A 72,089-nucleotide genomic window follows, 5' to 3' on the forward strand; every position below is an offset into this window, starting at 1 on the left:
CGCGTCCGGCCTTTAACTTAATCTTTGTATGAGGTGTGAAGTACAGGTCCAACTTCATTCTTTTGAGTATGGATATCCAGGTGTCCCAGAACTGCTAATTGCAAAGACAACTCTTCTCCAGTTGAACACCTTTGGCACCTTTGTCAAGAATTTTGGCACCTTGTCAAGAATCAGTTACTATACATGTATGGGTTTGTTTCTGTAATCTCATTCTATTTCTAGTAGTCTCCCATTGTCCATGGTTTCACTTTCCTTGGTTTCTATTATTCATGGTGTCAGTTACCTGCAGTCAACCTCAGTCCAAAAATATTAAGATATTTTGAGAGAGTGAGAGAGAGCTGGACATACCACATTCACATAGCTTTTATTACAGCATATTGTTATAATTGTTCTATTTTATTATTAGTTGTTATTAACCTCTTACCATGCCTAATTTATAAATTAAACTTTGTCATAGAAATGTATGTATAGGAAAAAAAACATAATGTATATAGGGTTTGGTACTGTCTGCAGTTTCAGGCATCCAGTGGAAGTCTTAGAACATATCCCCCATAGATAAGGGGGTACTACTGTGTCTTTTCATTAATTAGACTTGTGCCCACATGGTTTTACACTTAAACTATTAATTTTCATGGCTCTGCTGAGTCAGGAAGGAAAAGCTCAAATGGGCACTTAAGTCATAAGCACAGCACAGTTGCAACATGAGTCAGCTGTCACCTGCCCATCTATATAACTCGTCAAACTTCTGCTGGGACTGGAACTGACATCTTAGTTCAATTTTATGTCATGGTACAAACAGACCAAAAGGAAGAACGCTAAATCTGCCCATGACAGAGAATATAAACATATTTTAAACTTCATTTTGTTACATTTTTAATCACTTTTTTATTGTATTTTACTGGACTAACCTGAACCTCACTTTGAAAATGGTGCGTTATACATGAGGACTCAATTTCCCTCAGGAGTAGAATAAGGAATCTTACCAAATTTTTGGCTCTATTTAAGACACACAGCTGGAAAGCCTCCCAGCTCAGAGGCTACTCTATACACTATGACACACTGAGGACACATCATCATCAACACTGGTCCCTGCAGAAAATAAATTGGACTTTATTTCAGGCTTAAGGTAGAATCTAGAGTGAGCTTTATCAGCCAAGTAGGATCTGGTTTCAGAGGTGATTCCTGTAGGGTAAGTATTAATATACCACAAACTACCTGACTTTTGAAGTTTCACTTTCATCCCATCCACTAATTAAAGAATAATTTTTTCTGTAGCATTTTTTCCATACTTACCTATTAAGCTTAGAGTCCAAAATATATTATTTTGTTGATCTGTTTAAAGGAAAAAACTACGTATTTTCTCTTCCAGCTAACCCCTAGGACTTCTAGACTCCAATGTTTTTTACAAGTCATTCAACTTACTCTGATATTTTCTAATTTCTTTTGAATTTTGCTTGATCTACCATTTGATCAAAGTAATAAATGCAGAAAAACTCAGTCATTAATAGGGTAAAATACATTCCAATCTGAAAATAAATGATGATGAAATAATTTTATTGTATATATGAGCTTCTTTTCCTATCATTATTAGCCTTTTAAATTTGTTTATATCTGATTCTCTTCATAGAATAAAAGACTTTATTTTAGAAACTTTATTTTTTTTCTTAGTTTTCTCAAAATCAAGATTCCTGCCTGAAGCCATTTCTAATAGGGAAGTTATATTGGAAACTTTGGAGTCAGACAGATCTGCATTTATATTTCTAGCTGTATGACTAGGAAAATCAATTTTTCACATCTGCAAAATGAAAATAAATGTTATGATGATTAAAATATAATTTTGTAAAACACTTAACACAGACCTGCTACATAATATGTGTAAGTTAATACACATTTTAATCTTCCAGTTTCTAGCCTAAAATAATGGAAAGGAAAAATTAGAGAGATGGAGATGAAGAGAGACACAGGAAGAAAGGGGAAAAAAAGGAAGCAATGTAAGAAGAAAAAAAGGCAGAAAGGAAGTGAAAAAAGAAAGAATTATTTGACTTTCTGTCTTAGAGACTATTTTTTTCACTAAGGTTAATATAAATAATGTAAATGAATAGTTTAAGAGCCATTAAACTTAGAATTTACATCTTCTCCCATGAATAACCATAAGGAATAAAAGTAGCTTTAATATGTCTATCATATAAGCTGTCTCAGAAATGAAATCTCGCAGGACAATGGCCAATGAATGCATTGAGTAGATATTGGTCATTAATTCCCAGTTCTGCTAATTTTTTTATTCCTAAATATAAAATCTATTTATAACTATGTGTCTTGAACAATGATGAAGAATGTAAGAGGGAGTTAATTTCTTTGTGTTTCTCATTCCTTGAAGCTGCTGAGGGCGAAACCTGAGCTACAGAGGTAGGAAGGATATCGACTCTTTAACTTTTCATCATCTGTTTACATAATTATCCTCTCCTCTTTTTTTACTCCCCACAATCTATTTCTCCTTTTTTTCCCTTTTTCCTTTGTTAATTCTCTTTATTTGATTGATTGTCACTTACACTGTCTGATGTCGTTAAGGTCTTGTTCTCATAGTTAAAATTATATTAGGATATGAAAATAAAATAATCTTCAAAGTGCTGGTCTCTTTGTTAAAATACTATGTGAATTATCTTGAATTGTCCATCTCTTTTCTCTCTGAAGATTAGGGTCATGAAAACGAAATTAGTGTCTATGTCTTAGTTATATCATGCCTACTGATACAACATGAGGAAGCATGCCAGCTTTATGTTTGCCAGAGGAATTCAATCACTATTCCCAATCTGAAAAGTTTGTCTATTTATTTCCTTTTCAAAATAATTCCATGAAGTAGGATTGCTATGACACAGTTAAAAGATTTTTTGCTTCTATCACTCCACTACCCTGTGGGATGATTGCACACTTCACATTCCCATCACCTGAGACTAGGAAGCGCTGCTTCCTTCTCTAATCCCACAGCAACAACAACTTTAATAATTTTGTTCAGGAAATAATATAAAAATAAAATCTACTTTTTGAATTTAAAGTAAATGTAGAATGGCTTTTATAACTTCAAGTTTAAAAATTAATTTATATTGATTTTATTAAAATTGTATAATTTTACATTTAAGATTTACATCAACTAGAACTTGTTTTGCTATAAAATGTATGGTAAGATACTTAAAATTTTATGATTCGGTTGACCTACAGGCTTAACAACCACAGAATGCTATGATTTGGGGGAGGTAAACCTTTATTTTCCCACATACTTGTAATGCCTTCTTTATCAAATACTAAATTCCCTATATCTATCTAATTCTTACTATGTTTTTGTTCCATTTATCTGTTCAATTTTAGTCAAATTAATCACTGTTTAGTTATTATAGGTTTATGATACATTCTGATATATTTATAGAAAGCATTCTCTTGTCTCCCGCAATTTCCATTACAACTTCGTTTTAAAATTTAAAATTTCCCTGAGTTTTTTTTTTCTCTTTTTTTAGAGAAAAGGTGTCACTCTGTCACCCAGGTTTTAGTGCAGTGGCATGATCATAGCTCACTGTAGCCTCCAAATCCTGAGCTCAAGTGATCTTCCTGCCTCAGCCTCCCGAGTAGCTAGGAACATAGGCACATGTGCCACAATGTCCTGCTAAAATTTCCCCGAGTTTTGAAGTAAATAGAGGCAAAGAGTGCATTCAGCAGTCTTTTCAATTGCCAAGATGAGAAAATATATAGACTGAAAGCAAAAAAAAAAAAAAAAAATCAGAAATATTTGCAAGTGAAAATTGTGTGCCTGGAGATGAAATGTAAAGGACAGACAAGAGCCGGGCGTGGTGGCTCACACCTGTAATCCTAGCACTCTGGGAGGCTGAGACGGGTGGATTGTTCAAGGTCAGGAGTTCAAGACCAGCCTCAGCAAGAGTGAGACCCCGTCTCTACTAAAAATAGAAAGAAATTATCTGGCCAACTAAAATATATATATAGGAAAAATTAGCTGGGCATGGTGGCACATGCCTGTAGTCCCAGCTACCCGGGAGGCTGAGGCAGTAGGATCGCTTGAGCCCAGGAGTTTGAGGTTGCTGTGAGCTAGGCTGATGCCACGGCACTCACTCTAGCCCGGGCAAAAAAGCGAGACTCTGTCTCAAAAAAAAAAAAAGGACAGACAAGAGTGCTATACAGGTGTCTACCCCAGACATCTAGGAGAATGGTAGTGATATTCATCAGGGCACTGGAGTAGATTACAAAATGATGAGCTCATGTCCCACGTGTTAACTTGAAGGCGAAGATCGATTGCACTCTATAAAGTAAACTTTAAACTTAAAAACAAAGTTTTACCACATACAATTTTGGATATATTACTCTGGAGTCCAGGGATAAAGCTACACATTTAGAATTCAATATGTTGGTACCATTTAAAATAAATAACCTGGTATTTAATAAAAAACAAATACACCAGAGCTCTCACACCAAAAATTAAGGATAAGCAGAGGGACAACCATCACTGTGTGTTAGTGAAAGACATAAAGAAGTCAGAAAGGTAGGAGAATAATTAGGGCAGAGCTGTCAAGAAATGGTCAGATTGCCTTCAGCTGCAATTACAGAAAATCTGGCTTATACAGAATCAAACAAACTACAGTTTGTTTTTCTCAGATTAAAGAAGAAACCTGAAAAGAGATCATTGCTTTTTTTGGTGAAGTAGCTCAACATGGTTTTGGGCCCTAGGTCCTTTCTAAATTTTCACTATTATTTCTAGTACATGAGTTGTAGAAATTCGTGGTGGCCACACCCTCAGAAATAACAATAGCATTAAACGCATTTAAAAACAGACCAGGAAAACATCATCTCCACATGAAAGTTTGTCCTTTAATTTGAGAAGGAAAGTCCTCCAGAGAAGACATTGGTTTATAACTCATTGAACAGTTCTGGGTCATATGCCCGATATTTGATGAATCTATGGCCAATGAAAATGGGACTATAGCAACTGGTTTAGAAAAATTATATAATATGCTCCTGATCTGAGATAAGGCTATTCTCTTCTAAAATTGAGAGATTTCAGCCCATAGCTTGAACAAATGGAGTTTCTGTTGGCAAGAGGTAGGAAGAGGAATGACTTTGTAGAAGCCAAGAAGCCAAGGGCAGAAGTAGTTACAGAAACAAGGCCATCATAAACAGGATCAAATACTGCAGGGAGATCAAGAACAATGATCATTGAACACTGATCATTGTGTGAAGTATTCAGAATCCAGATTTTCTTTCTATAAAAAAGCCATCTGTGGAAACTGAATTGTTTTGACTTATTGGGTGAACAAAAAGTAAGGGTTGCCAATGAAGCACTGGGAAGAGAAAAGAGTAATTAGAAGGAGATTTGATTCTTCAAAAAGAAAGTTTACTATGTTGACAGGTAAAAGGATGCAAAAAGTTGAAGCAAGTTTAACTGAAGGATATTTGGGGAGATCCAGGGTATAATTGAAGGGGTGGTCCTTAGAGAGCAGAGCACTGTGGTTGAGAGCATGGATTACAGGGTTCTATACATCTGGATATAAGTCCTGGCTCCAACACTTGATCCTTCTGAGACTCAGTTTCTTCATTTATATATGGGTCTAATAAAACAGTATTTATATATTGAATTTTATGAGATTTAAAAGAGATAACATGCTTAGAACAAAGCTCTCCATGGAAGAACATAAGTATTATCTATTAATATTATCATTATTTAAATAACATTTTTCTTTACTAACAGATATTTAGTCTTGTCCATAATTTATTGAATATTGAGGTCCATGCACACACCATAATAATAACATGTCATGACCTAAACATTATGAACAATCTCAGTCTGTGCACCTGACCTCCATAGTAAATTATACAAACAAAAACTGAACATACACATAAAGTGAAACGTGTTGAACAGTTTTTGACTAAAAATCTCTAGTTCACCAGTGCAATAAGAAATTCATCTAAGGATAATTTTCAACCTAGTAGGAGAGCATTAATGGTGAGTAACTGCTGTTACCCGAGATTATTATGGTGGAAAAACACCTAGGCAGGTGGCCAAGGAAAATGTCTAGAAATCCTTGGGAGGCAAAATAAAACAAAATAAAAAGTCTGGTAATGTAATATGAAGGGAAGTAATCCCACTTGCCTCTACCTAATATATTTATAATTTTCTTTCTCTATTATAGAATCACTCTCCTGAGCACCATAATTCTTTTGTTTCCTTTATTTTTTCTTATCTAATTTAATGATTTCTAATTCTCAAATATGCAACCCACAGAGCACACTGGCAGGATGAATGGGGAATACACTTTAGTACCACTCATTCTGACTTATCATTTTCTATCCTCAGGTGGCTTGAAATCAGCTCTGCTGCCCACATCAATGGATGGACTAAATGACTCCTTGGTTTCTGAGTTTGTGTTACTGGGACTGTCTACTTCACAAGGAACAAAAGTTTTTCTCATGTTGACATTCTCCTTGCTGTATTTAGGGATCATCCTGGGAAATCTCTTCATTGTGATTTTGGTAATTGCTGATTCTCACCTACAGTCCCCTATGTACTTCCTGCTGGCCAATCTGTCCTTCAATGATGTGTGGGTTTCCTCTACCACCATCCCCAAGATGATCTTAGACCTCTCAAATGAGTACAAAATAATTTCTTTTCAAGGTTGTATGACTCAGATATGCTTCATCCACATCATGGGAGGAGTGGAGATGGTGCTGCTCATAGCCATGGCATTTGACAGGTACACAGCAATCTGTAAGCCTCTCCACTACTTGAATATTATGAGCCCTAAAAGATGTGTTTCCTTTGTAGTCACTGGCTGGGTAACTGGGGTGATCCATGCTATGTCTCAATTTGCTTTTGTTATAAACTTGCCTTTTTGTGGCCCTAATAAAGTAGACAGCTTTTATTGTGACTTTCCCAGGATCATAAAACTTGCTTGCACAGAGGGAGCCAAGTTTGAGTTCATCGTTGCTGCCAACAGTGGGTTTATGATCATGGGCACCTTCTTTCTGCTCATCCTTTCCTATATCTTCATTTTGGTCACTGTCTGGAAACGTTCTTCAGGAGACTTATCCAAGGCCTTTGTCACTTTGTCAGCTCACATCACCGTGGTTGTACTTTTTTTCACCCCATGCATGTTTCTCTATGTGTGGCCTTTCCCCACATCATCAATTGACAAATATCTGTTCATTGCTGACTTTGCTGTCACCCCTGCTTTGAATCCTGTCATTTATACGTTAAGGAACAAAGATATAAAGATTGCAATACAAAGACTGAGCAAACATGGACATTATGACAGATTTTGCTGACCAGATCTGTATTTGGGGCTCTAAAACTGTACATACGCCTATGTGTTGAATATCTCCTCTTAGATATTTGCCATCTAGCATGGCTAACTGGGCATACCATCTACCTACTTAGCATATGTCTTCTACTCCTATAATGCATTTATTCATTGCTTTTACTACTATGGGAAATGTGAATCCACAATGATATTAGTTATTTTAGCAGACCTCAACAATATCTATAAATAATTTTTTGTAATTTAACTTGTGGCTATTTGACCATAAGAAAGGATATAATGACATCCCTTATGCTTCCCATACGGTTTGCAAATAAGCTGAAAACTTGCTTTGGTGAATGTCAGGAATCATCATATAGAATGGTTGGTTATATACGTAGGACTAGGAGCTCTGCTTGGTTACTTAGGTTGGGTTCCCTCAGAAGAAGATTCAAAGACAAACTTTAAATGCAGGTAGTTTACTTCAAAGCTAATTTTTGGAATCATCAATGAGGAAGTAATACTGAGAAGGGAAGGATGCTTATGTTGAGAAACACATGTGGGATGCAAGCCTACTGTGCCCCTCTAGTAGACTATATAGACTCTGTGCTTTAGAATTGTGTCAATTGAAGGGCAAGGTATATGGAATATTTAATAAGTTTTAAGAAATGCATTAATTCTTGCATGTCCAGTCTGTCTCACATAAAATATTCTGTGTGCACTCTAGGAAGCCAGAGATAAGCTATCAGATAGACTTTTTGGTGCTTATAATAAAGAATCATCGCCAATAAAAGTAAAGGACAGCCACCTAATATTGCTATGTTACCTAGAGAAGTGCCAATTAAACTTTTTTTGCTCTTAATTTACATAATATTAACCAGTAAGTAAGCATAAATAATTCTGTCACTTAAAATATTTCTCTGTTTCTCTGCTTTTAACAAGTCTCACAAAAACAGTAGTTCAAGGTGGCCACTCAGCCATGGGTTCAGCAAGTCAGTGATCAGCCTGGGGTTTCAGCTACCACAGCCGGCCATCATCTTCCACCAACACAAGTCATATGACCTCTGTCACAAAGGAATTTGACATCTTAGCTCCAATACAGAAACTATAGCTATAAGCCGGGAGCAATGGCTCATACCTGTAATCCTAGCACTCTGGGAGGCCGAGGCTGGAGGATCACTTGAGCTTAGGAGTTTGAGATCAGCCTGAGCAACAGTGAGACCCCATCTCTACTAAAAATAGAAAAAATTAGCCTGGCATTGTGGCACACACCTGTAGTTCCAGCTACTTGGGAGGCTGAGGCAGAAAGATTGCTTAAGCCCAAGAGTTTGAGGTTTCAGTGAGCTATGATGACACCACTACTCTAGCCTGGGTGGCAGAGCAAGATTCTGTCTCAAAACATAAAAACAAAAAATTTTAAAAAACTATAGCTATAGATCAAAATAAATTGAGATTGTTTCAACCTCCCACAAAAAGAAATCAAATCAACAGAAGTATATTTTAAAATTCTACTCTACTTCCATCTCTAGAATCATTGTAATTGATTCACTTTGTATCTTTGCTTCTGAATTTGAGAAAAAGCTCCCTATCAGATGATGCTCAACTTATGGAAACTCGAAAACTAAGAGTCTCCACAAAACAGGGCATAGTCTGTCCATAAACATTGACCACTCACAACACAGAGCTCTAGACTTGTTCACCCCAGAAGCTATTCTCCACAGTAAATATATTCCACACCAAGGATAATGAATGCTCTTAGTAACAGTATCCAAACAAAAATTATATTGTTTGTTTCATTGAATTCTACCTGTTTTGAAATGTAGTTGGAATTTGAAATCAGCTTTATGCATGAAGTGTAATCTGATCACACATAATGATGATTCCAAGCTGAGATAAATCTTATATGCTCTACTAATTTCTTAACATCTCCCTTACCCCCCTTTCTTCTTCACATTTAAACCAAATTTCAGAGAAGTTTAATATCAACTTTCTATATATAACCACTGGGATTTTCTGGAAGTCTTGTAAATCTTCCAGAGACCTTCAGGGGTTTTGTTTTCAGCTAATTCCTGGGACTGATTTCTGGACTCTCTAGAGCAAAGGACCTTCCAGCACCAAGTGGGATGCCTTCTACACAGTCCCAGAGCTCCCTAGGGATCAAGATTCAGGAGCCCCGTTCTCATATCATAATCCATAGTTCTCCCTTATTAAGGGATGGCTATGGGCAGAGATATATAATGGTATTTAATAGATATTTCTGAACAAGAAATTGATTACTAACAGTATTGTTGGTTAACAGTTTGTGTGAGGAAGAATCTTAATGAACCATATGGAAGGAAATTTCCAAAATGCTATGAAAATCAGTTATTTGCCATAGAAACCAAGGCTTTAGAATTTAACAAAGTCAGAATGGCACCAGTGAAGTAAGAGCCAGAGAACATTAAATGTGGACTGTAGTCATGCTGCTTTCCAGCTCTGTGACTTCCAACAAATTACGTTCACAGAGATACAACCTCTCACCTATAAGATTTATTTCATGGAATTTTTGTGAAAATTAGGTCAGACGATGTGAATAGAAACTCCTGGCATGTGAGGTATATTCACATTCATATTTTTACTCCCTCTTTAGTGAGTATTCTGCCTTGAATTATTTGAGGATAAAAATTAACACTTAGAACCTGAATATTACCTTTCCCACTTGAACATCTTATTCTTATTAAAAGTATTTGCCATGACATTCCTTTTCTGCCTAATAATATTAATTGAGCTTTATAGTTTTATTAATACCCTGATATATAAATCAACACAAAATATTAGTAATAGCTTTTAAGGAAAGTAGCGAGGATGAGAAAGCAGGCAGGGGCTTTGATATAATCCACAACACTCAGGATCTCTTTCATCTGATGTGTCCAGTTGTGAATAGGCCATGCGCTATGAAAATGTTCAATAAATTCTTTTGACTTCACTAGAGAAAACTAGGTCATCCAAAATTAGAACTTCTGAAATTTTCAAATTCCACTCTTATGTTCCAAACGTTGCCACCTGGAGGCCCTGTTTAAGGCAGAATACTTCTGGTTTTACACAGTACAATGGAGAGAAAACTTCTAAACAACTGCCCCAACACTAATGATAAATATGCTTATAGACTTTTTTATATGGACATTGGCCATTCATTTCATCTTTTTGAAAGACTTAAGAAGACTCATATCATTAAATATGCAATCAACCATTTGACCAAGCAAATTCACTCTCAGGTATTTGCCAAGTGAAATAAAAACTTTTGTAACATAAATTCATGAATGTTCACACCGTTTTATTTTTAATCAATAAATATTGGACACAACCCTAATATCCTAAGGTAGAGAGTGGATAAATATATAGTGATTCATCCATATAATGTAATACTACTTAGCAATAAAAAGAATCTACTGATACATGCAACAACGTTGATGAATCTCAAGTGCAAAGTGAAGAAGGCAAGATTCAAAAAGTAACATACTGTATGATTCTGGAAATGCAAATCAAAACCACAAGGAGATATCACCTCATACCTGTTAGGATTTCTATTATCCAAAAGAACAGATAAAGAGTGTTGGCAAGGATGTAGAGAAAAGAGAACCCTTTTATAATATTGGTGGAAATGTAAATTAGTACAGCAATTATGGGTAATTGCTATTATGGATAATAGTATTGATGATTATCAAAAAATTAAAATAGAACTACAGTATGACTCAGCAAGTCCTCTGTTGTATGTATACCCAAGGAAATCAGTACCTTGTAGAGGTATCTGCACTCCTATACTCCCATGCTCATTGCTGCATTATTCACAATAGCCATGATATGGAAACAACCTAAGTATTCACCAATGGATGAATGGATAAAGAAATTATGATATATATATATAGATATATGGATATACATATAGACACACACACACACACACACACACACTGGAGTAATATTCAGCCTTACAAAAGAAGTATATACCACCATTTGTGACAACAGGGATGAACCTGGAGGACATTATGCTAAATGAAATAAGTCAGACACAGAAAGAAAAATACTATATGATCTCACTTATATGTGGAAACTTGAATAAACAAATAGAAACAGAGTAGAATTTTTGTTACCAGAGGCAGGGAGGGGGAGGAAATAGAGAGAAGTAGCTCAAGCTTGGTAGTTGTTACAATCCAAGAGTAGATAAGAGTGGGAAGGAGAGATGAAGGGGCCTTCATTATTTGCTCCAAATGTATCTAATGAATTATTTGAATCTTATTAAATTAGGCTGTATTAATATATTATCTCATAATAAAGTATGAATTGGAAACTATCCTTCCATTATCTTTTCATCACTTAGAGAAATGTTCAAAATATGGTTATACACTCAAACTGTTTATTTTCAGAACCCTGCTCAAGGAAGCCCTTAGATGAAACCTAAATGTTCCTTTCAGTCATAGGAACCAGAAGTTCAAGCAGGCCCTTAAGTCATGAGCACAGCTGCAACATGCCGATGATAAGCTGGATGTCACCTGCCTATCTACGTAACTAATGTAACTTCTGCTGGGACTGACATCTTAGTTCAATTTTATGACATGGTAGATAGAGACTAAATAGAAGAGTGTTATATCTTCCTAACAAACAGAATAATAGAACCATTTTGTTTTTGACAACTTTATTCAGTTATAATTGGTATACAATAACTGTACATATTTAAAATGTACAATTTGATGAGTTTGGATATATGTAAACACTTATCATTACCACAATCAAGATAACAGACATATCCAACACCTCCCAAAGGTTCCTTCTGTCTCTGTTTTTGTTTGTTTTGTGTGCAGTTTTTTGAATTAAGGTTTATTTTAATTCTTTGGTTTTTTGGTTTTGGTTTTTGTAGAAACACTTAACGTGAAATTGGCCCTCTTAACAGATTTTGAAGTATACAATACCATATTGTTAACTATAGGCACTATGTTGTACAGTAGGTCTCTAGAACTTATTGGACTGAATTTTTATACACATTGAATGCTTCCCTATCCCCCCTCCCCCAGCCCTTGGAAATCACTATTATATTCTCTACTTCTATGAGTTTGGCTATCTTAGATACCTCACATAAGTGGAATCATGCAGTATTTGTCTTACTGATTGGTTTATTTCACTTAGTATAATGCCCTTAAAGTTCATCTATGTTGCTGCAAATGACAGAATTTCCTTCTTTTTTAAGGTGGAACTATACTCCATTGTATGTATATACCACATTTTTCTACTGAGTCATCTGTCCATGGACACTTAGGAAGTTTCAATATATTGACTACTGTGAATAATTCTGCAATGAACGTGGAAGTTCAGATATCTCTTTGACATACTAATTTCATTTCCTTTGGATAGATACCCAGTGGTAGGATTGCTAAATCATAGGGTAGCCCTATTTTTAGTTTTTTGAGGAACCTCCCCACTGTTTTCATAGCTGCTGCACCATTTTACATTGTCACCAACAATGTACAAGGGTTCCGATTTCTCCACATCCTGGCTAACACTTTTTATCCTTTGTTCACACTTTCTCATTTTACATTTTTAGTTGTATTTAACTGGTCTAACTTGAACCTAACATTGAAAAGGATGTAGGGTTACATGATGTCTTCAATTTAGGGAAAGCTGGAAACTAAGGATCCCTGAGGAGCATGAAAGCAAAATTGTTTCCAAACTCTTGGCTCTATCTAAAACACAGAGCTGGAAAGTTTCCAACCCGGAGGCTACTCATTATAGTATATATGTGCCATGCTGAAGTACATACTTTGTCACCAACACTGGTCACTGCAGAAAACAAATTGGACTTCATTTCAGAGTTAAGATAGAATCTAGAGTAAGCATTATCCACCAAGAAGAATGTGGTTTCACAGATGATTCCTGTAGGGTAAGTATATTACAATCTATCTGATTTTTGAACTTCTACTTTCATCCCACCACTAATTTAGGAATAATTTTTTATGTAGCCTTTTTCCATACATATATATTGATCTTAGAGTTCTAAATGTGTTATTTAGTTGATATGCTTACTGAAAATGTTATAGATTTTCTCTCCCAACTTATCCCTGGGACTCTTACAGTAGAGTCTCACACACTAACAAAAGGCATTATTCTTCTACAGTCTTAGAAGTTCCCGGATGCCAAGATTTGGGAAGAATTGCTTTTCCAGGCCATCAACTTACCTTAATATTTTCTAAATTTTTTTGGATTTGGGCTGTTCTACCACTTGATCAAAGTAGTAAATGTAAAAAAACTTAGTCATTAAGGTTAAGTACATTCCAATCTGAAGACAAACAATGACATTGAAATGGTTTCAATCAAACATAAACTTCTTTTCCTATTGTAATTGGCCATTTAAACTTGTATCTGGATTACCTCTTTATAAAACAAAATGTCTTATTTCACAAATCTTAATAATTTTCTTAGTCTCCTGAAACTCAAGATTCCTATCAGAAGCTATTTCTAGTAGGGAAGTTATATTAAAGGCTTTGAAGTCAGCCAGTCCTTAGTCCATATTCTCACTTTGCCACTTTTAGCTATATGACTTGGGAAAATCAAGCTTTCAAATCTACAGAATGGAAATAAATGTTGTAATTAATAAAATATAATGTTTGTAAAGTGCTTCACACAGACCTGGCACATACTATGTGCTAATTAGTCACCTTTTTAATCTTCCAGTTTCTAGCCTGAAATGAGTAAATTAAAAAAAGAGAAAGGGAGATAAAGAAAGACAAAGGAAGACAGAAAGGGAGAAAAGAGGAAAAGAAGGAAGGGAGGGAGAAAGGAAGAATAGAATGAAGGAAGGAGGGAGAGAAGTAGAAAGAAATAGAAAAAAGGACTTGGTTTTCTGGCTTATGGAAAATATAAATATTTCCACAGAGGTCAATTTAAATAATATAGATGGATAATTTAAACACAAATGAACTTAGAATTTATATTTTCTCCCATCAAGGACAGTCATGACTAAAAGTAGCTTTCAGATATCTATCATTTAAGCTAGTCTCAAAAAAGAAATCTGTCTTACTAGTGAGAGTCAAGGCCAAGTCAACGTATGACAATAAATGACATTGCTCAGGCCATGGAATAGATGATTTTGTGGAAATAACTTCTCACAGGAAATTCAAAATACATGGAACTATGTAATGCTGGAAATGTGTAGTCAGCATCTGGGGTCTCCTTTAGAATATAAACATCCTTTCTTAAGTCATTTAATGAATAGTTTTTCCCATGTTTGTAATCAACTTTGGTTCAATTCTGTCTATTCATACATATCCACCTAGCAATAGATTTATTTCTGAGAATTATGTGTTTTTATCAGAAATATAGCATTACATTATTGCCCTGGATTTACCCTGGTAAAATAAAAAGCCTCCAAATATACTTTACAGCTATGCACTAAAGATAGGTCTTTCTGATTCCCTGGAGGAGAGGTAGATTCAAGGCTTGAAGAAATTGTTTATGAAAAACATTTACTTCTGACATTTTTAATCAGATAATCCATTTTGGATACCCCTAAGAAATGTAATTCTAAAGGGCAAATTTTTTGACTTACCTTCTACACTTAGCTCCCCTTCTTAGCCACAAGGCTGTGCATAGATCTAAATTCAAGAAACATTTATTTTCAATTTTGAATTTAGTAAAATGCTAAAATTTCAATTTTGTACATGAGACATATTTATCTACTCACTAGTACCTGACAATAAGTTTTTCTTTCTATTCTAGTTCTCAGTTCATCTCTTTTTCTTTGGGTCCCATTAGAATATATTGTACTAAATGGAAGAAGCAAACCAGTCTGCTGTGTCTGAGTTTATTTTTCAGGGACTTTGTAATTCAAGGAAGCTCCAGAGACTCCTCTTGTTGCCATTTTCTATACTTTACCTGATGACTGTTGTGGGTAACCTCCTTGTCGTGCTACTAATCATCAATGACCACCGTCTCCATTCCCCCATGTACTTTCTCTTAGCCAACCTCTCATTTGTCGATTTCTGCCTTTCCTCAGTAACTACCCCTAAACTGACCACAGACTTTCTAAAGGATAATAAGACCATTTCCTTTGGGGGCTGCATGAGTCAGATCCTTTGTGTGCATTTCTTCGGAGGGGGTGAGATGGTGCTTCTCGTGACAATGGCCTATGACCGTTATGTGGCCATCTGCAAGCCACTCCATTACTCCAGCATCATGAACAGACAAAAGTGCATCTGGCTAGTTTTGATATCATGGACCATTGGCTTTCTGCATGCCATGAGTCAGCTGGCAATGATTTTAGATCTGCCCTTCTGTGGACCCAAAGTAGTGGACAGCTTTTTCTGTGATATCCCTTTGGTGATCAAACTAGCCTGCATGGATACTCAGACTTTGGGAACAGTGATAAATGCTGACAGTGGGGTTTTGGCAACAACTTGCTTCATTCTCTTGATGATCTCCTATACTTATATCCTATTAAGTGTCCGCCTTCACTCTAAAGATGGAGCATCGAAAGCACTCTCTACCTGTACTTCCCACATCACAGTGGTGGTGCTTTTCTTTGGACCCTGCATCTTCATCTATCTGTGGCCACTCAGCATTACTTGGGTGGACAAGTTTCTTGCTGTGTTTTACACAGTAATCACACCTCTCCTGAATCCAGCCATTTATACGCTGAGAAATCAAGAGATTAAAAATGCCATGAAGAGGCTGATAAACTAGCATATGGATTCAAGGAATTATTGTTAGGTATCTCATGAAATCAGAAAATCCACTGTGTGCACCCCAGTGTGACCACATTTTTGACCTGTAAACTGAACTGAGAATATTACTTATTCATATCTGTAAGCTTCAGTAGTCCTAGATGTATGGTTTATGTTTTCTGCATTATGAAAATAAGGTCAAAAATCCAACACTTAGATTCTTACCACTTAGAGAGAATAATAATTCTGTATAAATATGCCTATGTATATGTTCAAAAATTACTAGATGATAACAATAATGATAATGGTAACTATATAAATAATTTCCACTATTTATTAAACACCATTTGTGTTCTCAACACTGTGCAAAGCATTTTACCTGGATTATGTATTACTTACAAAATCACTTTGAGTTAGTTATCATTATTCCATTTTTAAAATACATGACATATCCATTCTAATTCTAACTCAGCTAGAGAGTTTACTAAAGATATTTCAGTGGTCTACATCTATTTAGAAAACAAAATGATAAATGGATCACTTACGTGCACATATGGAAGTAACATTCATCGGGTGTTGGGCAGGTGGGAGGGGAGAGGAGGATGGATAGATAAATTCACACCTAATGGGCACAGTTTGCACTGTGTGGGGGATGGGCACACTTGTAGCTCTGACTTGGGCAGTGCAAAGGCAATATATATAATCAAAGCATTAATATAGTATATTAATATATAACATAATATACATATATTATATTATATTATATTCTGAAATTATAATATATAATATTCTGAAATTTAAAAAAATGCTCACTGTCACTAATTATCAGAGAAATGAAAATTAAAACTATAATGAGATATCATCTTACCTCAGTCAGAATGCCTATTATTAAAATGTCAGAAAATAACAGATGTTGGCAAGGATGCAGATAAAGGGGAATGCTAATTCACTGTTGGTGGAAACGTAAATTATTACAACCTCTATGGAACAGCATGGATATTTCTCAAAGAATTAAAAATAAAACTACCGTTCAATTCAATAATCCCTCTACTTGGTATGTACCCAAAGGAAAAGAAATAATTAATTTATCACATCACTATTTACAATAGCAAAGATATGGAATCAACCTAAATATTCATAAACAGATAATTTGACAAGGAAAATGTGATATATATACACAATAGAATACTATTCAGCCATAAGAAGACATGAAATCATGTCTTTCACAGCAACCATGGATGGAACTGTAGGCCATTATCTTAAGTGAAACAAGTAGACACAGAAAGACAAATATCACATATTCTCACTTATAAGTGAGAGCTAAATAATGTGTACATGTGGATGTAGAGTGTGGAATAATGATAGACAATGGAGATAAGAAGGGTGAGGGAATGGGAGGGGGATGGATGATGAGAAATTACTTAATGGGTACGATGTGCATTATTCAGGTGATGAAAACCCTAAAAGCCCTGACTTGGCCACTATGCCATCTATGCATGTAGCAAAGCTGCACTTGTACCCCATAAATTTATATAAAAAAAACCTCCAAGTGAAATTTTTTAGTTTATATTTGCTCTATTCTTGGCACTTCCATATTTTTCAAATATCAATTCATTATTTCTCAAAATTCTAAGTGAAATGAGTAGTTAAGGATACATAGTGGTAGTTGCTCTTTAACCTGATATTGATTCAAAACAGAATCAGTGATTTTGGTAACTTCCAATAATTCAATGAACATCTAAAAATCTCAAATTTGAGAAAATATCAGGTCTACATAATTACTGCTCATCACATGAAATTTTTCAGTCTTCTTGTTATTCTGTTCTGCATTTCGTGATACTTAACCCTCGGGAAAAGCAATGTGCATCAAAAACCTAGTTTCCATAGAAAGCAAATAATGGAGTGAATACTGGTCATTATTCCCAGTTCTGCTAATTGGTTTCATTCCCAAAGATAAGAGCTAATTATAACTATGTGTCTTGAGATGTAATAATAAATCTAAAAAGGAGTAAATCTCTCTGTGTTTCTTATCCTTTGAAGCTGCTAAGGATGAAACTTATACCTGCACAGGTAGGTAGGATACCCACTCTTTCATTTTCCAGTTTCAGTTCACATAATTATCCTCCCTTTTGTTTGCTCCCCACAATATATTTCTCTTTCTGTCTCCATTTTACTTTATCTCAATTAATTGAACAATTTTCACTCATTTTTATTAATAATATCCTGGTTTTATTCTTAAAGTTAAATTTTGTTTGCTCCCCACAATATATTTCTCTTTCTGTCTCCATTTTACTTTGTTAGCTCAATTAATTGAACAATTTTCACTCATTTTTATTAATAATATCCTTCTGGTTTTATACTTAAAGTTAAACTTTGTTACAAGATGACCACAAAATATTATTCAAAAGCTCTAGTGTTTTTGAGAAAGTGATATGTGAAGTATTTTGAATCTTCCATCTCCTTTCTCTCTGAAAACTAGGATCATAAAGATAAAAAGTAATGTCTGTGTATTGGTTATCCCATTCTATGGACACAAAAGGAAACAGTATACTGTCTTTATTTTTACCAGAGGAATTCGATCATTGTTCCCAATCTGAATATCATCAAAATTATCATAATAGGTAACACTTATTTAGCATTTACTATATGCCAGAGCATTTTATTTTTTCTTATTTCAACTCATTTAATCCTCAAAACAACCATATGAGGTGGTGATTCTTAATATCTGTCTTTTGCAGATATTAAGAAATGCAGGCACCAGTTTAGTAACACACCCTAGAACACACAGCTAGTAAACGCAGGATCTGAGGATGCAAACAGTTGGCTCCCGTATCTGTGCTCTTACACATTGCATTATGCTGTGTTTTGGAAATTGCTGCTATATAAATTTTCCTTTTCCCTCCATCAGTTTTGAAATATCTTTTTTTAAAATTAGAAAAACAATAAATGGTACCTCTAAACATACAGTAAATCAAATTGGGGAAGAAGAAACCAGCATAAAATTATTTTAAATCCCACTACCTATATAAATTTTGAGTAAATCTTGAATATTTACTCATGCAAAATGCTATTTGGTTCCCCCCAAAATAAAAAGATTTATACTCTATTTCCTTGATTTATTGATATTCTTTCCATGCTAATTAATATAGACTTAATAACCACTTATAAAGTCTAAAGTCTACACTGTACTAATTTATCCATTTGCTTAACTAATAAGTCTCTTATTTTTGAATAGCTCATTTGTTTCTACTTATAATCAAAATTAATACTCATAATTAATATAAAATAACTTTACAAATATATTTTCTTCTATTTGCTTGTTTATTTCTTTATAATTTATTCCATGAAATAGGATTACTATGTCACAGGTAAAAGATTTTTTACTTCTATTACTCTTTTGCCCTCTGGAATGAATGATTGCACATTTCACATTCCCATCAGCTGAGACTGAGAGGCACTGATTCCCCTATCCCACAGCAATAATAGGTTTAATCATTCTGTTCAGGAATTAATATAAAAAATGGAACCTACTTTCTAAATTTGGAGTAAACTTAGAAAGGACTTCTTAACCTCAAATTTTAAAAATTAATTCATGTGTATTTTATTAAAATTTTATAATTATTGTTTTGCATTTAAGCCTTCCAATCATCTGGCAGTTATTTTGCCATAAAATGTAGATAACACACAGTTCAATATTTCCAATGTTGTGTTACATGTTTAACAACTTTTGAATACTATGACCTTTTAAGCAATCCTTCATTTTTCTACATAATTACAATGCCTTCTTTATCATACACTAAATTTCCTAATATGTATCTAATTCTTGACTGTGTTTTTTGTTCTATTTTCTGTTCAATTTAGTCAAATTAATCATTGTCTAATTATCATAGGTTTATGATATATTCCAATTTCTTTTTCAGAAAGCATTCACTTCTCTCCTGCAACTCTTGTTATGTTTCCTTTTTCAAATTTCCCTGATTTTTTTTTATTTTAAAATATTACAGGTGTACTAATAATTTTGGTTACATGAATTACTTTTATAATGATAGAGTTATGGTTATCTATTTTCCAGAAAGCATTCACTTCTCTCTCGCAACTCTTATTAGGTTTCCTTTTTTAAATTTCCCTCAGTTTTGACATTGACTTTTACATCATTTTGTATTGTTTTGACAGATTTCCATTAGATGTTTAATGAGCACTGCAGTTTTCCTATGGATTACTTCAGTGAGAATTGATATTTTTATGACTTGCAATCTTTTTTTTTCTATTAGCATCATTTGATCCTAATTTCATTCAAGTTTTCAAATATATTATGAAAATTTATGTTTTTTCAATAGAATACATAAACAGCATATTTGTTTCCTCTATAAATAACTTCTTTTTATCATATTTTAACAGCTTATTGACTTTTTTATTTATTTAAATAATATTAGATTTAATATTACCATTTAATTATCTTAAGTTTTTTAGGTAGACAACATTGTGATTTGCCAATCGATTGCAGCTTTGCTACCTCCTCTTTGATAGTATTACTTGATTTAACCTTCTTGCCTACTTTATAGTATATTGTTGAACCCTAATGTTAGCAGACTTCCTTCATTATGTTCTTAATTTTAATGTTTCATCTATAATCAAAATCTGACTGTTGGTTTAAAATTTCTATTGAAAGTACCTGGGGGATGGACATGCTTGAAGCTCTGACTTGGGTGGGACAAAGGCAATATATGTAACGTAAACATTTGTACCCCCATAATGTGCTGAAATAAAAAAAAAGTACCATGAGTGAAAAATTCTTTTTTTTTTTTTTTTTTGAGACAGAGTCTCGCTTTGTTGCCCGGGCTAGAGTGAGTGCCGTGGCATCAGCCTAGCTCACAGCAACCTCAAACTCCTGGGCTTAAGCGATCCTTCTGCCTCAGCCTCCCGAGTAGCTGGGACTACAGGCATGCGCCACCATGCCCGGCTAATTTTTTTTCTATATATATTTTAGTTGGCCAGATAATTTCTTTCTATTTTTAGTAGAGACGGGGCCTCACTCTTGCTGGTCTCGAACTCCTGACCTTAAGCGATCCACCCGCCTCGGCCACCCAGAGTGTTAGGATTACAGGCGTGAGCCACCGCGCCCGGCCGAAAAATTCTTATACTTTGTATTTTACTAAGATTTTTACTAGGAATCGGTTTTGTGATTTATCTGGTGACTGTACAGTACATTCACTTTCTAAAATTTTTATGGAAATACCCTCTGAAATCCAATTATGCTATCTTCACTTGGAGATACAGGGTGGGACTTCAAGAATTTTCCCTTGATAGACTCACCGAAGGATTTTAGTTAGAAAGTCATATGACCATACTTCAGGTTTAGGTAGACAGGTCTGGAAGCAGAGTATAGAACAGTCTGGTCTTGGGGAAGAATGGAACCAGAGATATCATTCAATAGCCTTTTCAATGGTCAGGTTGATAAAATATGGAAAATGGAAGCAAAAAATGGCAATGTAAATGTAGAGGAAGAAACCAAATTAAGAAATATTAATATTTGAGAGTACAAATTGTGCAACTGTAGATATTGATAGAATGTGAAGGGAAGACAAGAGTGCCACAGAGGTCTACACTGGGCATCTGGGAGAATGATAATGGTATTTATTAAGTCATTACAGTAGAGTAGAGTGGATTGGAGTAAATTAGATAGATAGTAGATAAGATCATGAGTTCAGTTTTGATCAGTTAAATTGAAGGTGGAGATGGCACTCCCATTAGAATATACCATACATAGTTTGGGATACACAATTCGGGTTCAGGGATAAAGCTACAGGCTTAGAAGTCAATATACAGGCATTATACTAGCTTAAGTGAATAAACTGACATTGAATTAAAAAAAAACTTGGGTCAGAACTCTGAGTTATGCCAAATATTAAATGTGAGCAGAGGACAATGATTGTGTCAGTAAAAGATATAGAGAAGAAGTTGGAAATGTAGGAGAACAATTAGGGGAGAGCTGTCAGAAATATTCAGATTGCATTCAGCTGCAATTAACAAAAAACCTGATTTATAGTGGGTCAAACAAACTGGAGGTTACTTTTCTACATTACAAGAAATCTGAAGAGAGATCATTGCTGGCTTTGGTTAAGTGGCTCAATATGCCATTTAGAACCCAGTTCCTTTTTAACTTTTTGCTGTTACTTTATGTATTTTAGAATTTCGTGCTTGCTTCACCTTATCATAACACTAACATTAAATAAAGGGAAAAACGGACTGGAAGAAAACCTCCACATGAAGGTTTGTCCTTTCATTTGAGCAGGAAAGTCCTACAGCGAAAATACTGGTTTACATCTCAGTGAACAATTCTGGGGTCATATGCCCTATCTTAGGCAAATCCATAGCTAAGAATGATGGGATTATAGCAACTGGTTTAGAAAAATAATCCATCATGTTCTTGATCCAGAATAGGACTACTGCATTCTAAAACTGTTTCAGCCCACTGCCTAAGCAAATGGAATTTCTGTTGTCAAAAAGTAGGAGGGGGGATTGCTTTATAGAAGCCAACAAGTTAAGGGTAGAGCGAATTACAGAAACCAGTTCATAATAAAAAGTATCAAATCCTTCAGGGAGATCAAGCAAAATAAGATTTAAAAGTGATTATTATATAGGATATTGAGAATCAGAATTTTTTCTCTAAAAATGAAACCTGTGGAAGCCATAATGTTTTAGCTTATTGAATGAACAAAAAGCAAACAATGATAGCCTTGCCAATGAAAAGCTGGAGAGAGAAAGGAGTAAGTAGAATAGGACACAAAATTTAGGGATTTGATTTTTTGTGTTTTGTTTTTTTGTTTTTTGTTTTTTTGAGACAGAGCGTCACCTGGTGTCCCTGGGTAGAGTGCAGTGTTGTGATTGTGGCTCACCACAAGCTACAACTCCTGGGCTGTGAGGGATCCTTCTGCCTCAGCCTCCCAGGTTGCTGGGACCACAGGCGCCCACCACAACTCCTGGCTGGGTTTTGTGGTTTTGTGCATTTTTTTTTTTTTGTATTTCTTTTTTATTCAGTATAGATGGGGTCTCACTCTTGCTCAGGCTGGCGTCGAACTACCAGAGCTCCAGCTATCCTCCCACCTTGGCCTCCCAGAGAGCTAGGATTACAGGTGTGAGCCACTTATAAAAGAATTTCACTATGTTAATAGTTTAAGGAAAGTAAAAGTTGAAGGAAGTTTAATTGATGGATATTTTGGGAAGATACACTGTACACTTGAAGGGACTGGATTTGAAGAGCAGAGCACCATGGTTAAGAGCATGAATTTTAGTGTTCTAAAGTTATGAATTCAAGTCCTGGATCATATACTTGATCCCCCCAAGACTTACTTTCTTGGTATGTAAAAATGGGTCTAATAAAACAATATGGTGGATTTTGTGAAGTGTAAATATTATGACATGCTAAGTACAGTGCCTTGCACAGAAAAATCACTTAATAAATGTCATCTATTAATATTATCATTGTTTAATTACCATAATTTACTTTCTAACAGGTATTGTCTTTGTATACAATAATAAATTAAATACAGAAGTTAGGTTTATATATGGATTATGATAATGAGTCATGAGTTAAACATTATGAATAATCTCAATCTGTGCAACTGACTTCCATGTTAAATTGTTCAAACAAAAACAAAACACACACACAAAGTGAAACAGGGTAAAAATTATTACACAGTTTGGGCCTGAAAATACTGATTCAAAGTAAGCAATTCAGTTAAGGAGAATTTACAAGTTAATACAAGAGCATTAATATGTGAATAATTTCTGTCACCTGAGATTAAATTAGGGTGGGACAACACCTAGGTCAGTGGTCATGGAAAATGTCTAGAAATCCTTGAGAAGCAAAACAAAACAAAACCAAAGGCCTGATAATGTAATAAAAAGGAAAGTAACCCCATTTGCCTCCATTTAATAGATTCATAATTTACTTTCCTTTCTCGTTTATATAATCACTCGCCTAATCACCATACTTCTATTTCCCTTTTTTTAAAATCCAATTCAATGATTTTTACAATAACTCTAGTGTATGTAACCCACAAAGCAAACTAGCAGGATAAATAGGGAATACAATTTAGTATCACCGATTCTGACTTATCATCATTTTCTATCCTCAGGTGGTTTGAAATCAGCTCTTTTGCTCACATCAATGTATGGACTAAATGACTCCTTGGTTTCTGAGTTTGTGTTGCTGGGACTTTCTAGTTCTCAGAAAACTAAAGTTTTTCTCATTCTGGCATTCTCCTTGCTCTATTTAGGGATCATCCTGGGAAATCTCTTCATTGTGATTTTGGTAATTGCTGATTCTCACCTACAGTCCCCTATGTACTTCCTGCTGGCCAACCTGTCCCTCATTGACGTGGGCCTTTCCTCTACTGCTATCCCTAAGATGATCTCAGACCTTTTAAATGAGTACAAAGTAATTTCTTTCCAAAGCTGTATGACTCAGATATGCTTCATCCACATCATGGGAGGAGTGGAGATGGTGCTGCTCATAGCCATGGCATTTGACAGGTACACGGCAATCTGTAAGCCTCTCCACTACTTGAATATTATGAGCCCTAAAAGATGTGTTTCCTTTGTAGTCACTGGCTGGGTAACTGGGGTGATCCATGCTATGTCTCAATTTGCTTTTGTTATAAACTTGCCTTTTTGTGGCCCTAATAAAGTAGACAGCTTTTATTGTGACTTTCCCAGGATCATAAAACTTGCTTGCACAGAGGGAGCCAAGTTTGAGTTCATCGTTGCTGCCAACAGTGGGTTTATGATCATGGGCACCTTCTTTCTGCTCATCCTTTCCTATATCTTCATTTTGGTCACTGTCTGGAAACGTTCTTCAGGAGACTTATCCAAGGCCTTTGTCACTTTGTCAGCTCACATCACCGTGGTTGTACTTTTTTTCACCCCATGCATGTTTCTCTATGTGTGGCCTTTCCCCACATCATCAATTGACAAATACCTGTTCATTGTTGACTTTGCTGTCACCCCTGCCTTGAATCCTGTCATCTATACATTAAGGAACAAAGATATGAAGATTGCAATACGAAGATTGAGCAAACGTGGTCATTATGACAGATTTTGCTGATCAGATCTGTATTTGGAGCTCTAAAACTGTACATCCACCTACCTGTTAGACATTTCAACTCAGGTATCTTCCATTTAACATGATGTCCAGGCTAAACTGGACATGGCATCTACCTCATTAAGCAGATTTCTGCTACTTTTGTACAGCATTTACTTAATTGTCTTTACTACCATAGGAAATGTGAATCTACTATAATATGGATTATTTTAGTGGACAGCAGCATTATTCACAAGTATTATTTCATGATTTAAATTGTAATCATTTTGACCATAAGAAATGACATATTGATATCTCTCCTTTTTCCTGTAAGCTTCTCTCACCTGCAAATTTGTTTTGGCAAATGTCAGAAATCATCACGTAGAATAGTTATACATGTAGGAGTAGTACCTTTATTTATTTTCTTAGGTTGCATTGTCAGATGAAGACCCAAACACAAACTTTGCAAGTAGTTCATTTGGAAGCTGATTTTTGGAAGCATCAGTAAGTAAGCAGGGAAGTGATACTGAGAAGTGAAAGACTTTTATGTTGATAAACATAACTGGGATGCAAGCCTACTGTGGCCCCAAGTGACTCTGTGGATTCTGTGATTTAGGATTATCTCAATTGAAGAGCAAGATATATGGATTTTTTTCATTTTTAGAGGGTACATTAACTCCTTGGCATGCCCAAACTGTCCCACACAGAACACTGTGCATGTTAGGAAGCCAGAGACAAGCTGGAAAATAGACTTTCAGGTACTGGCAATAGACAATCATCTCCTTGTTTGGAAATGATAAATGCCAAGGTAGATTCACTGTTTAAAGACATTTAGGCCCCACTTAATTTTACTTCATCCTGTCACAGGTTCTTTAAAGTGGTGTCTATTCACAATTTCACAAACACACATATACGCAAGATTTAAAACACCAGAGAGTGGAGTAAGCTACAGCAGCATTTTCACTTCTAATTGATAGTCACCATCTCCTCCCTTATTAGTCATTCTAAATTTCCCTCATCCTCAGGTAGTAGTTCTGCAGACCTAGGGTGCTTGCCAAGTGAGGTGGCCCAGTTCATTTATGAGAAGTTTGAGTTCTTGGTAAAAATGTTCTTGCCAGTCTATTGCTGCTACAATTTTCCTTTTACAGTTTTCATCAATCATGAAACTACCAGGTGGTGATGCTTAGGTAGATTCCTAGTTTTAGGCAAACTCTTCACTTCATTACCCTGTCTTTATCCAATATGGGATAAAAATGAGGTAATCCATTTTCTGCCTGCTCATCCTCCACCAACATAAGGAACCCCAAATAACATGAAAACAGCTAAAAATTTTAGATTTATTATAATCTATACTGTGTCTCTCCACTCTAGTATATCCTAAAATTTTAGGAACAGAAAACAACTGCACAAGGTCACTAAGATTTGAGGTAATAAACACTACTCTTTTCTGTATCCCTTGCTTTACAGAGTACATATTTTATCCACAGGAAACATATGACCATTGACAGGTTATTGGTTCAAAGCATATATCTTAAAGCACGTATTCCAACTTTGTAGACTACTCTCTTTAAGCTGGTACCTCAGTTGCAACTTTAAAAGGCTATTCCAGTATTCCAACAGATTGACTACTCTCAGTTGTTGCAGTATATGGTAGGATCGGTGGGTTCCCTAGTTTTGTGTGCTTTTATGAGCTTTCTTTGCCACAAAGTAGACACCCTGGGTCTAAGGAAATATTATGCAAGATTTCATTTTGGAAATTACCCTATGAACTCATGGATAGAGGTGCTGAAAAGTACTGAAAGAAAGATAAACCATCCTCAAAATATATATTAATCCTAGTAAGGACAAATCTCTGTATTCTCCAGTTCAGGAGGGGTTCAATGTAAGCTACCACCCTCAAGTGATTGATTTTAGTACTCAAAAGGTGATATCATCTCAAGGATCTACCTGTGCTACTGACAGATCAAGCCTTTATATTGACACTAACTAGCAAAAGCCTGAGTAAGACGCCCACTCTGTGGATCCCATGGATAAACTTCCTTTCCACCATAGTATCATCTTCATTCATGGGTGCATTGTACAAGTACCAGCTTGGCTGAGGAGAGGCCAACAATCATTTACCTGTTCAATTAACTAGTTAAACACTTTATACCTAGCACATGATTCTCTATATTAAATTATCATTGTTCAAATAAATTGTGTGGTTTCTGTCTCCTGGCTAACACCTAACATGTTCTACCCCTAGAAAAAAAGAAAAAGAAATTTCTAAATGGTTCCATCAGTGAATTCTTCCAAATATTTAGGAATAGAAAACATTCTTTTTTTAACATCCCTATTTTATTGATGAGAAAACAGAAGCATGGAGAGGTTAAACAATTTCCCCAAAGCCACACACATATAGAAAGCATTCTTAAATAAACTCCTTTAGAAATAAGTAAAAAGAACAAATGATTTATATGGTTAAATGAAATAAAGGGTCTGAATGTCAAATAGCACAAGAATCAGAGTTTTTACTCAGTTTCAAACTTTTTTAATAATTCAGAAGACAAGAGATAAGTAGTGAAGCAGAAGTCTGAAACTGAAAGCATAATTCAGGTTCTTTCTCATTGCAATGGGATGTGCTCTGACCCAGATAGAAAACATAGGTCTCCAATGATGCATGAAAGGTATCATTTACCAAAAAGAGAGTTATTTTAGTCATAAAATATTTCCCTTTATACTCAAATAATTATAGAGCGAACATTAATATTTTCCTATGGGTTATGTTGCACAAAGCATAAACTCTTGATTCACATGAACCAACTAAAAGGACCAGGTAATAACTACTGATAACAGCCTATTATCAATTTTCTAATAAGTCTCATTAGGAGAATATCCAATTATTACATGTTTATAGAGATTTGGCCACATCATTTTCTTCCTGCTATTTGCATTCATTCTTTTCTTTCTCCCTCTCTCTCTCTCTCTCTCTTTCTCTCTCTCTCTCTCTCTCCATGAAACAGAGAATGAGTTACAGACCAGTGATTAATACTTCCCTTACAATAACCAGAATAATTAGTTAAAAGGACAAGAACATTATAAGAAAGGAAAATTACAAGCCAATTTCTCCTTTCAACACATATACAAAAATCTAAAAAATAATAACAAACCAAAACTAGTAATTTATAAAGAGGATAATACATCATGGTAAGTTGGCTTTATTCCCAGAATGGAAGACTGTTTTAACATTGTAAATCAATGAAAGGAATTCACCATGTTAAGGATAGGAAGAAGAAAAATCATACAAACATCTTGATAGATACAGAAAAAGCATTTGAAAAAAATACAAATTCCATTTTCAATAAGACTTTCAGCAAAGCCTTAGCAAACTATGCAAAAGTATATTGGGTTGAAAAGTGTCTCCCAAAAACCCGTGTCCCAGAATCCCAGAATGTGACCGTATTTGGAAATAGGGTCTTCATAGACGTAATTAAGATAAGGATCAAGATGAGATCATACTGAATTAGGGTAGACCCTATACAACGTGTGTCCTTATAAGAGACACAGAAAAAAAAACAAACACAGAGACACAGGGAAGCAAGCCCATGTGAAGACAGAGGCAGAAATTGGAGTTACGCTGTCACAAGCCAAGGAATGCCAGAAGTCACCAGGAGCTGGAAGAGGCAAAGAAATGTTCTCCCCTAGAGTATTTAAACGGAGTGTGACCATGCCAATACCTTGATTTCAGATTTCTGGCCTCCAGAACTGTGACAAAATAAATCCCCACCTTTTGAATGTCACCAAGTTCGTGGTAATTTGTCATGGCAGCCCTGGGAAACTAATACAGAAGGAAACTCATTCTGATGAATGGTATTTACACAATAGCTACAGCGCACAATGCAGGTAATGTAAAATAGGACTTTCCCCGAGATCAGAACTGTATCTGCATTCTTCCTATAACTATTTCTATTTTGCATTTTAATGAAGGATCTTGCCAGCAAACTAAGGCAAGAAAACTAAAAAAAAATATATAGAGAATGAAAGTTATAAATAAAGCTGAAATTCTTCATAGACAACATTGTCATGTACTAGTTAATTATTTTCCCATGGGCTTCTATAACACACCCTACCCTTTATAATAGTACTTAGCACACTATTGCCTCTTTCATTTTTGTTTCTTTCAATATGTGGTAAAATAAATGAGTGCAAAATTGTTGGGGAGCACAATAAGATATAATGCACACTGTCTAGGGGATGGACACGTTTGAAGCTTTGACTTGGGGGGCTGGGAGGGCAAGGGCAATATATGTAACCTAAACTTTTGTACCCCCACAATATGCTGAAATAATAATAAAAAATTAGTTTTATAGTGTTTTAAAGCAAAAAGATATAAGCAAAGAAAATGGAGCTTCTATTAAAGCAAAACCAAAAGGACAAGACTTTCAAATTAAAAAGACCATATGATTCTCTCAATAGACACAGAAAAAGCTTTTTATAAAATCCAGTACACTTTTATGATAAAAACCCTTAACAAAATACGCATAGATGGGACATTCCTTAAAATTATTAAGTCCATGTATGATAAATCCATAGCCAGTATCATATTGAATGGGGAAAAATTGAAAGCATTCCCACTTAGAACTGGAACCAGACAAGGTTGCCCACTATCTCCACTTCTACTCAACATAGTGCTAGAAGTCCTTGCCAGAGCAATCAGACAAGAGAAAGGAATTAAGGTGTCCTAATGGGGACAGAAGAGGTCAAACTCTCACTCTTTGCTGATAATTTGCTATTATACCTAGAAAATCCCAAGGATTCAACCAAGAGACTCCTGGAATTGATAAACAAACTCAGTAAAATCTCAGGATACAAAATTAATGGACACAAATCAGTGGCATTCATATACAACAAGAACAGCCAAGCCAAAAATCAAATCAAAGACGCAACACCTTTCACAATAGTATCAAAGAAAACTAAATATTTAGGAATATATCTAATGAAGGAGGTGAGAGATATTTATAGGGAGAACTACAAGACATTGAGAAGAGAAATTGTAGATGATGTGTACAGATGGAAATCCCTATCATACTCATGGACTGGTACAATCAATATTGTTAAAATGTCCATTCTACCTAAAGTGATCTACAGAATTAATGCAATCCCTATCAAAATTCCACCATCATTCTTTACAGATTTAGAAAAAATAATTCTATGCTTTGTCTGGAACCAGAGAAGACCTCGTATAGCCAAGCAATCTTAAGCAAAAAGAACAAATTGGGAGGCATCAGTCTGCCACACTTCAACATTTACTAACAAGACTAGAGTAACCAAAACAGCATGGTACTGGCACGAGAACAGAGATATAGGCCTTTGGAATAGGATGGAGACCCCAGATATAAAACCATCCTCATATTGTCATCTAATGTTCGACAAAGCAGATAAAAGTATACTTTGGGGAAAAGAATCTCTATTCAATGAGTGGTGCTGGAAAAACTGGATATCCACATACAGAAGGTTGAAACTGGATCCCTGCCTCTCACCTCTCACAAAAATCAACTCAGTGTGGATAATAGACTTAAACCTAAGGCATGAAACCTTAAGAATTCTGGAAAAAAATGTGGGGAAGACTCTGTGAGACATTGGCCTAGGTGAAGAATTTATGAAGAAGACCCCCAGAGCAATCACAGCAGCAACAAAAATAAACAAATGGGACCTGATCAAATTAAAAAGCTTCTGCACAGCCAAGGAAACTGTCCTTAGAGTGAATAGACAGCCTACAGAATGGCAGAAAATATTTGCTTTCTACACATCTGATAAAGGGCTGATAACAAGAATCTATAAAGAACTTAAGAAAATCAACAAGAAAAAAATCAAACAACCCCATCAATAAATGGGCAAAGGACATTAACACAAACTTTTCAAAAGAAGACAGAATAATGGCCAGCAAACATATAAAAAAGTGCTCAACATCTCTAATCATTAAGGAAATGCAGATCAAAACTTCAGGGAGAATTGCCTCTATCAAAAAGTCCCAAAATAACAAATGCTGGCGTGGATGTGGAGAAATTGGAACACTCTTACACTGCTGATGGGACTGCAAATTAGTACAACCCCTGTGGAAAGTAATTTGGAAATATCTCAAAGAGTTAAAAATAGAAATACTATTTGATCCAGCAATCCCACCACTAGGCATCTATCCAAAGGGAAAAAAGACATTCTATAATAAAGACATCTGCACTCAAATGTTTATAGCAGCACAATTCACAATTGCAAATATGTGGAAACAACCCAAATGCCCATCAATACATGAGTGAATTAATAAAACGTGGTATATGTACAGGATGGAGTACTACTCAGCCATAAAAAAACAGTGAACCACCTATCACATTATCCTGGATGGAGCTGGATGGAGCCCATTCTTCTAAGTGAATTATCACAAGAATGGAAAAACAAGCACCACATGTACTCACCATCAAATTGGTACTAATTGATCAACGCTTATGTGCACATATGGAAGTAACATTCATCAGGTGTCGGGCAGGTGGCGGGGGGAGAAGGGGATGGTTAAATTCAAACCTAATTGGTGCAGTAGCGTTGTCTGGGGATGGGCACACTTGTCAGGCAGTGCAAAGGCAATTTATGTACCCAAAGTGTTTGTACCCCAGTAATCTTCTGAAATTATAAAAAGAAGTCAATTAGATCTTTAAACTAACAAAAACAAAAAAAAAAGAAAGGAAAGGTCTTTACTGTGAGTTAGGCAGAATTCTTAGATAAGACACCAAAAGCATAATCCATTTGAAAAATGATAAAATGAACTACATCAAAACTAGAAACTTTTGTGATTCGAAATAAACCTCTGGAAAAAAATTATCAGAGTACAAAATCACTTATTATCACATTAAACTGCTCAATTTTCCTGAACTCTTATCGGCAAATCATGATAATTTACCCTTGGGAAAAACAGTGTGCACCGAAGACCTGGTTTCCTTTAGAAGCAATTATGGACTACGTCCAGTTCTGCTACCCAGTCCTGCTAATTGACTTTCTTCCTAATGGTCTGAACTATTTATAATTTTTTGTCTTAAGAAAGGTTGTGATTCAAAAAGGGTGGTAAGCTTTATGTGTGTCTCAATTTCTTGAAGTTGCTGCTGAGTGAAACCTAAGCCTGAGCAGGTATATAAGAAATCTGCTTTTTAACTCCCTAGCAAGTGTAATGGTTACATTGCTCCCTCTACTTTTTTTTTTTTTTTTTTTTTTGAGACAGAGTGTCACTTTGTTGCCCGGGCTAGAGTGAGTGCCGTGGCATCAGCCTAGCTCACAGCAACCTCAGACTCCTGGGCTTAAGCGATCCTACTGCCTCAGCCTCCCTAGTAGCTGGGACTACAGGCATGAGCCACCATGCCCGGCTAATTTTTTTGTATATATATTTTTTAGTTGGCCAGATAATTTCTTTCTATTTTTAGTAGAGACGGGGTCTCACTCTTGCTCAGGCTGGTCTCGAACTCCTGACCTCAAGCGATCCACTCGCCTCAGCCTCCCAGAGCTAGGATTACAGGCGTGAGCCACCGCGCCCGGCCGCTCCCTCTACTTTTTATTCTTTTTGTTCCCAAATCTCCTATTTGAATGAGTTTCACTCATATTGTTATATATCCTTCTGGTTACATTTTCATAATTTCAACTGTATCATGAGATGAATTTCTCTTCAAAGAGCCATTATCTTTATTAAACTGATATGTAATGAGTCTTCATTTTACTATCCATTTTCTCTCTGAAACTAGAATCATGGAAATAAAAAGTTATATCTAAGTCTTGGCTATTTCAGCTGAGCACAATCTGGCAGACCAAGCTATCTCTATGTTTGGACAGAATTGAATGACCATGTTTTAAAAATCATAATTATTTTTTAAGAAAAGACTTGTTGAGTACTTATCATGTGCCAGGCCATGCTCTCATGTTTTCCATCTATTAACTCATTTAATTCTCAAAACAACACTATGAGGAAAGTACTATTATTGTCCCTATTTTACAGATGAACAAATTGAGGGACAGAGAAGTGAAGCAACTCACCCAAGGACATATAACTCATAAATCGAGGCGATGGAGAGTCGAACCCAGGTAGTCTGGCCCTGGAATCTGTGCTCTAAGCCACTACACTATGCTGCTGTTTATGAAATTATTCATGTCATTTTCCTATTTCCTCTAATTTTAAAATTTCTTTTAAAATTAAAAAACCTATAAATATTCTTTGTAAAAATATAGAAAATATGAATGCATATTTAGAAAAAATATAAAATCATCTAAAAATTCCACAACCTAGAGACATTGTGGCATAAAGTCAAAATATTTCCATATACATTTACTTTAAATTTATAGTGTCTTTTTTAACTTAATGAAGTGTTGTATACATATTTCCATGTTATTTTATCTTAAGTTTTTTATTTATTCATGTTTTATCAAAAAAAATCTTGTGTCATAAGTTCAAATATATTTAAAAATTCTCTTCTTTATTCATATAGCAAATTACTTTTCTTAGGGGATCTGATGATAAAAATTACACAATCATTTTGAATTGCTGAGTCTTTCCAAATATCTGGTGACATTTTCCTGTTCTGCAATATTTACATAAAATACTTTAAGTTAGTTACTCAACTGTAATTTCAGAAAATTGTTAGATACTCTGTAGTGCCTCTACACATGTTGTTCAAGGCAGAAAAAAAATCTTTCTCTAGTTTTATTTCATTAAATTTAGGATCTAGTTGGGAACGTGAAATGCTGAGGTCACTCTGAGAGGACAATCATAAAACAGGGCAGTCCCTGAATTCCAGATTGGTTTGTGTTCCCTTATCGGTGTGCAGATATAAGTTAGTTGAATTCCCGAAGTCAATTGGTGGAGATTTACTCTCCACCAAATCCCCCAAAAGGGCTTCTTAGACATTTATTTTGTTCAATATGTCTTTTGGAACTTCCTACTATTAATGTTAATGAGACTATATATTAGTGTATACATTGTGCTAGAAATTGTGCTAAGTATTGGGGTATACAAATTCACTAAAAGCACCTTTTCTCAAAGAGATCATAGTAGAAAATGAAGAAGACACATACAAGAAATTATAACATACTATATTATAAAAATGTAAAGGATATAAAAATAGTTCATAGAGAGAAGTTATTTACCCTGCTTGGGGTCCTCAATAAATATTTCAGAGGAGGTGATATTTGATCCATGTCTTAAAGAATAAAAGAAAGGAAAGTAACATTTGTGTAAGAATGTTGCCTATGTTATCTCAAGTACTCATAGAATCAAGAGAAGTTATACTTCTCGCATTTAATGGACAAATAAACATTATCAGTATCATTTAGCAGCCAGCTCACATTTACATAGCTCTAAAGTGGCAGAGTGGGATGGCAACCAAAGTCTATTGGGCCTTAAAGCCAATGATGGTTCCACTTTGTAATGACCAAGAATAAAACAGGCAAGAGCATATGCAAAGGCAGAAATATACTAAAAAATATAGTAAATAATGTTCAGTTCATGAGAGGTTTTATGTGATATCCTTTAAATTTCAAATATTCTTTCCGATAAAACCTAAAGTTTTAAATAAGAGAGTAAGATCATCTCTCAAAGCTCAACCTAAAGGTTGCAGCACTTTTAGGCATCACATTAATCCAGAATGCAGGAATAAAAAGGTCAAGAAAAGAGCCTTCTCCAAAGAAAGCTTTTTATTTTAATCTGGGAAAGAAAACTTTTCACATTGTTCTACATTCACTAATCATATCTAGATTCCATGCCCTTTATAAGCAAATCCGTGTACAAGTAAAATTAGATTAGCATCTTATACTCTGGGGCTAGAATAGGGGCTATTTTCCCTCCAAACTGGGCGATCTCTACCAAATACACAGACAGGTGTTCTATTAGTAGGAAGTGGGCATGAAAAAGACCTTGGGATCAGCAATATGTATAACAGCCAATTTTTAAAAACAAAGTACCGAATTTAGAGAATAAGTAATTAAGATAATGACTGAAAAGTCATTATTGTATGTGATATTTTTATATGTGGAAAATTGTGTGTCATATCCCTCAAAAATTCTCTAAAATGATTTTCTGTAGTTGAAGCTAGTTTATTTTGGGTTATCCAATAAAGGAAATGTATAAGATAAACTTACATGTTAAGAGTTTGAGAGAAAAAGAGAAAATCAGAACAGGAAATCCACTCCTGATAGATTTGATTTTTGATAACAGAGATTCTACGTGCAACAGCTCAAGGGAAGTGAAAAGTTGAAGATGAGGGAGAAAAGTTAATTGATACATTAAGATCCTTGGGGAAATCTAGTGTATACTTGGAGGTGCTGGCCTTGAAGAGCACAGTGCCATGGTTAGAAGCATGCGAACTTGCATTGAGAAGTTTTACCGCCTGGATAAAAGTCCCAGCTTTGCCATTTCATTTTTCTGAGGCTCAGTTTCTATGTTTCCTCATTTTCTGAGAGAAAATAAAACTGAACCTATCTACAGAGTCATTAGGAGATTTAGAAGAGATAATGTGTGCTTAACTCGATGCCCTGAACGTAGGAGACACTCAATAAATGCTATCCATGATTATTATCATTGATTAATTATCAGTTGATATCTTTGATTAATTATAATTGTTATATTTACTGTTCTTTATCATTGGATATTCAATAATTTATTTTTAATTGCCCACTAATTAATCCATTTATTATTTTTAAAAATGGTCATGGACCAGAGATAATATTGTGTCATGAACCGAGTATTATTTTCAGGTCCTGTGTACCTGAGTTCAATTTAAGTTTTAAAAACTCAAGGTAAGGAGTGATGGGATATATTCCAGCACTTTTGACCTGGCACTGTATTTTTTTTTTTTTTTTTTTGAGACAGAGTCTCACTCTGTTGACCAGGCTAGAGTGCCATGGCGTTAGCTTAGCTCACAGCAACCTCAAACTCCTGGGCTCAAGCCATCCTTCTGCCTCAGTCTCCCGAGTAGCTGGGACTACATGCATGTGCCACCAGGCCCGGCTAATTTTTTTTCTATATATTTTTAGTTAGCCGGCTAATTTCTTTCTATTTTTAGTAGAGATGGGGTCTCGCTCTTGCTCAGGCTGGTATCGAACTCCTGACCTCGAGTGATCCACCCACCTCAGCCTCCCAGAGTGCTAGGATTACAAGCATGAGCCACCACACCCAGCCATCCTGGTACTCTTTATAAATCTAGTGAAATAAGAGAATATGAATGGCCTAAGACAGGTGCTGATAAACGAATATACAATTAATATGAAAGTATTAATAGTGGTATGGCAGAAAAGACAGCATTTATTTTGGTGGGAGAACACCTAGGGAAGTGGTAAGGGAAATGATGCAGAAATTGTTTAGAGAAAGGAAAAGAAATTATCGGAGGAAAATTGAAGTACCCCTTTTGGGTCTATGTGCAAAATTTATAGTCACATTCTTTTTCTCAAGAATCCCTTCATATGATAAATTTGTTACTAGCCTTATTTCTTCCATATTCTTTTTTTTACCCCTAATTATATCTAACTTAATTAGCAGGGCAAATAGGTAATCTATATTTGTTCTAATGATATTTATTCCTTTTAATTTTTATCCTCAGGTCACTTGAATATCAACTCTTCTGTCCCAGTCAATGGGTGGACTAAATGACTCTGAGGTCACTGAGCTTATGTTATTGGCCATTTCTTGTTCTAGAGAAAAAAAACTTTTTCTCATCTTGATATGTTCTTTGCTCTATTTAGGGGTCATCCTGGGAAACCTTGTCATCATGTTTTTGGTAATCTTTGATTCTCACTTACAGTCCCCTATGTACTTCCTCCTGGCTAACCTGTCCCTCATTGACGTGGGCCTTTCCTCTACCACAATCCCCAAGATAATCACAGACCTTTTAAATGAATACAGTGTAATTTCTTTCCAAAGTTGTATGACACAGATATGCTTCATCCATATCGTGGGAGGAGTGGAGATGGTGCTGCTCATAGCCATGGCATTTGATAGGTGTGTAGCAATCTGTAAGCCTCTCCACTACTTGAAAATCATGAACCCTAAAATGTGTGTTTCATTTGTGATCACTGGCTGGGTAACTGGGGTGATCCATGCTATGTCTCAATTTGCTTTTGTTATAAACTTGCCTTTTTGTGGCCCTAATAAAGTAGACAGCTTTTATTGTGACTTTCCCAAGATCATAAGACTTGCATGCACAGACGGAGCCAAGTTTCAGTTCATCGTTGCTGCCAACAGTGGGTTTATGAGCCTGGGCACCTTCATCCTGCTAATCCTTTCCTATGCTTTCATTTTGATCACTGTCTGGAAACGTTCTTCAGGAGACTTATCCAAGGCATTTGTCACTTTGTCAGCTCACATCACTGTGGTTTTTTTGTTTTTTACTCCATGCATAGTTCTCTATGTCTGGCCTTCTCCCCCACCATCAGTTGATAAAAATCTGTTCATCGTTGACTTTGCCCTAACCCCTGTCTTAAATCCTGTCATTTACACATTAAGGAAGAAAGATATAAGGGTAGCAATAAAAAGATTGCACAAAAAGAGACCTTACTCCAGATTTTGTTGACCACATCTCTTTGTGACACTTTAAAACTAAACATCCAACTACAGGTTGGCTTATCTCCCCTTAGGCACCTCAGATTTAACATATCCAGAACAAGCTCATCATCTGCCATCCTAAATCTGCCACCACTTCATCTTCAGAATGTGAGGCCATTGCCATTATCGTCATGAAAAATGTGAATCCATCAAGCAAAGAATGGATATTCTTACAGAGAACAGCATGGTCTACCAAAGTGCATTTTAATAATCTTGAAACTTTGGTTATTTTGCAAATAAAAGGATATAATAACATTGTTTCTGCTATTTGTAAGGTCTAAGAATAACCTATAAATTTGTTGTACTGAATGTAAAGAATCTCCACATCGGATTGTCATATATGAACATGTAGTAGCTTTATTAGTTAAATGAAGTCCCAGAGACAAAATCTCAGTGCAAGTAGTTCATTTTGAAGGGAATTCTAGAAGACACTGGTTTGGAAATGTGGAAATGAGCCAGGAAAAAGAAGAATGCCAATAGAGAGTGCATTAATCTGCATCTTACTGCCGTGGGCAACTGGGCACAATCCTGCTGTGGCCTTCTAAGAGACTGTATAAATTCTGTGATTCATATTTGTCCCACTTGAGAGGCAAGGTAGCTGTGTATTTCCTTATTGGGCTAGAGCTCCTCTGGGGCATTAGCTCTATAGCAATTCCAGGCTTTTCCACATGAAGGGTTAAGCACTTTTGATCTTCAAAGAAAAGTCCTCAGGCAGAGAGTCTCAGGAATTTACAGTATTAAACAGTCCAAATTCTTGGGAATATTAGATGCAGAGGGGGTATGTGTGAAGAACCAGGAACATTAGATAGAGTCCATATCTTTCCATGCTTAGAGGCATTTATTCTCTACGTGACTTCACTCCTTCATCGACTCTTCAAACTCATGAGTGTTAATGGAACAAGTGTCAATGCATCCTGCCGTTACACTTGTTCCTAGAATGACATTCATCACCATCATCTTTTACAACCCATTCTAGATTCTCCCCATGGTTAGTCAGCACCTCTGCTGGTCTTGGTCTCTTGCCAAGAACCTTGATTACCACGCTCCTGTCAGGCTGTAATTGCTGCAGTTGTCCGTTTACAGTTATTATCATCAACATGATTGATACAAGCATAGCAGCAATTCTATTGCTTCGCAATAATAAAGGTCAATTATATTCCTGCCATTATAGTAACTTCCTTCTTTGGTGACCTAAAAACACAAGGAAATCAAAATGACTATGGAGCCACTAAAACTTTAGGTTTATTGGAATGCTTCTTGTATGTATCAGAAGAAGCATTCACCTCACGCCAGCAGAGCTTAAAGTTGCAGATCCAGGAAATTCAAATTCCCCAAGAAAGTGATGGTGAAAGGAACCACTCTCAACATCCACCCTTGGTTTCCATACGTATGTACTCTGGGACTCGATACCTTACAATGTTCATTGGTTCAGAGTATCACATTAAAACACATAGTGCCAACTATGCAGAGTGACATCTCCAAATTGGAGCCTTAAAAGGCTCTTTTCTTGCAGCCTTAAAAGGCTCTTTTCATGTTCTATTAGACTGGTAGCTTCTGTTTGATACAGTATGGTACAGCACTAGTGGATGGACACTTAGTCATGTGCCCATTGTTATACTTTCTTTGCTGTAAAGTATATTCCTTTGTCCTAAGGTATGTTATGAAGGACATTAGATATTCTATTCATCTTTGGATAATTTAATGGCCAAGGCATGAGAGTCAAAGCCATAGCTGGAATACATATTTATCCCAGTAAGAACAAATTGCTGTTCTTCCCATGTGGAAAGGGTCCACTGTAAAAAGCTTGCCATCAAGTTGCCACTTGAATGCCTTGACAGATGAAACCGTTTCAAGGGTTGAGCATCCAGATATGCTTCTGAAAGGTAAAACATTCAACAGTAGCTGTAGCTAGAACTGCCTTAATTATAAGAGAACATGCTGATTAACCCATGCAAAGGCTTTATATTTGCCATTTATAACTACTTCATTCATGAGCCCATTGTGCAAGCACTGAAGTAGCTGAGCAAGGTTCTCAACTCTACTATTTAACACTGTTCTTAGAATAGACAGTAAGATAAGAAACATAAATAAGAAGCATCATGTATTTCTTCTTGCTTTTTTATGGCTAATGGAGAAATTATACCACATCTTAAGCTGACTTCTGTATAATTAATCAGTACCCATTTTAAGTGACAATCCACAGTTGTGCAGAAATTAGAAAACTGACCCACACAGAGAAACTAATTGTGAGAACAAATATCCTATACCAAATTCATTTGACAACTCCCAGAAAAGTGATAGGTTGATTGCTGTTTTTGCTTTTCTTAAACACGAAAAATGGAAAAGTTAAACCATATAGAATGCAATGGTAAAATAAGTGACATATCGGATTCAGAAACTAATCAATTTTCAATTAGGAAGGAGTTGAGGTAGGTTGTCTGTGCTATTGAATGTACATAAATCAATGGTTCCTTAAATGATTAACAATAAAGAAACAACAGTTAGAATAATAAAGAAAGCCCAGGCCGGACGCCGTGGCTGACACCTGTAATCCTAACACTCTGGGAGGCCGAGGCAGGTGGATCACTCGAAGTCAGGAGTTCGATACCAGCCTGAGCAAGAGCCAGACCCCATCTCTACTAAAAATAGAAAGAAATTATATTGACAACTAAAAATATATACAGAAAAAATTAGCTGTGCATGGTGGCACATGCCTGTAGTCCCAGCTACTCGGGAGGCTGAGGCAAGAGGATTGCTTGAGCCCAGGGGTTTGAGGTTGCTGTGAGCTAGGCTGACGCCACAGCACTCTAGCCTGGGCAACAGAGTGAGACTCTGTCTCAAAAATAAAATAAAATAAATAAAAATAAAAAAAAAAGAAAGCCCAGAAAGAGAGCTAAGCTTTGTCTTATAATAAAGATGTATTCTCAAAACATAGGTGAATAAACCCATATACTGTGAACAAATAATTAAGGTTTTGAATAAAAAACAAAAAATTAGATTTTTTATACACAGAAATTTGGATACGTACATTCTAAAATAAATTAGATGAAAATATTTTTAAATTACACCATAAAATAACTTGTAAAAATATAGACTAAATTTATATAATTGTAACCTAAAATATGCAACTTTAATCAAGGAAGCAAAAGCAGAAATCTTAAAAGAAAGATTAGATTTTACTAAATTAAATATAGATTTTCAAAAACTAAAGGCAAAAGAAAAGTTGAAATAAAATGTGTGCTTCATATATGATGTTAAATAAATATGAATAATATTATAAGTCATTATATTAATAAGCACACCATTTAACAATTTAAATGACATACATATCATATATCTGTAACTGGTAATTAAATTTATGTAACCTTAAACAAAATGTCATTGTTGACTATCATCAAATATCAAAATGATTTGCATTAGGATGTGGTGAAATGGGTATTCTCATAATAGCTTACAAAAGTGTTCATTGTTAAACCTAAGGTGTGAAACTATTAGAATTCTAGAAGAAAATGTGGGAAAAACTCTTATAGACATTGGACTAGGCAAAGAATTTATGAAGAAGACCCCAAAGGCAATCACAGCAACAACAAAAATAAATAAATAGCAACTGATTAAACTAAAAAGCTTCTGCACAGCCAAAGAAACTGTCACAAGAGCAAACAGACAACCTACAGAATAGGAAAAAATTTTCACGTGCTACACGTCCGATAAAGCGCTCATAAACTAGAATCTCTATAGAACTCAGGAAAATCAGCAAGAAAAAATCAAACAACCCTATCAAAAAGTGGGCAAAGGACATGAACAGAAACTTTTCAAAAGAAGATAGACTAATGGCTAACAAACATATGAAAAAATGCTCAACATCTCTAATCATCAGGGAAATGCAAATCAAAACCACAATGAGATATCACTTATCTCCAGTGAGAATGGTCCTTATCGAAAAGTCCCAAAACAATAAATGTTGGCGTGGATGCCGAGAGATAGGAACACTCATATACTGCCAGTGGGACTGCAAACTAGTGCAACCTCTGTGGAAAGCAATATGGAGATACCTTAAACAGATACAAGTAGACCTACCATTCAATCCAGCAATCCCATTACTGGGCATCTACCCAAAACAACAAAAGACATTCTATAAAAATGACATCTGCACTCGAATGTTTATAGCAGCACAATTCACAGTTGCAAAGATGTGGAAACAACCCAAGTGCCCATCGATACATGAGTGGATTAGTAAAATGTGGTATATGTATACCATGGAGTACCACTCAGCTATAAGAAACAATGGTGATATAGCACCTCTTGTATTTTCCTGGCTAGAGCTGGAACCCATTCTACTAAGTGAAGTATCCCAAGAATGGAAAAATAAGCACCACATGTACTCACCATCAAATTGGTTTCACTGATCATCACCTAAGAGCACATTTAGGAATAACATTCACTGGGTGTCAGGCAGATGTTGGGGGGGAGGGGATGGGTGTATACATACATAATGAGTGCGATGCGCACTGTCTAGGGGATGGACACGCTTGAAGCTCTGATTGGGGGGCGAGAGGGGCCAAGCGCAATATATGTAACCTAAACTTTTGTACCCCCATAATATGCTGAAATAAAAAAAAAGAAAATCCACCTGGGGAACATTTGAGTTTAGTAGAATATAATTATGTGATACTCTTCCGTGTATATTAAGTTATTGCTGGCCTTCTGTATGTAGGATACACCCGTCCCTCCCTGCAATTCCAGAACCAATTTGGTTTTCTTTTACTTGCCTAAAAACAAATTCTCTCATCTTTGGGGCTTTGCACTGGCTGATCATTCTGTATGAAACTTTTATCCTTCATGCTTTGCCTATTAATGTCATTCTTCAGCTCTCAGTTTCATCATTTTACCAGGGAAGCTTCCCTGGATGTGCCTGAGTCCAGAAGAGCTCCTTCCTCTATATATTACTCTAGCACTACCTATTACCACTTTTGTAACATTAATCACACTCATAATTTCTTATTCAATGTAAGTCTTCCTCATTGCATTTTAAGTTCCATGTGAGCAGGACTGTGTCTGTCATGCTCACTGCCATCACATCATAAACCTAACAAAGAGTAAAAAATTTGCAATGTGAATAATTTATTGAATTGTGCTTCAACTTTCTTCTTACATTCAATCAAAGGTCAAATTATTAAAGAACTTCTTTCTCTTTTTATTCTCTTTTCTCAATTACTTTCTTGTGCCTCCGTCTTCTCCAAGTCTCTGCGGTGAAATCCATGGATGGGTTCCTTTTGCAGGTTTAGGCTAATTCAAATCTTCAGTCAATCTCAGCTGAAGCAGCCTGTAAATTATTTATCTCAGCCCGCTCTGGTACTCCCAGGTCTCATGAACCCTACATTAAAAACCTCAGCTCCTCTCTTGTCCCAGAAGACATCTGCTGCCAAACAAACCCATGATCCATGCCCCAGGAGAGAACCCTCAAACCATAGCATGCTCTCTACCTGGCTGGCCAACTCCCTAGGACTTTGTTTCTGCCTAGATTCTCCCTCATTCATCTTAATATGCTGTTCTGCCTGGTACCTCGGTCTCCCACTTAGAACAAAGACACATCAAGACAGGAGCACCTTTTCATTGGAGAATGATTTTTAGGGCTTTGTATTGCTCACTGTATTGCAGAAGAGACCACTATGGGAGCAGCAGGAGAAATTTCCCTCTCATCTCCTAAGCACTTAAACTGTTTTACCTCATCTTATGCACACAATGATTTGTGTAGCTGACCAGGCATCCTTATTTTTTTAATATTTCTGCCCACATTATCCTCCAGTTTTTATCTTGCTTATAAATTTTTAGAATGTCACTATTTTTCAAAAATTCATATTGTATCAACCAACACTTCTCATTCTACTTCTGTTCTAAAGAAAATCACTTCCTTCATTTCTGAGCAAGAGAAAATGAAATGCAGCTCTAAACCAATACAATTTTAAACCAAGGTAGCAGCGCTGCCACTTCTCAGCCTCCATGATAACCTCAAGATTAGAGTCTCTATGTCTGCACATCAATGATGAAGCCAGGCTTCTCAGTGAGATTACCAAACTTGTCTCAGTGGCTCAACACAGATCTTTCTGAATGACTACCTCCCCTCAGGTAAACATACTCCTGTTACAAATAACTCCCTTTGGTTTTTTCGTTTTGTTTTGTTTTTTCCTTTATGTTTTCTCAAGATCCCTGAACAAATTGACTCAATAAACTGCAAGTTTTAATTGTATTCAGTCAACTCAGGAGGGATAAAGGTCAAAAGCTTTCAAGGAGACCTTCATCCCCAACACCCTAACGTTTGGGAACACAAGTAGGCATCCAGAGGTAAACAGGAGGAAGAGCCATTTATTCCCCTGTTGTCAATTATAGGCACTGTATTTACAGATCAGAGGTTCTAGATTTCTTCAAAAGTGAAGGTATGTCTGAATATATTTTCACTCCCTCAACTCAATCATTCCCAGCAATTCATACTCTAAAATTATCCACCCTAGAGATTATTTTATACTAGCCAATATAATACCTCAAAATCTTCCTCTTTCCTTTTGTTTCATCACCAGGCAGTTCTTTTGATATTTCTCTCCTGGGGAAACCCACGTGACTCAAAGATTTGGTCCCCAAGAGAAATTAAAAATGGGCTGCTTATTGGCCATCCAACAGCATCAGTGGGTCACTCTCCTGTGCAGCTAATTAGCTTCTTTCCCATGATGAAGAATCCTATATATAGCTTTGTTTTCAGGGTTACTATTTACAGAACTGAAGACTAAGCTATCTGAGTTTCTCCTTCTAAAAATGCACATTCTATGACTGAGCAGACAGGTAAGAGAGATGCTTTTAATTACAAAACTGCCCCTGTCATGATTGCTTCCTTCTTTCTATTGCTCTACACTCCCTTTCAATTTCTGCCCTTCTACAAAATATTTGTGTCCAAGATTTTCTCCTTTCTGAAATACTTTTGTCCTTTTATTGCACATCATCTCCCTTTCATTTTCAAATTTCAATCATTGCACTGTATTGTGTCTTATAAAACTTCCCTTTGATATTTTTAATTTGTCTCCTCAGTGTGAAGATTTTTTAAGATTCAGGTGTTTCTGACTTTTGTGCTCTCTAATTTAATGCAGACTTCATTTTCCACTGTGCAAAACAGACATCTGGTCTCAGCTAGTCCTACCCTATTTGAAAATGAGATTCTGGTGTAAAACTAGAGAAAGTAAATCTCAAGCTTTGACCTCTAATATTCTGGTGCGATTCATTCTCTTTTTGTATTACTTTCCTCCACATTTGAAGGCTCTAACCAGTGCCCAGGCTGAGGGGCTGTGCTCAAATTCAAAATGATTCTAGCCCCATGCCAGGGAGTGGTATAGAGGAGCTGACAGCTATGAGTTCCGAAATGGAACTGTTTGAAGACTGGCCAGTTTGTTTGAAGAAATGAGAAAGGGAATTGGGAAAAGAAATGTCCCATGAAAAAGAAGAAATAGTCATTTAGGAAGGGAAGGCTAATTTTACTTTAAAACAAATAAGAAGAACTCAAGGAATAAGAGAGTCCTTCCAATAGGTTAGAGCGATCCTATCAAACAAAAATACTTCTAGCTTGTTTATGGCTGTTTCTACTAACAGGTGTAGAGCACTGTTTTTTTTTTTTTTTTTATTTCAGCTCATCATGGGGGTACATAAGTTCAGGTCATATACATTGTCCATGTCCTGCCCATCCCCCCGAGTCAGAGTCCCAAGCGCGTCCGTTCTCATTCTCCAGACAGTGCGCCTGGCACTCATCATGTAGTCATACCTCCATCCCCTCCCCGCCCCCCCACCTCCCTGGGTCTGCACCTTCAAGCACTGTTGAGGAAGACCAATGGACTGGATTTTGGGGGTCTGACTTCTGACTCTGGCTCTGGGAATGTGTTGCTATGAGCACTCTGGATGCCATTAACCTCACTGGGTTGTTTCTCTACTTGCAGAATGATCGTACTGGATGAATTAATTTCAAAGTTCTTTCCTGCTTCAATACAAAACTATAATTCTGATAATCCTTTTTGTTCAATACTTGTCTACATATCCTGTTTATAAATGTGTCTCCCCAGACCCTGAATGACTGAAAAATTTTAAATCACCGGTAGGAAAGATGACAAATTTTATGGGGACTTGGCTTCTGAAGAATTCCCAGGAGCTTCACGAAGTTATCAGTGTTTCCTAAGAAGGCAGAGAAGCCAAACACGTGGTCTTTTTCTCCAAATGATCTCTCAATGCATCAAGATTTCTTCAATACTAATACACCATAATTTCAGATATTCCTAATAGAATGGGTGGGACCTTCTTCACGTATTTAAATACTCCTTTTTATATGACTGGGTTATCAGGAAGTACAAGATTGTGGAGAAGTATTATTAAACACAATTTTCCTATTTATTTGTGAGACTACTATTTTGTTTCTGATATGAACAATTACTACCCATTTTTAGAAAATTCATCCATCAAATATTTCTTAAGCTTTTTCTATGTGCCAGCCACTCTTTTACGGTATTTGTAGTAATATGGCATTGGAAAAAGCAAAATTGTTCCCTGCACTCACGAACTTTAATTTTATACTTATGAAGAACTATAAATATTAGAACTAGGGTAAATAAAATGTTGCCTGGGGGCCAAAGGCATATTTTTATCAGTTACTTCCTAATTTTTTAGGAGATGACTCACCTATCAGCTGAACCACCACCAGTGGTGTTCAACTACCCACTGCATCCCACCATTCCTCACTGTCCCATCTGTTCACTCATATGCTTAAACTCTTAATTTTCTTTATATCAGTGACTATTTTTGCTACAGCTTTTCTATTACTTTTTAGTTTTCTGGTTACAATATATACAAACAGTGTGTGAAAACTCAAGCAAAGTTCATTCTCTCAGGTATTCATAATGTATCAATGTGTATTGATTGCTTTAAAGCATGACAGGTAACCTAAGCAAAGGTGTACAATGTTCCACCAATGCTTTCTCTGATCATCATTTTATCTTCCTTGTTTCTCCTTTAGGATTCTTCCTTATTCTTCCTCGTCCCTCCTTTTTTCTCTAACTCTCTTTCCAATTCATCTTCATTCTTCTTTTTTCTTCAGCTGTTCTTTACTGCCTGTTCTTTAACCATGATTTAGACTCTGCCTCCACACATTGATTGCATTCATAGTTCCATATTTTGCTTGTGATTGTTCCAATTTAGAATGATTAAAGGTCATGAATAGATAAAATTACATGTTATAATGGAATTTTTGAGTCTTTAGACTAATAAGATCATGTAGTTTGGGATTTCCCTTTTTGAAAAACTTAATTCTCACTCATACTCCAAGAAAAACACCATTTAAGCAGTAATAACCTAATAGTAATAGGAGTTTCCAAATCTGACAAAGTAATTCAGAAATTTTAATTGCTTTTAATTGTTTTAAAATTGCTCTTATTAAGATGAAATTCCACTTTCATGATGAGAGTGCTAGAGTGCTTGGTTTGTATATTGTATCTTAGTTTAACAGGATAAAACATTTTATCTTAAGCAGTCAACATGATTCTTCAGCTTCAACTTTATTTCTTCATAAATAAAAATTTATGAATTGGATGCTGAGCTTAGTAAGTCACCAAACACCTTCTGCTCAGCAAAGTAAAGGTCACTGCCATGAAAACCCCCAGGGATGATCTTATTAACTGTATAATGCTTCCCAGATTAAGTTCCCACCTCCCAAATCCTTTGTCCTTACACCTCTGTGACCTGGATATCTAAATATGTGTGAGAAGTCTAGGAATAGTAGTATGAATGAATTGAAAGTGTTAAAAGATAGAAAAAAATATGCAGATAGAAAAAAATATGCTCCTTGACTTATGGAGTTATGTCCTAATAAACCCATCATAACTTAAAAACATCATAAGCTGAAAATGCATTTAATACACCTAACCTACCAAACATAATAGCTTAGTCTAGCCTACCTTAAATATGCTCAGAACACTTACATTAGCCTATAGTTGGGCAAAATCACCTAACACAAAGCCTATTTTATAATAAAGTGTTAAATATCTCATGTAATGTACTGAATACTGTACAGTTTCTACTGAATGTGTATTGCTTTCTCACCATTGTAAAGTCAAAAATATATAAGTCAAGACATCACAAGTCAGGGACTGTCTGTATATAATTCATTGAGAAAATACTAGAAAGAGTATTTAGGAGAACATGTAGGTGGGAGAAAGTAGGAAACAATGCAGAAATTGATTGAGAGGCAAAAAAAATAATTGCATATTGTGGAAATGGAAAAGGATTAAAACCTATGTGTCTCCATCTACTATATTCTTCCCAAAGAATTTTATATTCTTCTTATCCGTTGTACCTTATTACCTCTATTTCTTTGACCATTTATGGTGCATTGCTTCATATTCCCACTGAAACATTACTAACTTTATTCACTCTGAACTTGATAAGGGCACCAGAAAATCTGTTTTCCTTATAGTTATTTCATTATGACTAGATTCATTTAGCCTGGCCAACCCCGGCCAAACTAAAGCAAAAGAGATGCCTTGCACACTGCCTGGATGGAATATCCTAAGAAGTTTCAATTTTATGATACTTTTATACAAAGTCCAAGAAGTTTCATCAGGACACTTTATATATTTAACTATATCTCCCTGAGAATCTCTTCTATGAAAAAAAATTCTATTAGTTTATGAAAACGGCTGATTGGATGAGGGAAGTAGTAGAGTTCTTTATTCAGTTGGTTTGTCCTCTTATAATTATGAGTCAGTTCTGGTTTTCAAACATTCTTCCTTCAATTTTCTGTGCCATTCAATGTTTTATCAAAAAACCTAATATAAATATGTGTACTGAAAGATATCTCAAAATCTAAAAGGAGAGCTTTGGAGCTTTTAAAAGCACACACACGAAAAGCAACTATGCAATTTGTTTACCTTTATTACATTTAATATTCTAAGAAAAGTATTTCTAATGCTATTATAAGCCCTTCCATCAATATTTATTACTGTATTACAGTTAATTATGTACATACCTTATAATATACTTAAACCTAATGTTTGGTATTTAAATTATTTTAAGGTTTTACCACTGTCAATAAAGTATGATGAACATTTTTGTGCTGAAAACTGCACAAACAGAATTCCAGAAAGAGTATTATTGCACCAAAAGGTATGAATTCAAAATTCTTAATACATGATTTCAAAATGTTTTCTTTAAGGTTTAAATCAGTCTCTATTTCCTCCAGCAATGTATGAAAGTGCCTATTTCACTAAGCCTTTGCCAATACTGTTAATAATAATGTAAAACTTTTTTCTAATTTAATAGGAAAATAATAGTATTACATTTTGTCATATTTCTTTAATTTCTAAAACACACACAAACGTATATATTCACACACACACACATATATATAGCCTAAATTTCTTAATTCTCCCTTCATATTATTTGTTCATTTATTTATTAGGGCTTGGAGGTTTTATTGAATGGTTTGAACTCTTTCATATGTTATGAAAATATCAACTTTTTGTCTCTCTACAGCATTCAAATTCAAGTATGAGTCATGTGTTAGTTGGAGGCAGATTGTTTGAAGCACCTTCAGATGTGTCTTAACTGTTATTATGCATTCATGTTCTCATTTCTAATTTTTATTTAATTTTTTTACCTTTGATTACATTTTTAAAGGTCATCTATTTTTTATTCTTTTGAAACTCATTTTATATGTTTGCATACAATCTTCCAATTTTATGCCTTTTCACATTTCTTTATTTTTTAACCTTTATTCTTTTTTGCCTGAAATTTCTTGCATTTATTTTATGTATTCTTTTCTAACTTCTTAAGTTGCTACTAAGTTCACGTATTTGAGCAAATGAGAGCATTTAAAGCAATACATTGCCTGAGTGCAGCTCTGTCCATACTACATTAATCTTTCATACACTGGATTCCCATTTTTTGAAAATAGTCTACTATCAGTTAAATGAGAGGTTTGTTAATATAATCCATTTTAACTTGTTAACATTTAACACATTATTTTCAGTGCCTCTAAGTTGATTCCTTCCTTCTTTTCTTGCAGGTCACTTCAGAGTCTTCCCTTCCTTCTGAGTCAATGGGCCACGTAAATGACTCTGTGGTAACTGAATTTGTATTACTGGGACTTGCACACTCCCTGGGAACGCAGTTTTTCCTTTTTCTCCTCTTTTCTTTATTCTATCTGGGAATTATTCTTGGAAACCTCTTCATTGTATTCACAGTGATTTTTGATCCTCGCTTACACTCCCCCATGTATTTTCTGCTGGCCAACCTATCACTCATTGACTTGGGCCTTTCATCTACCACAGTTCCTAGGATGATCTCTGATCTTTTCACTGATTGTAAAGTCATTTCCTTCCACAATTGCATGATACAAATGTTCTTTATCCATGTTATGGGAGGAGTTGAGATGGCGCTGCTCATAGCCATGGCATATGACCGGTACACGGCAATCTGCAAGCCTCTCCACTATCTAACTATTATGAATTCCAAAATGTGCGTGTTCTTGGTAATAGCTGCTTGGGTCATTGGGGTGATTCATGCTGTGTCTCAGTTTGTTTTTGTTATAAATTTACCCTTCTGTGGCCCTAATACTGTGGAGAGCTTTTATTGTGATTTTCCTCGGGTTATTAAACTTGCATGCATGGACACTTACAGACTAGAATTTGTAGTCACTGCCAACAGTGGCTTCATATCTATGGGCACCTTCCTTTTCTTAATTGTGTCATATATCTTTATTCTGCTCACTGTCCGACAACATTCTTCAAATGATTTATCCAAAGCATTTTTCACATTGTCAGCTCACATCACTGTAGTGGTTTTGTTTTTCGCTCCATGCATGTTTCTCTATGTGTGGCCTTTCCCTGCTAAGTCATTGGATAAGTTTTTTGCCATTGTGGATTTTGTTGTCACCCCTGTCTTAAATCCTGCCATCTATACTTTAAGGAACAAAGATATGAAGGTGGCAATGAGAAGGCTGAGTAGACAGGTTGTAAGTTCTAGGGAGATAACCTAACAGATTTCCTTGATAAGAGCACAGGATGAATGTCACGAACCATCAAGACCCCCATGGTCACCATAAACACTAAAGAATGTGTACATTTTTATTATTGCCTTAAAAACTGAGAAATCTTCAGAAAATGCAGTATTGAATCTAAGAATTTTATTTCAGATGAAGTTGCAGCAATTTTTGTTAATCATAAACAATAAAGTGTTATATATTTCTATCTAACCTGCATACCAAATTATAGTTACCAACTATATCTACATTCACTTATAATGTGGTTTATTTTATATCTATGTATGAATACATATGCATATATATAATTTATCTCTATCAGTTCTTTATAATAGACATCACTGGAAATTAATAAATATTTCTTATGGAAATTACGTGGATCCAATGGATAAAATATGGGTTTATATAAACCAGCAGATTTAAAATCAAGGAAGAAACAATCCTCATTTTAAGTGTACTTAAAGTTAGATAAATAGGAAAATAGACACTATGTTACAACTCTATTTTTGTTTTCAGTTTGATTGTCAATATATTTTGTACAACGTTATTTTAGAAATTGACTCTAGCACTTTGTATTATGCAAAATTTATCTATGTTCCACTTTTTTAACAACACAACGCTATTTCCTTTGCAGCTTTCCTCCAACATTTCTTGATTCACTCTAACAAAGCATCTATAGTTCTAAAACTATTTGAAGGGACTTATTTCCTAAAGGAGGGTACCCCACTGAGATCTCAAAAGCTTATTTAATGTGCCTGCTCTTAAGCTAAGGTGTTTAGGACAAAGAAGGTGATTGACATCTTTCTGATAAAACCTGGAAAACCCAGTGGTCAAAGAACAAAACTGAGACATCATTTGGATGTATTTCAAGAAATATTGATTGTGGTAAATCAGCTCATTTTTAACTACTGCATGGTAATTGAAGCTACAAAATAAAATGACATTATAAGACATGATACTTGACATATTTTTTATTATTGGTTAAAGTATTTTTCCTATATTTTCTCCACAAACTGTTCATCAAACTTCTAAGCTATCCTCTTTTTTATAAAATCTAAGTATTATTTACTATCTTATTAACCTATTTGGATTTTAATTTTACAACTTTATCTTATTTGTTTTACTATAATTCTTTTAAAATCACCTTTAGACTCAGTGAGACACTAAAAATATCTAAATGGGCCAAGAAACTGCGGCAATATTCATTAACTCAAGAAGATTCTGTGTGTTTCCTCTAAATAGCCAAGGGAAAACATGGGAGACTATAATAGTTAGTACTCAAAGCTCGGGCTGACTATTCCCAGATCTCTTCACCTAGTCACTTTCATAAAGGGCTCTTAATTAACCAAGTGGTTTACCAAGGAGAACAACTCACATAAATATTGTTCTCTTGAAAATTTTATGCTTTGAGAGAGTACAAATAAAAAGGAAATCTGTACTCCTCTGTCTCTGCATAGCTGTAATCTCTTCCAGTTATGAAGAAGGTAGGTGGAATGATGAAACTAAAATATATTCGTAGAACTAACCAAACTGTAGCACTTCATTGACAATGAGATGCTTCTACTGCTAGGAATCCATTCAGAAGAATTCAATTATGTGTTTATCTTCAGGGCAAATGGACGGATCCTATAGAGTTGGCTTAAATACTCAGAAGAATTAATATTAATAATGCTTGTAAGGATAACCCTTGTTAACGAGTTACACTGGCAACAATTGTCAAATCCTTTGCCCGACTCTTCTGGGTTAATTTATTCTTTCCTCTTTATTTAGTGGTCTTTTTCCCCATCTTTCCCCAAATGCATTGCTTTCTTGCCCACCTTTTCCCCTCCTTTTTGTAATCCAATGAAACCTGGTTTTGAATATTTCTTTCACATAAAAGTCCAAACCATATTTTTAGAATTGTGGAAGTTTTGAGAGTTTTTGACGGAGTGAACTCATTTTTTAAAAAACAGAAAAACTGAGACCCACAGACTTTTTGAGTGACATGCCCAAGATCACATAGTGAATTTGTGCTAGAACCCAAGTTCCTGACTTCCACCTCAGTGAGACTACAGAGACAAGGGTATTTTTCTTTAAAGAGGGGTAAAAGGTGTTTAAGGAAAGCATATAAAATTCTGATGGTTGAATTCCAAGCTTACACTAGGGCATGGGGAAGGATTTTCTTTTTCAATTGTGGCTGGCTCTGCATGGTTGCTACAAGTGTGTAAGATTCTGGAGAACTCCTTTAATAAACCTAAACTTAATGTTCAACCTAGAATCAATAACAATTCTTCTAAAACTTATTGAAGAATTTTAAAGAGTTAGAAAAGAGCTTTGAAAGGACTGTGGTGGTGAAGAATTCCCTGTAGCTGAGGATCCTATATTACCACTCTCCCCTCAGCAGTATAAACTCAGGATATGAGATGTCTTAATTAAGTGAGCAAGAAATTCCTTTTGCTGAAGTGTAGCATTCCTAAATTCTTACTTGCTACCTTGATAGAAAGTCTTTTTGCTACAGATGAGAATAACCCTTGGGTTAATCATCATTCTTGATACATTTCCTATGGAGATGTAACTTCAAGTTTGTCCTTGTCTATCAGTGAAATGAAATGGTTTTATAACACGAAATATCTAAGGTCTATTCTATTACATACTTTGATTCTAAAGAAACATCTCAGCCAGTCATATCAGAAATTATCTCACAATAATAATCCTATCCTCTGAATTTTTAATGATTAGTATCATTATATTTATAGCTGATTAAGCAGAAGGGAATTAAAGTGAGTGTTCATGGCTTATTTCACTATTACACTTCTCTTTATTCTTGGAAAGAAATTTAGAACCACTAAATTTTTACAGGATTTTGAAAACAGTAATGTGGTGTTTAGGGTGAGTAGGCCTAAGGAATGAGGTTCAAGGTAATGAAGAGAAAAGTATAATTTCCAAGGGCTATGGAATAACTACAATTAAGAAAATGTCAAAACAGGCCGGGTGCGGTGGCTCATGCCTGTAATCCTAGCACTTTGGGAGGCCGAGGCGGGAGGATCGCTTGAGGTCAGGAGTTTGAGACCAGCCTGAGCAAGAGCAAGACCCTGTCTCTACTAAAAATAGAAAGATATAGAAAAAATTAGCCAGACATGGTGGCACATGTCTATAATCCCACCTATGTGGGAGGCTGAGGCAGTAGGATCCCTTAAGCCCAGGAGTTGGAGGTTGCTGTGAGCTAGGCTGACGCCACGGCACTCTAGCCCGGGCAGAGGCGAGACTCTGTCTCAGAAAACAAAAAAAAAGATTATAAGAAAATATCAAAACAAATAATATTCTTCAAAAAAATTTGGCAAGTATAACTCTGTATACCTTCATGTCTCCCATGGGACATTATCCATCAATTTCCACTTCTCTCTTTTACATCTTAACTTTCCCTTAACTCTTACACCTAATCCACTAAGTATTCTCATGGCTATGCTTCACCTTCAAAATACCTTTCATGTGCTACTTCACTTCACTGTAAAACTTTTTGAAACAGTAGTTATTGTCTCCTCAATGCACCATTGAAATGACTCTCTCCACTCATGTCCAACAGTTACTGTTCAATCTCTCTCCTAACTACTAGCAACCAACAACTATGTTCCACAAATACCTCCACATGTCTAAACAATTATCACAATTCTTTACCTCCTTCCTAATTTATTCCTGCTCCTAAAAGTGATCTGTGCATTACATATTTTATGCTAGCACTTGTTATAATTATTATCAAAGTTAAAGCCATCAAATGCTAATTACTCAGAATAAAAACATTGTAATATTTTTTAATCTTCCACACCTTGCTGATAAATTTTCTGTTATTACTACCTTAATGATGGCTACTATATATTGACCACATACTATGTGCTAAAAAATTTTTATACATGGTTACATCCAATCCTCACAGCACTCCTATGAAGTGGTACAATTATCACTCATCTTTTCCAGATGTGGCCATAAGATTCAAGCCATTTAAGTGACTTGTCCATGGTCATCCAGCTACATAGTGAACCCAGGGTTTGAACCTAGGCTTCCTGGCACACAAGCTCACATCTTAACCACTATAATGTGTTGTTTGATGGTCCCTCACAAATCTTCACTCACCCCTTTCCTGTTCACACAACCACAACTTTCAGTCATTACCTATTGTTGAGCTTAAAACAATCACTTGGCTTTATTTCCACACTCCCCTCTTCTAATTCACATTGTGGCCAGAGTTAATTTATTAACCAATTGTTTATAATTCCTCAATAGGTCTTTATTGTGTCAATAATAAAACAAATCACTTACAAGCCATTCCAGAATCCCTTTCCAATTTTAACCCCTATTAACTCCTTCACACTTTCTCTCGTGTAAAGTTTGTTGGGTTTTTCTCACTCTACCTTTGAATTCCCATTCTTTTATCCTCTCTCACTTTTTCAATCTTATATTTCTGAAGTTTAATTTCTTATTCTTTTCATTTTTAATCTTTCATTTTGGCACATCTCTTTTTCTCCTAATGTTAATATCACCAAATGACATAAGACACATGCTACAGAATATAAACCGTCTTGAAGTTCATAGAAAAAGGAGATTAAATATAGGATTATAGTATAGACTTAATCTGGCAGACAGGATAGCATTTGATTAGGAATAAGCCTAACATGAGTGGAGACACTGAGAAGACTGGGGTAACTGAACTATAAAGCATAGCCAAGAAAGTAGTGTGGGATGAAATTACGAGTTCAGGTTGTTGAATTCTGAAAGCCTTTATGTAATGAACCATAGAAAGTCATTATTAGAGTGAGAAGAATGTTACAAAATGAGGCTTCGAATTTGAATATAATAATTCTGATTTCCTTCTCATTCTCTTCTCCAAGGCAACTGCAGAGACTATTTCCTGGAATGAATCATTGAGTAAAACATATCACTCTATGGTGTCTGAGTTCATTTTACTGGGACTCTCAGATTCTTGGGAACTCCAGATTTTCCTATTTGTGTTGTTTTGTGTGTTCTATGGCGGAATTGTGTTTGGAAACCTTCTCATTGTCATAACAGTGATTTCCGACTCCCACCTTCACTCCCCCATGTACTTCCTGCTAGCCAACCTGTCACTCATTGATCTCTGTCTGTCTTCAGTCACAGCCCCCAAGATGATTACTGACTTCTTCAGTCAACGCAAAGTCATCTCTTTCAAGGGCTGCCTTGCTCAGATATTTTTCCTTCACTTTTTTGGTGGAAGTGAGTTAGTGATCCTCATAGCCATGGCTTTTGACAGATATGTAGCAATCTGTAAACCCCTACGCTACACTACAATTATGCGAGGCAACGTATGTGTTGGCATTGCGGCTGCTGCATGGGGAACTGGCTTCCTCCACTCAGTAAGCCAGTTGGCCTTTGCAGTGCACTTACCCTTCTGTGGCCCCAATGAGGTTGACAGCTTTTATTGTGACCTTCCTAGGGTAATCAGACTCACCTGTACAGACACCTACAGGCTAGAAATCATGATCATTGCTAACAGTGGTGTGCTCACTGTGTGCTCTTTTGTTCTCCTAATCATCTCCTACACTATTATCCTAATGACCATCCAGTATCACCCTTCAGGTAGGTCGTCCAAGGCTCTGTCCACTTTGACTGCTCACATCACAGTGGTTCTTTTGTTCTTTGGACCATGTATCTTTATTTATGCCTGGCCATTCCCCATCAAGTCATTAGATAAATTTCTTGCTGTGTTTTATTCTGTGGTCACCCCTCTCTTGAACCCAATTATATACACACTGAGGAACAAAGACATGAAAACTGCAATGAGATGGCTGAGACAATGGGATGTGAATTCTGGTGTAAAGTCTTAGATCTTATATAACTATGAGATTAATCTGAGATAGTGACATATAGTGAAGTTCATAAACTAGTAAAGCTCATGAAAACTGTACCTTCCATTCTCATATAACTTAGTAAGTGTCAAAGAGCTTTCACATATACTGCCTCACTTTGTCTTTCAACAATGTTATATGTTACGCTTTTGGATATGGATGCAAAGTTAATGCCATGCTTTCAAAATATTACCTCACTTCTCAGAACAATGAAAGGCATAAATATGTTAGTACTTGTCTACATCTGTGCCTTCTTGGGTGATCTTGTGTTTAAAAGAAGAAATAAGTTTCTACTAGCTGGCTTATAAAATTTTTTAAAATTTTATTTGGCTCCACCAACAGTGTGTAAGTGTTCCTATCTCTCCACATCCACGCCAGCATTTGTTGTTTGGGGAATTTTTGATAAAAGCCATTCTTGCTGGAGTTAGATGATATCTCATTGGGTTTTCATTTGCTTTTCCCTAATGATTAGAGATGTTGAACACCTTTTTATGTTTGCTGGCCATTATTCTCTCTTCTTTTGAAAAATTTCAGTTCATGTCCTTTGCCCACTTTTTGTTTGATTTTTTTCTTCTTAATTTTCTTAAGTTCTATATAGATTCTTGTTATCAGCCCTTTAACAGATGTGTAACATGCAAATATTTTCTCCCATTCTGTAGGTTGTCTATTTGCTGTAATCATAGTTTCCTTGGAAGTGCAGAAGCTGTTTAATTTGATCAGGTCCCATTTATTTATTTTTGTTGCTGCTGTAATTGCTCTGGGGGGTCTTCTTCATAAATTCTTTGCCTAGGCCTATGTCTATAATAGTTTTTGGAGATATCTGAAAGAGGTAAAAATAGAAATACCATTTGATCCAGCAATACCACTACTAGGCATCTACCCAAAGGAAAAAAAAAGACATTGTATAACAAAGACATCTGCACTCAAATGTTTATGGCAGCACAATTTACAACTGCAAAGATGTGGAAACAACCCAAGTGCCCATCAATACATGAGTGGATTAATAAAATGTAGTATATGTATAACATGGAATATTATTTAACTACGAAAAACAATGGTGGACTAGCACCTCTTATATTCTCCTGGATAGACCTTGAGCCTATCCTTTGAAGTGAGGTATCACAAGAATGGAAAAACAAGCACCACATGTTCTTGCCATCGACCTGGTACTAACACATCAACACTAAGGTGCTCACATGGAAGTAATATTCATTGGTTGCCAGTCAGGTGGGAGGCAGGTGGTGGGGGTGGTTAAACTCACAACTAATGGATGTGGAGCGCACTGTATGGGAGAAGGGCATGCTTATACCCTGGCTTGGGTGAGGCAAAGGCATTATATGTAACCAAAATGTTCATACTCCCATAATATTCTGAAGTTTAAAAATTAAAAAAAAAAATGCTTTTCTAATACAGCCTGTATGAAATATTTTTAAATAAAATCTTATCCTTTTTACACATTAAAAAAAAATTTATTTGGGATAGAAAGATGGCAGAGTGGTGGTGACCTCCTGGATTCGTGCTCCTGGAGAGGAAGGCATGGATCTCAGTCTGCCACAACACTAGAGGATTGCTCCCCTACAAGAACAGCAGTGTGAATCCATGGAGAATCAGCGTGGGACACAGAGAGCAAGAAAAGACTGAGGTGAACGGGAAATCAGATCGTGAAAATCTGGAGAGTGCAGGACGGACAATAGAGAGGGGAGTGTGGGACGGCTATACCCGCCTCACCAGTGAGTGAGGTGTATTCAGCCCCACAGGAAAGCGGCCTGTTTCCCCACTGACCTCCACACCCACTCAATTAGGGATCTGCCTGAAGCTGGTGCAGAATCACCACAGGAGACGTGGGGCTCTGTGGAGAGAGGAGACAACAGCGGGAGGCATTTTGGACCCCAGAGCTCTGTGGGCAGACTGCAAAGGGTGGGAGAGAGTTTGCGCTAGGCTGCAGTGAAAGACACCTGGGACTGTAAACTAGTGCAACCCCCTAGGGAAAACAATATGGAGATACGTTAAACAGATTCAAGTAGACCTACCATTCGATCCAGCAATCCCATTATTGGGCATCTACCCAGAAGAACAAAGTCATTCTATAAAAAAGACACCTGCACCCGAATGTTTATAGCAGCACAATTCACAATTGCAAAGATGTGGAAACAACCCAAATGCCCATCAATTCACAAATGGATTAGTAAATTGTGGTATATGTATACTATGGAGTATTACTCAGCTATAAGAAATAACGGTGATATGACATCTCTTTGGTTCTCCTGGAGAGAGTTGGAACCCATTATGTTAAGTGAAGTATCCCAAGAATGGAAAAACAAGCATCACGTGTACTCACCAGAAAATTGGTTTCCCTGATCATCACCTAAATGCACATTGGGGAATGATACCAACTGGATATCAGACTGAGGCGGGGGGTGGGGGGAGGGGATGGGTGTATGCCTACATGATGAGTGCATTGCGCACCGTCTGGGGAATGGTCATGCTTGAAGGTGCTGACTCGGGGAGGTGGGGGGTGGGGGGAGGGGATGGAGGTATGACTACATGGTGAGTGCCAGGCGCACTCTCTGGGGAACGTACACGCTTGAGGCTCTGACTCAGGGGGATGGGCGGGACATGGGCAATATATATAACCTGAGCTTTTGTACCCCCATAATAAGCTGAAATAAAAAAAATTTATTTGGCTCATTTTCTTTAAAAACTTCAAGAAAAAAAAACTGCCACATGCCTAACTCAAAAATATATTTAGTGATAGGGTGATATATATGTCTACTTTTAAGAAGTTTAAAAAATAAACTCTTCTCATTGCAATGGTGTATGATTCATCTCCTACCACCATAGCAACCCATAACCCATGAGTGCATTACTAGGAGTGATAGAAAGAATAAATCTGCCAATGTGAAATTTGCTGTAGGCACTTGACATCCTGTGGTATATGAAAACTCCCCATAAGCAGTAAAAAGAATTTATATTCATCCACTCTTCTTGGCACAAGGTGTATCTCTTGGATCTATGTCATTTTCCGCAGTTTACTTTTAAATGCACAGGCTTTACAGTGAAAAAAAAAAAAACGTTAGGTTTAACTCTATTTACTCCCTATTAATTATAATTGTGGGTACATTACTTAAATTTCATAAGTTTTAGTTTCCATATTTGTAAAATGGAGATAATAACACTTATTACATATGGTTATTATGAGGGATAATGAGGCAATAGATATAAATCAGATAGTACAACTTGTGACATATCCAGCACCCAATAAATATTAAGTACTATTATAATTATTATATAAATCCTATATATTAACAAAGCCAAAAGTTCTCAACCTTTATTTTTTTCCCAACATGCTTGTGGGTAGGACACATTCTATCTTAACACATGCTCATTTTGGGGCATTGTAGAAGATTAAATATTCTAAGGGGGAAAAAATGTAGTTTGTGAAAGTGTGGCTTCAATTAATAGATAAGGAGAGTCGGATGATAAGAGGTCTAAAATAATGTTTACTCCAGGAAAAATAAAATACAAAATATGAGTAGATTACAACACATAAGAAAATTAGCATATGATAATGACAGTATCTCAGATCAGTGGGAAAAGGAAGGACCTATTAATGTGATGGTGGAATAACTGGATAGTGATATGAGAAAAGATACATTGAATCTATTCATCATGCCATATGACAGGACAATTTCTAAATGAATTAAAGACATAAATCTTAAAAGAAACTATACATCTATTAAGAGAAAACATGAGTTAATATCTTTATAGTCTGTAAATATGGTAAAGATTAATAGCATTGACTATATCAAATTAATTTTTAAGTGCATGCTAAAACTATCAAAAAATAAAAAGGAAAATGAGAAGTATTTACAACTCATATCACAAAGAGTAATAGTTGTAATATATTAAGAATTTCTTTTTAAAAAACCAACAAATAGAAAAATGGGCAAAGATATGAACTTCTAGTTCATACATAAGGAGATGCAATTTTAAATAGATGAAAAAATGTTCAAGCTCTCTCATATATGCAAAGTAAAATGATACTTATATATCAGTTCCAACCTATTAAATATCAAATACCTGGCCTGAATATTTGATAATACAACCTTTTTATGAAACTCTCCAGAAAGAGGCACTCATGCATTTTTAGTGAGAATACAAAATGGTAAAACCTGTTGGCAATATCTAGAAACATTAACATGTTACTAACTTTTGATGTAGCAATCTTAAATTATATTATACATTGGCAAAACTGCAAAATAACCGATGTATAAAACTACTCATCGAAACATTGGATTGTTTTTTTTTTGACAATTCTTTTTTTTTATTTCAGTATATTTTGGGGGTATAAATGTTTAAGTTACATACATTGCCTTTGCCCCACCCGAGTCAGAGCTTCAAGAGTGTCCATCCCCCAGAAGGTGCACACCACATGCATTAGGTTGAATATATCCGTCCCCTTCTCCCCCCTCCCAGCTGCCAAACACCCAATGAATTTTACTACTATATGTGTACTTAAGTATTGATCAGTTAATACCAATTTGATGGTGAGTACATGTGGTTCTGGTTTTTCCATTCCTGTGATACTTCACTTAGTAGAATGGGCTCCAGCTCTCTCCAGGATAATACAAGCCATATATGACAAACCCACAGCTAACATCATACTGAACGGGGAAAAATTGAAAGGATTACCACTTAGAACTAGAACCAGGTTGCCCTCTATCACCGCTTCTGTTCAACTTAGTGCTGGAAGTCCTAGCCAGAGCAATCAGACAAGAGAAGGAAATCAAGGGCATCCAATGGGGGCAGAAGAGGTCAAGCAATCGCTCTTGGCTGACACTATGATCTCATATCTAGAAAATCCCAAAGATTCTACCATGAGACTACTGGAATTGATAAAGAAATTCAGCAAAGTCTCAGGTTACAAAATCAATGTACAGAAATCAGTAGCATTCCTATAAGCCAACAACAGTCAAACTGAGAACCAAATCAAAGACTCAATACCCTTCACAATAGCAACAAAGAAAATAAAATACCTAGGAATATATTTATTTTTTACTTTCTTTTTCTTTATTTCAGGATATTATGGCGGTACAAACATTTTGGTTACATGTTATGTCTTTGCCACATCCAAACCATGATTTGAGAAGTGTCCTTCCCCCCTACAACACACACCACGTCCATTAGTTGTGAGTTTACCCACCCCAACCCTGCAACCCCCAAAGAATATTATTACTGTGTGAGCACCTTAGTGTTGATCAGTTAGTACCAATTTAATGGCAAGTACATGTAGTGCTTATTCTTCCATTCTTGTGATACCTCCCTTCAGAGGATGGACTCAAGCTCTATCCAGGAAAATATAAGAGGCGTTAGATCACCATCGTTTTTTAAAATTGAGTAGTATTCTATTGTATACATATGTCATATTTTATTAATCCACCCATGGATTGACAGGCACTTGGGTTGTTTCCACATCCCTGCAATAGTGGATTGTGCTGCAAAAACATTTGAGTGCATGTTTTGAGTGAGTTATATTGTACTTGCATTTCATTTTCATTTATCTATTTATGACTTTTTCAATTTTACTCCTCCTTTCCTCATTCTTTGGCTTAATAAAGACTGGGAGAGGCTTTGGGGTGGTTTTACTCCTTCGTTTTTCTTTCTTTTTTTTTTCTTCTTTTTCTCTATTTATTTTTCTTTTTTGCTTCCTAGCATTCAAGAAAATCTCTTTTGAATCACTAAATGAACACAAGCTACAGGAACTGAGCCTTCAGAGATCAAACATAAGAAAGAATAAAGATACTACAAAAATAGTTTAGAAAAATTACTAAGCAAAAAGACAGCTATGTCCTACAACAAATTAGGAATATAAATAAGATATAGAAATTATAAAAAGGAACCAAACAGAAATTCTAAAGCTGAAAAGTATGACAACTTGAAAAATGACAACTATGAAAAATTACTAGAGTATTTCAATGGAAGACTTGAGCAGGTAGAATAAAGAATCAATAAACTTGGCAGATCAAATGAAATTACACAATATGAGGAGGAGGAAGATAAAAAGAATAAAGAAAATGAACAGAACTGTGTAACAACACCAAGAATGCCTACATACAAAATCCCATAGGAAAGAAGAGAGAGAAAGAGGCAGAAAGAATATTTGAAAAAAAGTAATTGAAAACTTCCCAAATTTGATTAAAGACACAAATATTCAAAAAGCTCAATGAACTCCAAGAAGGAAAAATGCAAAGACATTCACACTGAGAAACATCATAATAAAATTATCAAAAGACAAAGACAGAATTTTGAAAGTAGCAAGAGAGAGACAATTTATCAACCATTTCCAGTTTTAAAAAAAAAAGAAGAAAGAAAGCTGAAGAAGTTCATGTCTAGGAGGCTGCACTTCAAGATATGCTTAAAATAGTCCTTCAGGCAGAAATGAAAATACACCAAAGCCACATGAAGAAATAAAAAACTCCAGAGTGGATTAATACAATGTGGTATATGCATACCATGTAGTACTACTCAGCCACAAAAAACAATAATGATCTAGCACCTCTTGTATTATCCTGGATGGAGCTGGAGCCCATTCTACTAAGAGAATTATCATAAGAATGGAAAAACAAGTACCACATATACTCACCATCCAATTGGTATTAATTTATCAACACTTATATGCATATATGGAAGTAACATTGGTCAGGTGTCAGTCAGGTGGGAGAGGGGAGGAGCGGATGGGTATATTCACACCTAATGAGTGTGGTGTGCACTATCTGGGGGATGGACACACTTACAGCTCTGACTCAGGAGGGGCAAAGGCAATACATGTAACCTAAACATTTGTACCCCTGTAGTATTCTGAAATACAAAATAAAGTAAATAAAAGTCCATATTATCACATTCTTTGTAACTCCTTTTTTATGTCCTATATGATTTAGAAAATAGATGCATAAAATTACTATAAATCTATGTTAGTGGGAAACAATGCTTAAAGATATAATTTGTGAAATTAACAACATAAAGAAGGTGGTAAGAAGCTGGTAAGAAGAGAGATTTTTGTATGCTATTGAAGTTAAGTTGGTTTCAATTTAAACTCAATTGTTCTAAATTAAGAATATTAATTATAAAGCCCCACGGTAACCACTAAGAAAATACCTTAAAAAACACAGAAAAGGAAAATCAAAGGTAAACACAATGATACACTACAAAATATCAATTAAATACAAAAGAAGTCAGTAATGGAAAAAATTAGAAACAAAAGTGGCATAAGACATACAGAAAACAAATAGCAAAATGGTAGTAGTAAGCCCTTCCTTGTCAGTGATTGCATTAAACACAAATGGATTAAACTCTCCAATCTAAAGAAAGAGATTGACAGAATGAATTTGTTTAAGTTATCCAACTATATTGTCTACAAGACACTCGCTTTAGATCAAAAGACACAAATTAGTTGAAAGTGAAAGGATGGGAGAAGATATTCCTTAAAAGTAATAACCAAGAGATCTGAAGTGAATATACTCATAACAGACAAAATAGACTTTAAGTCAAAAACTGTTAAAAGATACAAAGAAGAACATTACATATTGATTTTAAAAATTAATCAGGAAGATAAAACAATTATAAACACATGCACACTGAACAACAGAACACCAAAATTTATGAAGTAAGCATTGAGAGAACTGAAGGAAGATATAGACAGTTCTACAAAAATAACTGAAGCCTTCAAAATCCAACTATCAATAAGGGATACAACATTTAGGAAGAAGATGAAAGAGGAATTCTGCCTCAATTGAAAAAATTGAAAAAGTTGGCAAAAGAGATATACACTCCCAAAACAGATATAAAAATATCTCTTAAACATATAAAAAAATTTCATCTTCATCCATAATAAGATAAAGGCAAGCTAAAACCACAATGAGATACCATTTCTCACACACAGGTTGCTAAAAATGTCAAAGCTCTTGGCAAGACTGTGTAGAAACAGTAAGTTTCTCATGAGAATCTCCCTAGAGAGGGGAAGTTGGCAATATTTAACAACACTATGCATGCATTAGTCTTTGATTCATAAATCCTACTGTTAGGAATTTACCCTGGAGACACACCACCAAAAACACAAAAATATATATGCAACAATGATTGCAAAATATTGAAAACTACATAAATGTGCAAATATTAGAGATACAGGTTGAATAATCTATTAAACATACACACAATGGAGTACTACGCAGCTACAAAAAATCAAGAACTGATAGGCATGACTTCATAGTGAAAAATACACGGTGCAAAAGAGTATGCATAGTACTCAAATTTTGTTTAACACAAAAGGATAAATAAGAAAACATATTAACTTACTCCTTTTTTCAAAAAAAATGCAGCAAAAATGTGCCAGAATCTGATAGCATATGTTGTCTGTGAGAATTGGGAGGGAATTTGGCAAAAGGGATATAGGAGAATGGGACAATCCTTTAAGAATGCTTTTATGTATAATTTTAAATTTTTAGTTGAGTTAATCTTTTGTATATTCAATATTTAATATTAAGCAAATATAAATTGTTAAAACACCCAAAAATGGAATGTAAAGGGAAATAAATGAATTGAAATATATTTCAAATTAATTAATGGTGTAATCAAACTGAAGGGGAAAAATAAGAATTAATCTAATTAACTTTTTAAATTGTTCCTTCTTTTATTTCAAATTCACTTTTGAACATAGTACTTTGTATCTTATTCCTTAAAAAATAAAATAATTGCAAGAAAATTGTTAAATCTTCATGTTAGTTTTCTTTTCTTTTTTATATTGGTATGCATACACCAATATAATATGAAATAATTGTATATGCATTTCAGGATTAAGCCAACAAATAAACATTTATGCTGTTAGGATCCATAGATCTTACTGTGAAAGGACAGAGATACAAATATGGAATAGAAGAAGACAAGAATCATCCCACTGGATTGGATTAAAATTGGTGTTGTCAATATAAACATACTTTCTCTCTCATTCATTCTCTCTTTCTCTCTATATATATATATAATGTGAATATATTATATTATAATATATATTATATACTATGTAATATTATAATATATATTACATGTGTATACACATATTGAGCATTAACAGGTGCTACTAACAGGGGAGAAAAGTCATAATTAAATCCCCTAGTGAATGAACATACCACCACCTATAATCCTACCAAAAATAGAATCAAACATATATCTAGTCAAACCTCTGGATCCAAATGCCATTTGGATAAAATACAAAGGTTAGTGGAAATGTTGCTTTTCACGCAGAGTCTGTAATCAGCAAAATTCAGAGTGTAGGAAATCAAGTGACAAAAAAAATTTTTTTCAACAAATAAATTGTATGGAAAAGAAAAGTTTGGAAGGGAAACTATGTATTAGATGAGATGTAAAAAAAGCATGCCAAATTAAAAAAATGGACAAGACTAAATGATAGTGTCTTGGAATACACAATTGAAAATGCAAAAAGGTCTTTAACAGCCAGGATCATATAATAGTTACTTCTGAAGAGAAAGGTGGTTACAATTAGGAAGAGTCACAAAGACGATTTTTGGGATGGCTGGCAAAGTGCTAAATCTTGACGTGGGTGATGATTACAAAGGTGGTTACTTTATAAAAATTGATTGAGCTATAAATTTGTTTTGTGACATTTTCTGTATTATGTTTTATTTCACAACTTGAAAATAATAAATAAATAAAATCAAAACCAAAGCTTTTTGAACAGGTGGCAACACAAAGTCTCCAATCCATAACTACCCTTGTCTGGAGGCCTACAGGCAACTACCATTGCCAGACACTAATCCTGTACACTCATACTTTTACACTGAAACACAATAAACATGGGAAATTTTGCTTCTCTGACTCATGGCATAAGGCAACGGCATCTTCAGGGAGTCAGAACTACTCACAAAGTTTCTCTCTGTTGCGTAATACTCCCCTGTGCAAAGAGTTACACAAAATGCTGCTGTAGTTAATTAACAGCACTAATTGTGCTTGGGTAGTGACCAAATGGAACTTCAGAGACCTGCTACTGCCAGCCAGAAATCAGTCTGTTATGGGAATTGTCTTCTAGAATCATGCTGCGTTTCCCAAGGTAACTAAGGGGAAAAGTGGTTAATAGGTCACTTGGGGGGTGCCATCTTTTTCTGTAAATTACCTTTTCTTTCTCCTACTAAGAATTTTTTTTTTTTTTTTTTGGCCATGAAGCCAAAACACAGCCCTCAAATAACAAGGAAAGTAGATTATAATTGAATAAAATTAACAGAAAGAAAAACTGTGTGAACAATTTTATGCTTTTAAAACTAATTCTACACTATGAAATTCCTTACTAGGAATATAAACCATAGCCTCATCACATGCACTTTAATACACTGAAGTAGCCCACACAATCTATTGCTTTGCCTAGCTATCCACTTAGTAACTTCTGCATGGATGGGGGAGGTGGGGGATGCAATGGAATGAATACAATGGAAGTTACAAAACTCTAGATGGAAGAAATACTGATGACCTGTTAGTCCATAAAAATTTTAATTTGCAAAGTATAAACACCAATGAGAACATTAATGCAGATCTTAGAAATATTAGTTTCACTGTGAACAGGACCATCCAAAGGTTAATTTCCTATAGTAACAGTTTTAAAAGAAAATGTTGGATCTGGTCCAGGAGAATACAATGAATGAAAAAAATACAAATTAAGAGTAAACATAAATTAAGAGGGAATAAACATATGTTTGAATATTAGATTCAAACATAGCCAAAGAGAGAAAAATGTCTAGATAATCATTTAAGCCGGTGGTTAAAAATACATGTAAATATGGTGGCCAATGTTTATTGAGTAACTCATCTGTGTCAAGCAATGTATTAATGCTTTATTTTTATTTTTCATTTAATCTTTGCCCTAACCATAAAGTTGGTGGAGCTCACATTTGAATGCAGGAAATCTGTACCTCTAACCACTTTTGCTCATATTTGTTCCCTGTGCATTTTTGTAAAATATTTGTTACATACACACACACACACACACACACACACACACACACACATATATATATACACATACATATATAGAAAGGGAGGGGAAAGAGAGAGATAGAAATATAAACAGAGACAGAGAGACAGAGTGACAGAAAGTATGTAAAGGTGATTTACGGAGTTTGGTGTAACTTCAGGATAATTATAATTAAATAATTAACACAGAGGGTTTTCTCAAATCATTTATATCAAATAGAAAAATAAATATAGGCATCAGGAGACTGACCCTGTCGATCTGTAATATTTCCATCATAATACTACAGTCTCAAGTCAGTGTCCCCAAAATACTGTTCAGTTCAACAAATATTGACTGAGTGGCTATGGGGAACCAGCAAATATACTGGGTGCTCCAAATACAAAGATGAATGAGAAGTCATCTGTGTGGTCCAGAAGCCTGCGTCTACTGGGAGAGCTAGACATACAAAGAAAGTAATCTAATAAGTGAAAAACCAGATTAATTAATAAAATGATACCAAATCACAGAGGAAGTGGTTCAGGGAAGGCTTCCAAAGGCAATGATCTGAAAGTAAACAAGGATTAACCAAGTGAAGAAATGTGTGAGTATTCCAAACAAAAAGGAACAGCATGAGCAAATGCAAGGTGGTAAGAAATAAAGGGAAGTATAAAGGGGTGTAAGCAGCTTTGTATTACTGGAAGATAAGTAGAATATTGGGAGTAACAAGAGCTGGAGAAAAAAGTGTCCAGGTTATGAGAATTTTGCTTAAAATATGAGAAATTTTAAATATAAGGGATAGGGAGACTATGAAATATTTTAATAACGATAGTGTTTTAGGTTGATCACTCTGGCTGCATTGTGGGGGAAAAGATTTAAGAACAAGACTGGAAACAAGGAGAATATTTAGGAAACTACAGCTACAGTACAGATGAGTGGTAATCAAGGACTGAACTGAGTAGTGAAAATAGAAATAAGGAAGCAAATTCAAGAAATGTGTTTGGAAGTAAAAAGAACATGACCTGGTGTTTGATTGATTGTGGGAAATGAGGAAAAGGGATGAATAATTGGTGGATAATGTCTATTCCAACAAATGACTCCATTCCACTCTTATGACAAGAGAATGTGTAAGCTTTCCTATATCACAGAATTTATATGATCCCTGGAGAGAAGGTAAGAAAGGGAAGGGGATAAGGAAGTACCCTGAATTGACTGGAGAAAAGGAAGTATTCCACAGAGAAAAGTAACAACAAAGTGAATGCCTGTGTATCCACCATACAGGATATGAAACAGAACATTACTAGTGGCTTCGAAGCAACTTTGGGTGCCCCTTCTCAGTTGCATTTGAAACCAAGGGGTTGATCAGGTCTGCCTGCCTTGCTTGCTCTCAGTCGCTTGTTTTTTGTTTTTTGGGGTTTTGTTTGTTTGTTTCCTTATTTCATGAAGCTGAAGACTTTGTGGCTGAAAGCTGAAACTTAAGCTTCAAGGGCTACTTTACAGATAACCTATATAAGTCACCCTGGTGCTTGGGCTGTTTTTCAGGAACTTGGGCCAGCCCCTGTCCAGTTCAAACCAGTTGAGACTACCCACCCTTCCACGGGGCCAAAAAGTCCACCCTCAGATAATACTAACCCCACCCTTTTCCCTACATATGTCCTACAAAATGCCATAAACCCTGACCACGCTTGCGCAGAATAAACCTGTGACTTCATTTGTCCCCACTGCCAATCACCTTTCTCCACACCTTAGACCTCCCCACTTCCCTAATCTATAAATATTCCTAAACCTTATCTTCAGGAAGCCAGATTCCAGAGCTGTTCTCCCGATTCCTGGCCTTGTAATTAAATCTTTTCTCTTTTACAAAACCCATGTCACAGTGATTGACTTACTCTGTGCAGGACCTGGCTGGTAACACATTGTCCTCTATTTTCTACTAAAAATAACCACTATCCTTCCATTCCATTGTGTGTGTTTTTATAGACTACAACCCACGGATGGATCCCAACTGCTGCATTATTTAGTTTTGCTCTGTTTGACTCTTATATAAATAGAATCATATTGTAGAAGTTCTTCAAGTACTTTCACTTTATTCAAAAATAAGTTTGCATATTTCAACCATGTTGCTGTAGTTCATCCACTCTCATTGTTATTAACATATGGTATTCTACTGCATAAATTTCTCAGACTTCATTCATCAGGTCTATTGTTGATGGGCAGTTGGAATTTTTCCAGTTCTTAACTATTACTAACAATGCTGCCATGAACATTCTTTTGTACTTTCCCTGGTGCACACATGCAACAGATTCTCTGGGATACATACTTAAGAGTGGAATCGTTTAGGTATTCAGCCTTACCATGGAGTGCTATAATGTTTTTCAAAGGGGGCCTACCAATTCACACTCCCACCACCAATAAATAAACATTACCATTGCTCTTCATCCTTACTAACATTTAATATTGTCAGGCATTTTAATCTTTCTCAATATGATGAAATGTTATTACCACTTTGTTTCAAATTTGCGTTTCCCTGATTGTTAATGAGGTTGAACATATATTTTCATTAATTTATTGCTCATTTGAGTTTCCACATGTGTAAGGGACTATTCAAGGCTTTGCCATTTTTCTATTTTTATATATATATATATATATCAATGTGTATACAAGCATGTGTATACACACATTACACACAGCCTGAATTAAAATCTTTCATCATTTATATATACTTTATCATGAAAATATTTTCTTCAATTTGAGATTTTCCTTGCCACTCCCCTCAGAGATTTCTGTTGTTGTTAAGAGGAACTCTAAATTTTGATGCATTTAAGTATCCCAATCTTTTCCATTATTCTTTTTTTCCCTTATGTCTTTTTGGGGAAAAAAAAAAAGTTTCTCTAGTCCAATGTAATGAAGATATTCTCATAATTTTATACAAATTTTATAGTTTTTCCTTTCAGTTTTAAATAATGTTTTTAATTTTTTATTTTATTTTTTATTGGATTTGCATTTTATTTTTTATTTTTTTATTTCAGCATATTACGGAGATACAAATGTTAAGTTATGTATATTGCCTTCGCCCCACCCGAGTCAGAACTTCAAGCATGTTCATCCCCTAAATAGTGCACACCTCACCCATTAGGTGTGAATATACCCATCCCCTCTTCCTTTCTCCCACCTGCCTGACACCTGATGAATGTTACTATTATGTGCACAAAAGTGTTGGTCAGTTAATACCAATTTGATGGTGAGTACATGTGGTGCTTGTTTTTTCATTCTTGGGATACTTCACTTAGTAGAATGGGCACATTGTCTTTCTTATAATTAGTGATTCCATGGTCTATTTTCTTTTTCATCTTGTGCTTTTAGTCACAATTATAGTTTTATATAGTCTTATATTTAAAAGAATCTCTTGTGAATAGTATGCAATTGGCTCTTGTATTCAGTCTGATAATTTCTTTTAAATGGAGTGTTCTGAGCATTTTTAATTTAATGAAATTATTAATACGTATGGATTTAAGCCTATTATAATACTATTTGTCTCATCTTTGTTAAATCTCGTTTGCTTCTTGATTCCTCCTTTCTTGCTTCTTTTCAGATTAGAGACTCAAAAAAGGAAAGGGTGGGAGTGGTTAAGGGATGAAAAATTACCTGTGGTGTATAATGTACACTATTCAGGTAATGGGTACACTAAAAGCCCAGACTTTACCACTATATGACATATACATATAACAGAATTCAACTTGTACCCCCTAATATATTAAAATTTAAAAATGCAAAAAGAATGTATAACAGTGTAACTACTATTTTCTTATGTTAGCCTTTTACATAGCTTACAGTTGGGCAAAAATCATCTAACAAAATGCCTATTTTATAATAAAGTGCTGAATATCTCATGGTATTTATTGAATCCTGTTCTGAAGGTGAAAAAGCAAATGATTGTATGGGTACTCATTATTAATGTACAAAGTTCAAAGCACACTGAGCCTGAAGAATGCTTGAAGCATTAAACTAAAATTAATTCTGGATGATGTGGATACTGCAGCAACAGGGTCATCTATCTCTCTTCTGATGTGGCTCAAGAATAGCTGGTAGAAGGCACTGAGGCATTGACACTTGATGGTTTGCCAGGCATAGTGTTCTTCAGGGAGTATCAAGTTTTGACTGTACAGTTTGTTTCTTCTCGTTATTACACAGTACAGTTTCTACTGAATTTGTATCACTTTCTTACCATCCCAAACTCAAAACATCATAAATTAAACCATCATAATTCAGATACCATGTGCATTTTAGTTATTATTATTGTTATTGTACTATATCAGGTAAGGCTTTTTGCCTCACCATGCATTTTATCTGATGTTGTGTCTAAGCAAGTTTTTTTGTACATAGACTGATCATCTTCATTCATCCTTTTATTTTTCACCACCTCTCTATCTTGGTGTTTTACATGTCATATAGGTCAGCATTTTAATACAATCCAACAAACTTTGTTATTTAACCAGAACAT

The 72,089-nt window shown here is 35.4% G+C and overlaps 6 protein-coding genes across 6 annotated transcripts; all 6 read left to right on the forward strand.

Moving 5' to 3' along the window:
• The first annotated feature begins 6,384 nt into the window (after nucleotides 1-6,384).
• Nucleotides 6,385-7,320, forward strand: LOC123632453 (olfactory receptor 4F15-like). The gene has a single exon (XM_045542772.1). It carries the CDS (start codon nucleotides 6,385-6,387, stop codon nucleotides 7,318-7,320), a length of 936 nt encoding a protein of 311 aa, XP_045398728.1.
• Nucleotides 7,321-15,089: 7,769 nt separating this feature from the next.
• On the forward strand, nucleotides 15,090-16,001 carry LOC123640716 (olfactory receptor 4K14-like). The gene has a single exon (XM_045555287.1). The coding sequence runs from the start codon at nucleotides 15,090-15,092 to the stop codon at nucleotides 15,999-16,001; it is 912 nt and encodes a 303-aa protein (XP_045411243.1).
• Nucleotides 16,002-24,152: 8,151 nt separating this feature from the next.
• LOC123632514 (olfactory receptor 4F15-like) lies at nucleotides 24,153-25,088 on the forward strand. The gene has a single exon (XM_045542905.1). The coding sequence runs from the start codon at nucleotides 24,153-24,155 to the stop codon at nucleotides 25,086-25,088; it is 936 nt and encodes a 311-aa protein (XP_045398861.1).
• Nucleotides 25,089-36,697: 11,609 nt separating this feature from the next.
• On the forward strand, nucleotides 36,698-37,633 carry LOC123632561 (olfactory receptor 4F15-like). The gene has a single exon (XM_045543039.1). It carries the CDS (start codon nucleotides 36,698-36,700, stop codon nucleotides 37,631-37,633), a length of 936 nt encoding a protein of 311 aa, XP_045398995.1.
• A 12,150-nt stretch (nucleotides 37,634-49,783) lies between these two features.
• LOC123632615 (olfactory receptor 4F6-like) lies at nucleotides 49,784-50,722 on the forward strand. The gene has a single exon (XM_045543167.1). The coding sequence runs from the start codon at nucleotides 49,784-49,786 to the stop codon at nucleotides 50,720-50,722; it is 939 nt and encodes a 312-aa protein (XP_045399123.1).
• A 4,868-nt stretch (nucleotides 50,723-55,590) lies between these two features.
• On the forward strand, nucleotides 55,591-56,643 carry LOC123640727 (olfactory receptor 4F4). The gene has a single exon (XM_045555292.1). It carries the CDS (start codon nucleotides 55,642-55,644, stop codon nucleotides 56,557-56,559), a length of 918 nt encoding a protein of 305 aa, XP_045411248.1. The 5' UTR covers nucleotides 55,591-55,641; the 3' UTR covers nucleotides 56,560-56,643.
• Nucleotides 56,644-72,089: the final 15,446 nt, after the last annotated feature.

The sequence above is a fragment of the Lemur catta genome, chromosome 1 (assembly GCF_020740605.2).
Source record: "Lemur catta isolate mLemCat1 chromosome 1, mLemCat1.pri, whole genome shotgun sequence".
Taxonomy (NCBI): Eukaryota; Metazoa; Chordata; class Mammalia; order Primates; family Lemuridae; genus Lemur; species Lemur catta.

Coding starts and splice junctions, on each gene's coding strand:
- LOC123632453 (XM_045542772.1), top strand. CDS start 6,385: ATGGATGGACTAAATGACTCCTTGGTTTCTGAGTTTGTGTTACTGGGA.
- LOC123640716 (XM_045555287.1), top strand. CDS start 15,090: ATGGAAGAAGCAAACCAGTCTGCTGTGTCTGAGTTTATTTTTCAGGGA.
- LOC123632514 (XM_045542905.1), top strand. CDS start 24,153: ATGTATGGACTAAATGACTCCTTGGTTTCTGAGTTTGTGTTGCTGGGA.
- LOC123632561 (XM_045543039.1), top strand. CDS start 36,698: ATGGGTGGACTAAATGACTCTGAGGTCACTGAGCTTATGTTATTGGCC.
- LOC123632615 (XM_045543167.1), top strand. CDS start 49,784: ATGGGCCACGTAAATGACTCTGTGGTAACTGAATTTGTATTACTGGGA.
- LOC123640727 (XM_045555292.1), top strand. CDS start 55,642: ATGGTGTCTGAGTTCATTTTACTGGGACTCTCAGATTCTTGGGAACTC.